Source organism: Eptesicus fuscus, chromosome 14 (genome assembly GCF_027574615.1).
Source record: "Eptesicus fuscus isolate TK198812 chromosome 14, DD_ASM_mEF_20220401, whole genome shotgun sequence".
NCBI lineage: Eukaryota > Metazoa > Chordata > Mammalia > Chiroptera > Vespertilionidae > Eptesicus > Eptesicus fuscus.
The window spans coordinates 74,857,324-74,929,412 of NC_072486.1; positions in this window are offsets into that span (position 1 = coordinate 74,857,324).

The following is a 72,089-nucleotide window of genomic DNA, read 5'->3' on the forward strand; positions in this document are numbered from 1 at the left end:
AATTGCATCTTTTTTTACATTTAAATATCAGATAACTTCCTAATGGACCTCTACATATCTATGTCCTTTATAAGAAATCCCATACCTTCCTCAATTTTAAAACACGGCTGAGATTTTAAAAAGATTGGCGTCTGAAAATGTCCTCCGAGGAAACACACACAAAAGCATATGTGTGTCCAGAACTCCTGAGTATGCACATTTAAGAGGCGCCAGCCAACTCGATTTTTCTTCTTCTATAAACATGCCTCACTGGGTATTCAGAAAGCCTGCTTTGTGAGGGGCTCATGCAGTATTGTTTATAATTTTTATCAGTGTGGTTATTTTCCCACCACCTACTTAAAAGCTCATTTCCCCCTGTTTCTCTACTTCGTTGAATCTCCTCATCAGAAAAATGATGTAAACTGAGCTAACCTGAGGCACTGGGCAGAGGAGATTTCTTTACCTTTCTGTACTTCACATTGAACATTGTCTCAGTCCACACTTTCCTCATCTTTTAAACTGATGCTATGCGAGGGGTGAAAGTTCCTGGGTGCAGAACAACACACAGGGATTATCCTGAAATGAGATCCCAGACAAGGAAAGACTTCTCAGGGAAAGTTAGTCTGATTCTAAACATCACTTTCCTCTTCATAAATTCAATGGGTTATTTAATAGCTGATCATATTCACATACTTTTTATGTTTAGAGACAGCTTCTAATAACTTCTAAATACAGCCTCTGCATTTGCATCATTATTATTTATGGTTAAATGTCTTTTAATACTGAGCAGGTTTTCCCCTCATTCACAGACATGGAATTTCTAGCTGCAAATGTTTCAACTGCTTTGTTAATATTTCCCAGTTAACTCCAACTTACAGTGATTCTTTGAACGCATTTGGACTTAGTTTTGTTATTATTTTTGTTATTGTTGTTAATCCTTCACCAAGCATATTTCTCCATTGATTTTTAGAGAGAGTGAAATGGAGAGGGAGAGACAGAGAGAAACATCAATGTGAGAGAGACACATCGATTGGTTGCCTGCTGCATGCACCCCGACTAGGACCAGAGAACCTGCAACCAAGGTACATGTCCTTGACCAAAATCCAACCAAGGACCCGTCAATCTACAGGCTGACGCTCTATCCACTGAGCAAAACTGGCTAGAGCTAGTTTTGGTGTTGTTCCTTTTATATTTATCTTATACTAGAGGCCTGGTGCACAGATTTGTGCACCGGTGGGGTCCCTCAGCCTGGCCTGTGGGGATCGGCCAAAACTGGCTCTCTGACATCCCCCAAGGGGTCCTGGGTTACAAGAGGGTACAGGCCAGGCCAATGGACCCCACAGGTGCACAATCAGGGCCAGGGAGGGACTGCAAGGGAGGGGGGGCTTCAGGGTGTGTCCAGCCCTTCATGCCCAGTCCAGACCCCAGCAGCAAGCTAACCTACCAGTTGGTGTGTGTGCCCCCTAGTGGTCAGTGCACGTTATAGTGACTGGTTGAAAGGTTGAATGTCGGACACTTAGCATATTAGGTTTTTATTATATAGGATGATCTTGTGATGCTGCCAGCTAACTTTTATAGACATTGGTTCTAGCTACCTAATTAAATTGTAAGTGCCCTGAGGTCAGAGACTTCACAGGGATTTGAGGTGTCACTGTGCCTTGTACATGAAGGGCACTCCATTAAAATGGATTAATGGGAGATATATGGGAGATGTTGAATCACCCTTTAATTTGAGGGTGGGGATGGCTGGAATGCGTGAAAATGAGATCAAAACACCTAGAGAACAGTTTCCCAACTTAGTTATGGATTTCTTTGGCCCAATGCAACCCTGGGTCAGGAGGCTGGTTGTCACAGGGGATAGGAGCTAGGCCATGATCTATAATAATGATTTCTGGCTGAAGAAATGGCAGTTAAAAGCAATAGCTATTGGAAGACACCAAGGCAGAAATAACTACCATGGACTAACCAACCATTTCAATGTCCCTGAGTGACACTGAGTCTGTAAGGTAGGAAAAAGGTGTGCCCAAGAAGGAAAGGCTGACTCTGAGACTAGGAATGCACAAACACATCAGATGTTGTGCAAGAAGGAAGCTGCAAATGACGCTGAGGACTTCATTTATGCCAAGTCATCATCTCCACAGGGACTCATCCACACAAAGCACCCACTGCACTACCTTCCAGGAGCAGTACCTGTCCTGTCTGGTCAGATGTCCAACTGAGCCTCCAACTTGTCTATTTCTTGTTAGTTATGTATGAAATAAATTTCCCCTTTAAAATCAAACAGTGATAGTTGCAGACAGAAGCTGTAGGCAAATTCACTAGTCATTTCTCCACCAAAGGTCAACTTCTCCTAAGCTGAAACATTCTTTAAGGAATAAATTAATGCATTACTACAATTATACTTAAGATAATCTTTTTAAAATTTATACTGATCTCTAAGCTTACTTCTCCCCACCTTTCCACACCCCTATCTGCCACACACACCTATTTGTATGTGACTATGACTTAGTGCTTATACCATCTCATATGTGTGGTGGAGGGTAATGCAGATATTACATCTTGGAACTGAATAAGACAGATCCAAGTTTCAGTTCCATCATTTACTACTCAGAAATAAATATATATGTATAAGTGTACATACATGTTTATTCCACATCTATGTTTCTTAGTTATTAACTTACTTTTCTATATGTACTTTTAGAATTATTATATACTAAACTGTTATATGAAATATACATAAGAGTTCATGTCTTCAAAAATGGTATATGCTGAAATAGAAGTCTACACTGTCTTACTATGTTTAAGCATGCCAACTCTTTAACTATGTGCATAAATGCCACAAAACAATTCAGAAGCCTAAGTGAAGAATGTTATATCCAAGTCAAACAATTGCAGGAACAGAGGTTAAAAGAAAATAATTACACTCAAGAGAATTTGGACAGGATATCAATAAAAGCACAGGCCGTAAAATCTTCAGTGACCCAAACAGTTAGGAAATTGCAACCAAGAGCTGCAACTTTCATCCAGTGAGAGACCCTTTCCTCAAGCTTGATAGTTTTAATCCTCAGATTCTGACATGACTTAACCCAAATGGGTAGAATGGGCAATGGTGACTGACCCACATACTAATTAAATAGAAGTAAAAGTGGGAGTATCCCTATTCTTTCCATATGAATGAGTATTTTAAGATTTATGCAAGTGTGGAGAAAGAATTCTAAACATTGGACCAAATACCTCTGTTAGGACCACCATGCTGGAAAACTCCAGAACATGCCATTTCTACGGCAATGTAGGTGGACTTCCTTCTCTCATGAAAGTGGCCATGAAGGCTACACAAAAAGGCCTGACTTTGGTTCTAGTGCTACAACTGCCACTTACCAGTTATGTGAACTGGACAAATCGTGACACATTGCCGAGTTTCTATACCAAGGCTTTTTAGTTTATTATGTGTGTGGTGGATCCTTTTGATAATTTGATAAAAAAATTACCATTGCTTTCTCAGAATGAGGTTTTCAGTTGCATAAAATAATAGAATTTGAAGAATCCAATTATTATTTTTTTCTGATGCACTAGTAACAGTGCTCCTTTATTATCATACTAGAGGCCTGGTGTACAAAATTTGTGCACAGGTAGGGTCCTTAGGCCTGGTCGGCAGTCAGGGCCAGTTGGGGCCTTCCTTCCCCCGGCTGTGGGCTGCAGGCTGCTGGCTGGGGCCTTCCTTCATTCCACACTGCCCCCTAGTGGTCAGCGCATGTCATAGAGAGTGGTTGAACTCCCAGTTGGTCGAAATCCCGAGGGGACAATTTGCATATTAGCTTTTTATTATATAGGATTATAAATCATTAGAGTCCTGGCTAGTGTAGCTCGGTTGTTTAGAGTGTCCTCCCAAACAACAAAAGGTGGTGGGTTTGATTCCCAGTTAGGACACATACCCAGGTTGCAGGTTTGATCCCTGGTTGGAGTGCATAAGGGAGGCTACTGATGGATGTTTTCCTCACACACCAATGTTTTCCTCTCTCTCTCCTCTCTTTTTCTTCCCCTTCCTCTCTCTTTAAAATCAATGGAAACATGTCTTCAGGTGAAGTTTAAGAACAAATCATCATCAAGAGACAGATCTCATAAATATAATTTAGATGAATATAAACAATATTTTGAGATATCTGCAATAACTGTGATGTGATATGAAAATGTGTCATATCTATTGATGACAAAATGATAGGTACCTGTAATAATATTGTTTTTTGTTGCTACATTCTTTAAAGAAGTAAATGTTAAGTTTTTGTTAGGGGTTAGTGAAAATGAGATGTAATGTTTTTTCCATTCAAGCTCAATGACTCCATGAATTTCATACATTGAATCCATGTTAAGAAAATTTACTCTTTATTCTTTTATGTTGAAAGGGGAAACAATTGTCTTCCAGAACTAACTGAGCTTTTACAGGGTCAAATTAGACAAAGTTGATTTAATAAATATTTAGTGGGAAATGTCTATGTGCCAGGCACTGTTTTGGGTCAGGGGATGCACTAGTGAACAAACGAGATGTTGTCTAGTGGAAGAAAAGTTCTAGTTATGGATGGTAGACTTAATATATTTCTAAAGGATTGCATATGTATTGTCAGGAGGTAATAAGGAAAGTAAACTGGAGTAAGATGTGAGGTGAGGAGAAGCCTCTGTGCTAAGATGCCACTGGAGCAGAGATGGGAAGAAGTAAGAGACAGGAGTCATGGGGACACAGGGAAAAAGGTGTCTGCAAATAATAAAGTTTTTAGTATCACCCTTTGTCTGGCAACAATCACTTAGCAGGGAATAAAATGAAATACAAGCCCCCAATTGGCCCCCCCACTCTGATTAGGGGCAGGGCCTGCTGGCCAACCACCCATAGCCTGTTCCCCAGGCCACTAGCCCCAAATTGCCCCCTCCACCCCATTCTGGGATGGGGCCAGCTGGCCCACCACCAACAGCCCTTCCCAATGGCTGGCTCAACCCCCAATCAGCTCCCACCACCTTGATCTGCCCGTGACCCCTCCCCCCAGCCATCTCCGCCCCCGATTGGCCCTCCCCACACCAATCGGGGATGGGGCTGGCCAGCCAACCTCCCATGGCCCCTCCCCCAGCCACTGACCCCCAATCAGACCCCCCACCCCATTCACCCTTGGCCCCTCCCCCGAGCCAGCCTGGCGCTGATCGGGCCCATTCAGGGCGGGCTGGCCTGCCAACTTCCCACCGTCTCCTCCTCCTGATAGGCCCGGCCCAATCCACCCTGATTGGGGCAGGGCAGGCCGGACACCACCCATGCACGAATTCATGCACTGGGCCTCTAGTATGAATATAATTTCTTTGGTTAATCTCCGCCCCCTATCAACACCCCCTCTATTCCCTCCTTCCCTCTGAAATTCATCAGTTTGTTCCCTGGTTCTATGTCTCTGGATCTATTTTGTTCATCTGTTTATTTTGTTCATTAGATTCCACATATGAGTGAGATCATGTGATACTTATTTTTCTCTGACTGGCTTATTTCACTTTGCATAATAATCCCCAGGTCAATCCATGCTGTTCCAAATGGTAACAGTTTCTTCTTTTTTTTTACCTCCCCATAGTATTCCATTATGTAAATGTACCACAGCATTTTTATCCACTCATCTGCTGATGGACACAGGCTGTTTTCAATCTTAGTTATTGTAAATTGTGCTGCTATGAACATAGGGGTGCATATATTCTATTTGATTGGTATTTCTGGTTTCTTATGCTATATTCCTAGAATGGGATCACTGGGTCAAAAAGAAGTCCCATTTTTAATTTTTTGAGGAAACACTACCCATACTAGAGCTTTTGTTTGCTGACAATTTTTATATTATGCCTTCAATTTCACCAGTAGTTGTGGACTTATTCAGGTTTTCTGATTCATTCTGATTGACTCTTGGAAGATTGTATTTTTTTAGGAATATGTTCATTTTGTCCAGCTTATTGGAATAAAGTTGTTCATAGTATTTTATTATGATCCTTTGAATTCCTGTGGGATAAGTTGTTACTTTGCCTCTTTCATTTCTGATTTTATTTGGGTCCTCTTTCTTTGTTTCTTGATAAATTTGGCTAAAAGTTCATCAATCTTGTTTATCCTTTCAAAGAACTAGCTCTCAGTTTAATTGATATTTTGTATTGTGTGTGTTGTGTGTGTGTGTGTGTTTTGTCTATATGTTATTTTGTTCCACTCTGATCTTTATTATTTCCTCCCTTCTTACTCTGGGCTTTTATTGTTTTTCTCTTTCTAATTCTTTAAGTTGTAGGGTTAGATATTTTAGCAGAAGTTTTTCTGACTTTTTGACAGTGGCCTATAGTGCTATTAACTTCCCTCTCAGGGCTGCTCTCACTGTGTCCCATAAACTCTGGGTTGCTATGTGTTCATTTTCATTTGTTTCCATTAAGTTTTTTATTTCTTATCTTAATCTCTTTGGTGAGCAATTCATTTTTTAATAACATGCTATTTAGCCTCCAGGTATTTGAATGTTTTTGAGTGTTTTTATTATAGTTGATTTCTAATTTCATGCCATTGTGATCTGAGAAGATGTTTGATATGATTTCAATATTCTTAAATTTGTAGAGACTTAGTTTGTGTACTAACATGTGGCCTATCTTTGAAAATCTCCCATGTACACTTGAGAAGAATGTATATTCTGGAGCTTTGTGTCCATCTCTCCCTTAAAGTCCTCTAAAAGTGTTTGTATACATTTGAATGCTCCTGTATCAGATATATATATATATATACCAGAGTTATATCCTCTTGCTGTATGGACCCCTTTAGGATTATGAAGTAGCCTTCATTGTCTCTTGTTATGGTCTTCACTTTGAAGACTATTTTGTCAGATATGAGTATTGCTATACCAGCTGTTTTTGGTTTTTTTCTCCCATTTACCTGGAAAATGTTTTTCTATCTCTTCACTTTCATTCTGTGTGAGTCTTTTGTTCTGAGTTGAGTTTCTTGTAGACAGCATATATATAGGTCATGTTTTCTCACCCATTCAGGTACTCTATGGCTTTTGATTAGAGCATTTAATACATTTACATTTAAGGTTATTATTGATAGGTACTTATTTGTTGCTATTCTTCCTCCCTGTATCAAAGCTATAGCCTTATTTGAGAACTTTGTTTCTATTGATTTTATTATACACTTTTTTTTTTTTAGCACATCTTATTTCATTTCAGGCAGTATATTTAAACAAATTAATAATAACCCTATAGGACACTACCTATGATTAACCTACTTTACAGATAAGAAAAAAGAGTCTCAGAAAGATTAAATGAATTTCCCACATTTACCAAGTAAAAAAAGTAGATAGCAGGAGCAGGATTTGAATGTAGCAAATATTATACATAAATCTATCTGCCTACCTACCACATTATACTGCTTCCTGAAAATAATCCTGTTCTTTGACAGGAGAGCAACCTATCTCAAATACCTATTTTAAATGTTGCTAAAGTACTTTAGAAATTTATGATTATGATCATTTAGTATTAAATGATAAAAGTTTGCATTGCATTCATTAGGGCAAATGTTCAAAGAACAAAAAGCTGAGCCACAAAGGGGTCAGCAAAAGAGAAAGAAATTTCTGACTAGGGATAAAATAGTCATTCAGGAATCCCATTGGAAAATAATAGTGTCCATAATCTTTCTCTTTTTAATATCTATTTGTGATTACCAAATAGTAAATTAAAAGCAATTCAGAAAGCTAATCAGAGGTTCTCACAAAACAATCTAAGTCTTTTTCTACAATTTAAAGAAAGTAACCCTGGACTCCTGGCTATAGGGGAAGCTTCAGTGGGGAGTGTTGGTTCAAGTCTGAAAAGGGCAGAGATCTCATCAAGTAAACAGGAGTAAGTAGATAGAATGGGAAGAACACAGTTATTTCCTTTTAATGAAAGCTGGCATTTTTTTTTTTTTAGAATGAGACTAAAATACAATATTAGATCCAACTTATATTCTATCTGAAATTATTTTTCTTTCAGAATTTGTTTTCTTGCTCTTAAACTACTCCTCTCCTCAGGAGTATACTGCAATAGCTCCAATAAGAGATTGTTACTATAGGCAGCCATCATTTGGAGTTTGGGCCTGGCTTGCCACTTCAGAGGGGTGGCTATGCAGGGGTTGCACAAATGATAAAGGCATGCCGGGATCCAGGAATGCCCCGCAGACTCCAACCAGCTCCATGGATTGCAGGTGCAGTGTTCAGTGTCCAGAGATGGGCAGAAGGCTGCAGCATCACCAGGCTTCCTGACGGTGGGCACTACAGCACTCTCTCCCCACAATCACAGACAGTTGGGAAGCATAGGAGTCTCCCCAATTGGCCAAGATGGTGCAGGGGAAGCTTCTTACACTGAGCACACCAAAATCTAGAAGGAAGAATGGACTGTGCTCAATCACTCCAAAAGTTAGCAAGATAATTGGATGTTTTTAAAAAGCCCTCTCTCCCTAACCCTATAAGAATGTGGAGCTTGAGCAGGAAGGGGAGATGGTCTTTGAGGTAGTCCACTGTTCTCCGGAATCTCAGCACCTGAATAAAACCTTTTTCTTTTTGCACTAACACCTGCCTCATGAGTTTGGGTCAGGCAGCCAAACCTGCATTTTTTGCTTACAGTTTTTGGCAACTCCACTGGAAAAGCATGAACCTCGGTAAGTCCTAGAGGGACTGGGCAGGGGTCCCAACCGCCTGTGGCAAGTCAACCATGGGAATGGGACTGAGAGCTTTTCTTGGGGAATTTCCCTGCACTCATTTTCAAGGCATCAGCCACCAGAAATGCTTGGCTGCTGAAAGAAGATGGATTTCTAGGGAGCAGACAGACTCCAAGACGGGGTAAGTTGAACCAGTGTGCCTACTGGGAAACCTCTATCCCTGCTGCTTGGGCTTCGTGCCACTTGGGCTTCGTGCCACTTGGGCTTCGTGCCGTTTGGACTTGGTGTTACTTGGACCCATTTGCCGTTAGGACCAATTGTGGTGCCAGTTGACAGGCTATCCATGCAGCGTGGGCTTTGTGCCATTCGGGCTTCATGCGATTTGGGTTGGGTCGGAACTGCTTGCGGTACTGGTTGGCAGGAGCTGAGATGCTAGGACGTAATTGTGAGCAGACATTTAGATTAAAAACATTCTGGATCCAAGTTTTGTTCATAGGATCCTAGCTTGTGTGGGGTCTTCCTATGGTATGATTTTTGTGCCCGCAGGGGTCGTTCTGTTTTGACTCCTGAAGATCGCCAGGCCTGAGGAACAAGAAAATTAAAGCACACCACATTTTTTTTTTTTTTTAAAGAAACAGTGCGGAGAAACCAAAAAGAGAAAGGCCAATTAAGTGCCAACTAATGTACCTATTGAAAAGAGGAGGACCATTGAGGAAAGGACTGTCCGGAACTCAAAAAGCAAAAAAAAAAAAAAAGATAAACAAATAATAATAAAAATTAACAAAGGATAGGAAACTTTTGCTGAGAAATATTTGAAAGGACAAAACTGGAGGCCTAGCAGCTCCCATAGATACTTCCTGACCTGTTACTATTTCACCTCACTGCAGGAGCCCTGGGGACAATTGATAGTGGGTGTCAAGGTAATTGACTTCCTCATAGATACAGGGGCTGCATACTCAGTGCTAAATATAAAACTAACCAAGAAAAGTTTAGCTGCAATGTTGGCTACTGTAGTGACCATACAATTACCAAAACAGGCATTCCTTCAACCTCTAGAAAGCCAGCTTGGGGATCAAAAACGTATGCATAGTTTTCTCTACATGCCAGACTCTCCCAGTGTATTCTTCTTCAAAGAGTTACTTTGTAAATTGCATATACAAATAACTTTTTTGCCTGAGAAGCAGCAATTATGTTTAGAAGTCTTGCCAGAACATGTTATCCATCTCCAGGTACTCCTGGCTTGCCTGAAAGAACCCAGAGGTAAACTTACCCACCCCAGATCTAGGAGCAGGTTGATAGAACTGTTTGGGCTGACAGAATTCCAGGAGGGTGGTTAATATCCAACCTATAAAAATGAACTTAAAAGAAGGGGCATAGATCCCACAGGAGAAACAATACCCTCTTCTCCCCTTAGAAATAAATCTTTAGAAGGAATTCAACCAGTATTGCAGAAATTTTTAAATTCAGGATTAATTCAGCCATGCCCGTCTCCTATAACATCCCCATTTTGCCAGTCAAAAAGCTTCAGTCATGAATATCGATTTGTATAGGATCTTACGGCTATAAATAATGTTGTCCAGGACATTCATTCTATGGTTCCCAACCCTTATACTTTGTTGATTACAGTGCCCAGGATATCAAATGGTTTTCAGTCATAAACTTGAAGTATGCTTTCTCCTGCATCCCAATAGATGAACAGGCTCAACTATTATTTGCTTTGGAATGGCAGGACCAGAAACTAAAGCCACGTGCCAATACTGTTGGCCTGTATGGTAACAAGGATTTAAGACTTTTCTGACCATGTTTGGGGAAATAGTAGCAAAAGATTTAAGGGATATTCAATTGTAACTGGGAATTGAGGACTGCTAAACACTATCACGATTGTGAAGTATTTGGCAAAGAGAGGATGTAAAGTGTCACACCTCACAAGGCCCAGACTTGAAAAGAGGAAGTGGCATACTTTGGATTCCAATTGAATCAGGGAACTAGAAGCTTGATGGCTGGTTAAAGACAAGCCATCACTACAATAAAAATCCCAGAGAACTGGAGGCAGCTTACTGGATTCTTAAGGGTAACAGGGTTTTGCCAAATTTGGATTTCAAGCTCTGGCCTTATAGCAAAACCATTGTATCATTCTTTGAAAGGACTAGACTCAAACCTCTTGAATGGACAAGAGACTGTCAGGCAGAATTTGATACCTTGAAGGAAAAACTAGTTTCGGTCCCCATGCTAGGATTGCCCAATTTGCAGAAACCAGTCAAATTATACATTCATAAAAAGCAAAATATTGGACTTTGGGTACTTATCCAGATCCTGGGAAATACCCCTCAACCTGTAAAACTATCTCTCCAAGAAACTAGATCACATGACAAAAGAATGGTGTCCTTGCCTTTGGGCAATAGCAGCCACTTATGACATCTTACATAAAGTAGAGAGAGTCACTCTAGGGCAACCTACTTTGTTTTTTTGTCCGACAACAGATCCTAACCCTGTTAGAACAGAAAGGAGGTAGTGGCTGACAGCAGGGTGCATGGGGAAATATAAGGCAATTTTATGAAACAACCCAAATGTTACCCTACAAACTACCACTACCTTAAAACCGGCCACCCTACTCTCAGACTCAGAGAGAGGCTCAGACCCACACATGATTGTTTAGGAATCACTGACAGTTTATTCCAGCAGACTGGATCTATTGGACCAGCTGCTGACAAGGGCCCTCACGTACCAAGGACCATGCAAAAGATTATCCAAGCCTGTCAGATATGTGTCAAAAACAATCCTAAAATAGAACGCGCTCCAACAAGAAAAGGAGTATAATATACTAATAAAGGGATATGCCTATGTGAGAACTGGCAAGTTGACTTTACACAGATGCCTAAAACTATAGGAAACTTTAATTTTTATTAGTTTTCGTAGACACCTTTTCTGGATGGGTAGGGGCATACCCCATTAGAACTGAGAAGGCATCTGAGGTAGCGAAATTTTTACTCAAAAAAATAATCACCAGGTTTGGACTTTCTTACAGCATTCAAAGTGGCAATGGACTGTCATTCAATTCAAAAACCTCCCTAAAGATAGGTCAGGCCCAACAGATTCAAAGGAAACTACATGCATCTTGGAGACCCCCATCCTGCAAGAAAGACTGAGAGAATGAACCACACATAAAAGAAAACCCTGATGAAGATATGCCAGAAACACATTTGGAATGGGACTAGGAACTCTCTAGTGCCTTGTTCTGGATTAGGGTAGTGCCCCAAAGTGGGCTTAAATTAAACCCTTATGATATAGCTTATGGAAGACCCTTTCAAGTTCTGTTTTAGGAATACCTCCTTTAGATTTAGAATATGAATCAAAAATCAAACAATATATACAACACTTAGGGCAAACACTAACAAGTTTGCACAAGTTTGCTCATTACAGATCTGTCTACCTGTCTGATGAGCCCTTCCACCCATTCCGGCCGGGAGGCCGAGTTTTACTAAAGACCTGGAAGACTCAAGGTCCTGAGCAGCAGTGGGCCAAGCAATGGGCCGGTCTCTATGACGTCCTGCTGACAACGTAAAGCAGCGCCACCTGAGGAGGACTCAGATATTGCTGCTGCTGTTGATATTTCAAGGGAAAGCTGGACCTGCACTCGTGAAAGAAATGTACAACTTCTCTTTTGGAAAAGGACAGTGCCTCCCAGAACTAAGGAACAAAGTTGCTTTTTATCTTATTATTGTTCATTGGAAATTGCTGTACTTTATGCTTGTGCTTGGACTACCAATGCCTTTCCTAGACAGTGGCTTCCTCAGTAAATTATTTCCACTGTTGGGGGTGCCACTCAATGCCCCACTCAGAATTAGGTCACGGGGACCCTGTAGTCTCTCCAGTCTGACCTTATTGCAAGTCCCCTAGCACTACTAGGCACACCCCTCACTAAATGCTTGATTGTTGACATAATAGCTCTCACTTTGGAAGGCCATCTGCAACGCTGCCTCTTAAAAAATAGGAAGCAGTCTACCGGCTTCGCCTGTTCAGCAGTTCCATCTTCTAGACCAGGCGTCCTCTAACTACGGCCCGCGGGCCACATGCGGGTGTTTTTGCCGTTTTGTTTTTTTACTTCAAAATAAGATATGTGCAGTGTGCATAGGAATTTGTTCATAGTTTTTTTTAAAACTATAGTCCGGCCCTCCAACGGTCTGAGGGACAGTGAACTGGCCCCCTGTTTAAAAAGTTTGAGGACCCCTGCTCTAGACACTGTGTATGCTGCCTTCCAAAGACAGCAAGCCTGCTTCCTCACATAAAGGCTTTCCTCCCTTCTTGACCCCCTTTTCCTTTAGCAGATAGTAAGAATATCTGGACCTGAGGTTAGGTAAGACTATACCCCTTGAAGAAACTACAGAAGATGAGACCTTTATCCATTTATCCTTATAAGATTACTAGGGTCCAGAGTTTTGAAATGGGAATTGTTACTGTAGGCAGCTGTCAGTTAGAGGGGCAGTGGCTGGAAATTTCAGAGGGGCAGGCTGTGCGGGAGCTGCACGGAGGACGCAGGCACACCAGGATCCAGGGGCTCCAGCAGGTTCACCTGGATGTGTGTGCACCATGTCCAGCATTGGGAGGCAAGCTGAGGGCTGTCGCCTCTCCAGGCTTCCTGGTGGTAGGAGTATCCACCATTGGCCAAGATGGCACAGAGGGAGGTTCTTACACCAAGCGTGCCAGAAGCTAGGAAGATGAATGGACAGGAACCAAGCCTCAGACAGCTAGAAAGATGAATGGATAGGGCCTGAGTGCTCTGAAAGCCAGAAAGATGAATGGACAAGACCGGAGTATGCCAACAGCTAGCCACACTAATTGGATAGAAAAAAGAGCCCCCCCACCTCCCCCCATTCCTGTATGAACCGGGAGCTTGAGCAGGAAGGGGAGATGCCACCTGAATCAAACATCTTTCCTTTTGTCCTGGCACCTGTCTCACAAGAGTGGCTTCCACTGTGGCAGGCAGCCTTACCTGCATTTTCAGTTATAAGATGACAAAAGCCTGAAGAATGTCAATAACAGTGGAGATGGTTGGTAAAGAAAAAAAAAAAGAAGATATGTGATAATTAATAATGGGAGAGGAATGGAAAGAGGGCAGGTGTCAAAGGGAAAAGTACAGAATGGCTTTGGTTTATGTCATGAATGCTAATTGGGTGGTGTGTTACAAAAAGGTAATGAGTGTAAGAGAACCAGAAGGAAGGCTGTGAGCATACATTTGAATGTGTTATTAACTTGGAATTGCATTTTTTAAAATATTATAAGTTTGGGAGATCAACATGACAGTAACTTCGGGCAATTGGATGTGTAGGTCTGGAATTCAGCAGAGACATTTTGAACACACACACAAAACATCTAGTTCGAAATAGAGCTTCCGGAATCATCAGCGTGTGGACAAAGACAGACAATTTCACTAAACATTTGAGGGATGTCCAGAAAATTAGAGAGAAAGGAAAGTGCAATGGGGTCAATAGAGAGGCCTGAAGAGCCAGGAGAGCACAGTGTCAGATGCCATGGAGAAGTCAAGTAAAGATTACTGGTAGGAGGCTTAGAGGTCAAGAATCAGTGCATTCGAGTCCTTGGTAGAGCAGTTGTGTTGATGTGATGACAGAAAGTCTGAAGGGCATGTAGTGGGAGATAAAATTAGAATATACCTTATTCTACTCATGAAATGGATGATTCAATAATAAGAGAGTAGTTACATCTAGTCCAAAAATGGAAAAGTTGAAATTATCTGAAAAAGAATCATCGATGAGTAAGTACCTAAAAGAAACCAGAAGGAAAAGGACCAAGAACATGGATAAAAGGATGATCATTAAAGAGGAAAAACAGGTGCTTCGTTTCTGAGGCTAAGTAAGCAGTGATTCACAAAGCAAGCAAAGAATGCGTTATGGATTTGTAAGGCCATGGTTTTGCCTGACAAAATGATTGGAGGATCAACTGGCACTAAGTAAGTGGAAGCAAGGAATTCATGAGACACAACAAAGATTGCTCTATGTTCATACAACTACCAAATGTCCTAAGAGACATTCATGTGGGTGAATTATTCGTGATGGCAACTGCTGCACAATTAGTATCAATTGCCTCTGAATGGCTTTAACACAGACAGATTTTTCAGGAATACAACTAATGTATAATTCAAGGGAAAGCTGATTTAGGTTTTCTTCAGATACTTACCAAGAGTTGGTCATAGATTCTGAAATTCACATGATCAATAAGAAATACAGTTAGCATTATGCTAAGTAAAATAAATCAGACACCAAAGGTCACATGTTATAGGGTTTCTTTTAGATGAAATATCTAGAATAGGTAAATCCATAGAGAGCACTTTCTTGAGTTGATGTTTTACTTTGGGTCTAGGTAGCTAAGCTGGGTTAACCAGCTGCAGTCTGAAGCCACTCAACCCAGTGGATGTTTTCTAAAAGAAAAATCAGACTTGAAATTGGCTTTGAAAGGGAAAAGAATATGCTGACAAATGGTGTGTCATATACTGAGAGGAGGCGGTGTCATCCACTAGATCCTCCTAAAGGAGGAAAGGAGTGATTTACTGGCCTAAGTTGCTACAAGAAGACACAGGTGGAACTGCTTTCTATCACTCAGTCAATAAAATTATATTGAACTGCTACCATATGTCAGGCACAGAGCCATGCCAGGCACACAGCGAAGCAAGGCCTGGGGACATGAAGGAAATACTCTAAGGGCTCGGAGGAGCGCTTGGCTTGGCGATGGAAGTAAACAATTAAAGGTAGGAAGTGATGCCAATGCTAGATTTGAAATACTCTAAGGCCCTTGCTACTCAGAGTGTGGTCTGGGGACAAGCAGCTTTATCATTCCTGAGAGCTTGTTAAAAAACACGCACAGAATCTCGGCTGTACCCAGAGTATAAAACAGAACCTGCATTTTAACAAAATCTCCAGCTGATTTACATACGCATTCAGTTTGAGTAGTGCTGCTCTAGGGGGTTTCAGCTTTGGGCTGGGCTGTGAAGAAAGGCCCGGGTTCCTCATATTGTTGAAACCAGACAACCAATGGGTCCAGGCTGCCTGTCACTACTTGAACCAATCAAGCAGAGTCAGGGTTGAAGCCTGCGTGCACGCTTATTCAAATAATCCCAGCAGTATGGAGAGAGCAGCAGGTCATCCCCGGAAATCTGCTCTACCCCTACCCATCAGCCAGCTGCTTATATGGAGTAGAAGGACAAAGATTACGTGGGAAAGTAGGAATTACAGGCATGGGGAAGTAGGCAAGGTATACCAGGTTACAGGCAATGTGGGCTGCGGGGGAGGGGGCAGTCGCAAAGGTGGGCACCTCCAGGACCAGCTTACAGGCCACGTAGGTTGGGGATAGCAAAAAGCTGGTGCCTGCGGGACCAGATTGTTTCAGCGACAAGGCTGTCAATCTTTACATGATTATAGGCAGTTCTCAGAAAAGGAGGGTGGCTTCATTCTGATGTTGGCACCCACGTCCCTGGGCACACAAATCTCCCCCAGGTGAGAATGTGCTTTTTCTAATCAGAACAGAACAGTCACGGTTAACAGAGCATGATTAATATTTCTTATAATTATTCCTAGTCCACACTATTCTATTTCTGCCCCTAACATTGTGTTTCTTTTCTTAAGAGCCTCTGAGTTTTGTAAAAGTAACTTGGTATTTCCCAAGCATTAACTCACCCGACTTTAGGAAACACTGCTCTGTCTCCGCGAGGTAGTGGCTATTTAACAGCAGTTTGAGGTTTGCCGGTTACTGAGTGATAACTTTGGTATCGGGTGGATTGATTGGTTAATTACAGGCAAATGCAAGTGTTTTGACTGGGCTCTGAAACCTATTTCCCACATGTGAGCTGAACACTGGGAATGCAAAGATGAATTAGATGGCCCCTGTCTTCAAGGGTTAATTTACTCAAAAGGACTTGTTTTTAGTTACTATTTGGTCTAGGCAAGACTATCTGGCCACTTCCATGATGGATGAATAATTATAAATTCTTCACCATTCTGAAGTGTATAGTTAAAATAAATGTGCATCTGGTTTTCCAGGACAATTCTCATTTATTCTGATTTCTCCAAAGTATTTTAAGAACATCCCTTTCATTTTCAAAAGATTCCATTTGAATGATAAATTTTAGCCCTGGCCAGTGTGGCTCAGTAGAGTGGAGTGTCACCCATACGCCAAAAGGTTGTGGATTTGAGTCCTTGTCAGGGCACATACCCACGTTGCAGGTTTGATCCCCAGTCACTGCACATACAGGAAGACAGCTGATCAATGTTTCCTTCTCACATTGATGTTTGATGTTTCTCTCTCCTCCTTTCCCTCTCTCTAAAGTCAATAAGCATGTCCTCAGGTAAGTATTAAAATTTTTTTATAGTCAACCTATCTATAGCTAAATGATGATAGATGAGGAATGCAACGGTTACTTTTGGAGGATGCTTTGAAACATCAAGAGTAGGAAAAGGAGTATGGCTATTCAACAATGAGGTTGCCATGAACACAGTGGGAGGTCAGAGACTAATGCCAAGGAAATAGATATGGTTTATTTAAATAGTCAAGCTAGAGGGAATGATGTGTTTTACACACACACACACATACACACGCACACACACACACATCGCAAGATCTGCAATATAGATGAAAAAAATGTAGAGCCAAACTTATCAACATTTTGAGGGTACATAGTAGGACCATTTGAACATTAGAGCTTGCCAAAAAACATCCAGTTCCCCACCAGGGTCATATTAAGTAAAACCTGATTGACACTCAGGAGTCTACACACCATAGTACCATTTACCTTCCCAGGCTACCAATGCATCTGAAATTCTCTTCTCTCTTCTTCTCTTTCTTCTAGTCCAGTGAATTTAACCCCATAAAAACAACACTGCCTTTTTTTATAATACATCTTTGCAATACTTTTATTACTATACTGACATAAAATTCATAGATAATATATTTCACCACAAACATAATTTAAAAAAACAACAACAAGCTCTAATCCTATCTAATAAGAGTAATATGCAAATTGACCATCACTCCAACACACAAGATGGCCACCCCCATGTGGTCAAAGATGGCTGCCCCATGTGGACACAAGATGGCTGCCACAAGATGGCTGGCAGGGGAGGGCAGTTGGGGGCAATTAGGCCTGCAGGAGAGGGAAGTTAGGGATGACTTGGCAGGCAGAGGAGGATAGTTGGGGGTACCAGGACTGCAGGGGAGGGAAGTTGGGGGCAACCAGGCCTGCAGGGCAGTTGGGGGTGGGGCAGGGCTGCAGAGGAGGGCAGTTGTGGGGGGACAACACCTGCAGGAGAGGGAAGTTGGGGGCAACAAGGCCAGCAGGGGAGGGTAGTTAGGGGTGACCAGGCCTGCAGGGGAGGGCAGTTAGGGGTGACCAGGCCTGCAGGGGAGGGCAGTTGGGGGTGACCAGGCCTTCAGGGGAGGACAGTTAAGTGTCAATCAGGCTGGCAGGGGAGTGGTTAGGGGGTGATCAGGCTGGCAGGCAGAAGCGGTTAGGAGCAATTAGGCAGGCAGGCAGGTGAGCAGTTGAGAGCCAGAAGTCCTGGATTGTGAGAGGGATCCCAGATTGGAGAGGGTGCAGGCTGGGCTGAGGGACACACCACCCCACCCCTGTGCATGATTTTATGTACCGGGCCCCTAGTTCTAATATAAAAAATAATCTATAATGAAACAGTGTTTCAATATGTAAATTCTCAATTGTTATGAGTCAAATGCTTGCTGATCTTTGAAGAATCAGTGTAAATGCAATAGCTACCAGCACAGAATGATGAATGTGTGCTATCAGTGAGTTATTTTCAGTCCCTCTGCCCTACCCTTTACCCTCAGGAACCAAAGTTTGTCTCTTCTTCCTTAGAAATATCTCTCTATAGAGCCACCATTTTGACATTGCCATTGCCCCTCATTTAATTCAGTCTCTATGATCTTTCTCTTAATAATAAAATCATTTCTTAACTAGTTCTTTTTAAACAAGTATGCCCCCCCAACCCATCACCTTTCTTGTCCCTCTTCATACAGGTTTCAGAGGTAGCCTTCTTAAAAACTTTAAATGACTATCTCCTCTCAGACTCTATGTCCATCATCTTCTATTGTTGTATTCATATTACTTGACATTCCTGAAACATTCCTGAGCTTTCCCTTCTCTGTGCCTTACCCATATGTTTTTTCCCCCTTGTTTCTATATCCCATTTACCCATGATTTGAAACTCTCCCCTGGGCAGAGCTCTTCATTCCATTCCTAGAGGCCACAGAATGATTTACACTCATCACATTGGATTATAATTTCTTTGTTTATAATTTGGCTCCTTCCTACACTTTGGAGTCAAACTCCTTGAAGGCAGGGCTTGACTTGAATTACTTATGTGTGTAATCTGAGGAACAAACCAGTAGTCAGGTACAGAGTTGAGGCTGATTATATGTTTGTTAAAAGAATGAGTAAAGTAACACATCAGTGAATAAATCGGGGGAATGTTGTCTCTGCAATATGGGACTGTTATATAAGTTGTCTGCACATGGGGGGATTTGTACTCGGCATCTTGGCCAGTGTGGAATTTGACTAGTTTCAAAGTCCAAACACTGTAATAAATGAGGCCCAGAAGAAGTTAAAGAACTTGCCCAGGGTAGCCCAGCTATTAAGCGAGAAAAAAAATGTAAATCATATCTGCTTGCTCTTTTTGATGTAGTGTGTTTGCCTCTGGTAAGTGGAGCGGTGAGTGAGAATAGATATCTAAGAAATACATTTGTTAAAGAAGAAAAGCTTTTCTACAAAATCCTTATGAACTTCTTTTGTTAATGCTGTACTGGAACACAAAAGGTTCAGTGTGCACGGACTGGGCTGATGCTGTAGGATGCAGGAAATTAGGAAGAGCAGGAGAAAAACCTAATGAGAAGCACTCCACTTCATTTTTGGTCTGGAAAGCAAAAGAAATGGTTTTGAGAGTCTCCTTCAATCAGCAAGCACCTTGTTAATAGTCCTATCCATAGATCAATAAAGGCTGAGAAGATCTTTGCCCAGCCACGTTAATGATACCCTTTTGGCCCTAATGGGGGACATCGTCTTCTTAGATATCTTTTAGCTGAACTCAGTGTAAATAGAGACAATTTGCCCCGTGGTGAAGTAGGTGGTCAGCTACCAGCAGCTTTCATAATGATAATAAATAGGAGGTGAAAATGTTAAATGGAGTAGGAGTGTTCACCAACTTAATATTTTCAAAGTTGAATAATCACTAGTTGGATAAAACTGTTCCATATGATACATGCTTCTGTGTTAATGAGGCTTTTCTTTATGGAAATCTTTAGTCAAAATAATTAAAATATACTTGATCACTTAGAAATATTTTTATTTACATGGTCTCTCTGCACTCCTCTCTCATTTGAACTTTCTGCACTATGCATTTATTTTTTTAATGTATTGAATTTATTGGGGTGGCATAAGTTAATAAAATTATATAGGTTTCAGGTGTACAATTCAATAATGCATCATCTGTATATTATATTGTGTGTTCACCATCTCAATTCAAGTCTCCTTCCATCACCATTTATCCCTACTTTACCCTCTTCTACCTTCTCTGACCCCCTTTTTCCTCTGGTAATTACCATACTGTTGTCTGTGTCAATGATTTTTTTTCTTTTGCTTAATCCATTCACCTTTTTTACTCAGCACCTCAACCACTCTGCACTTTGAAAAATATGAGTCTGTTTTTATTTTGTTAGTTTATTTGTCTTCAGGTTCCACATATAAGTGAAATCATATGGTACTTGTCTTTCTCTGGCTGGCTTATTTCATATAGTATAACGCTCACCAGGTCCCTCCATGCAGTCGCAAAGGTGAAGATTTATTTCTTGTTTACGGCTTAGTAGTATTCCATGTATAAATGTAACACTCTTTTTTATCCACTCAACCATTGATGGACAGTGCCTGCTTCCATATCTTGGCTATTGTAAATAATGCTGCAGTGAACATAGGAGTGCACATATTTTTTAGAATTAGTGTTTCGGGTTTCTTCACATTTATTACCAGAAGTGGACTCTCTGGGTCATAGGCAGTTTCATTTTTAATTTTTTGAGATAACTCCATGCTGCTTTCCATAGTGGCTGCACCAGCCTGCATTCCCACCAACAGTGCAGGAGGGTTCCTTTTTCTCCACATCCGCACCAACACTTGTTGTTTGTTGATTTATTGATAATACACATTCTGAAAGGTGTGAGGTGATAGCTCATGTAGTTTTAATTTGCATCTCTCTGATGATTAATGACATTGAGCATCTTTTCATATGTCCATTGGACATCTCTATGTCCTCTTTGGAGAAGTGTCTATTTAGGTTCTTTGTCCATTTAATAATTGGACTTTATGGGGTTTTTGGGTGTTGAGTTTTGTAAGTTCTTTATACATTTTAAATATTAATCTTTTATCAGATGTATCATTGGCAAATATGTTCTCCCATTCAGTGGGTTTTCTTTTCATTTTTTTATGGTTTCCTTAGCACTTTTCTGTGCCAAAACTTCTATTTTGATGTAGCCCCATTTGTTTATTTTTTCTTTTGTTTCCCTTGTCTGAGGAGATATATCAGAGAAAAAAATATTGCTATGAGAAATATTTCAAGTGCCTGAGATTTTATTGCCTAAGCAGCACTATGTATTTATTTAGTACCTGTGTTTCTGGGCACTGAGTACTGGTGTGTGTGTGTGTGTGTGTGTGTGTGTGTGTGTGTGTGTGTGTGTGTTGTATTTATTAATCACATATGCAACAGACCATTTAAATTGATTATCTTATTTAATTTTCACAGAAACTTTATAAAGCAGGTGTCTTATTTTCATTTTATAGAGGATGAAATGGAAACCCTAAAAGTACTGGGGTGAGGATTTGACCTCAGGTATAAAGCAAGGCAGGGGACCTGGTCTATATTTTTTTGCCATCTCATCCCTAGCACATAGTAGATGCTCAAAATATCTGTTGGATGAATGAGCCCCATAGTCTCACAATTCTCTGCCCTGTCCCTACCTGTTATTGTCATAACTAGAGCCCGGTGCACAAAATTCATGCATTTGGTAGTGGGTGGAGGGTCCCTCAGCCCAGCCTGCACCCTCTTGCAGTCTGGGAGCCCTTGGGGGGTGTCTGACTGACATCCTTAGCACTGCCTTGGAGGCAGGAGAGGCTCCCGCCACCACTGCTGTGCTCACCAGCCCGTGAGCCTGGCTCAGGGCTTCTGGCTGAGCAGCATACCCCCTGTGGGAGTGCACTGATCACCAGGGAGCAGCTCCTGCATTGAGCGTCAGCCCCTTGGTGATCAGTGCGCATCATAGTGACTGGTCGTTCTGCTGTTCGGTCAATTTGCATATTAGCCTTTTATTATATAGGATTAGCTTCCTGATTTTAATAATAGAAAGAAAGCAAAGAGGACGCCAGACATTATAAGCATGTCATGTGGGCAGCTTCCTCAGGAAGCTACAGATTCATGCTCCCCACAGGTAACCACCAGTCCCTTCCCTGCAAAGCACTGGGGGAAGGGATGGGACAAACAGGGGGATAAGCACATGCACAGTGATGTTGGGGTGATATAGGGGAGGTAGTAGACTGCCAGTGTAATCTGAGAAAAAGATAATTGGTTACCACTTTAAATCCTGAAGGGATAATTGGTTAAGCTCTTAGTTATAATCCCCAGATAAAGAATTCTCTTTTTTGTGCTCTTACCTCTTGCTCTTGCTTTGCTCTTGCTGGTCTGCTCTCTCTTGCTTTGTGATAGTGCTGACCCCTTCACTCTATAGCCATGTGGCTTTAAGCAGCCCATGGCCATACATACCATGCTGGAAGCCAATTCCAGCATGTCATAATTGCAAGAGTTTCATCGAAAGGTTGATGGAACTTGGGGACTCAACAAGGGCTGAGTCACATATGTTATCACCTGTTGGGAATGGCTAAAGGCATTTCCCCAAACCTGAAAAGGATGATTGCTTACTGCCAGACAGCTCAGGGCATCTTAATATACATGTTATTGCCTCCTCCTGGCCAAACACCTGAACAGCTGGAGGTAATTCTCCAATCTGACAATGCTTCTGTACCTAACCCTACCCTTTGATGTGTATATCTCCACCTCGCCTTAGGACAATTTGTGTTAATAAAAAGCAAGGGGTCCTGAGATGAGGAGAAGTTGGTTTCTTTAGCCAGGCTCCTCTGCCCCCCCAACAAATGCCTTTCAAAATTATGTTTCATCTCTGGACTCTTATTTAATTTATGCACTGCCCTTCTCCAGATTGCTGAATCCTTTTAGATGCCAGATCAAGACCCAACGGCGTTAAATGGCGCCCAACATCTGCAATAATACCCCACATGCAACAGACTGCAACTCAAATACAAGCTAAAATAGACTGTGCTTTAATATGAAGCAGAGACTCTGGGCAGTAGCCTTAATTCTAGTAATGCTGAAGGTAAGATTGGACTTTTTCCATAGCAGGACAGAGGGAAATATAACATTGGAAACCCAGAGGTTTAATTCCATGGAAATAAAAATCACTCATCCTCCTGTGAGAATCTCAGGAAATGCCTTTTCCTTTCGACATCACAAGGTCACCATTTCCCCTGGTAACAGGTGGGAACACAGAAGGCACCGCACCGATAACATGCCACTCTGTCCCCTTTGGAAAGCCTCTGAACTCCGAGGCTAAGAGGATAACTTTGACTGAAAGCACTAGTTACAGACTACTGGGAGGGGAAATGGCTATGACTAAGGCCACTTAGTAAAGAAAGTATCTAAAAGGAACAAGTTTTCCCTCTTACCTCCTTGGACCCTTGGAAGCACCAGGCCTTCTGATCTTCTCACTCCGACATCTAACAGTTGGAAGCGCCACTGTGTTACTAGAAGGTGGTATAAGGGAACCATAGCATCCCCTTTTCTGACCCAAGACAAAAAGCAAACTCTTGATTCACTTCTCCCCTTTTTTATTGTTCATTTGTTTTAATCTCACACATTTTTTTTCTCAAAAATCTTAGACAAAGTTCTTAGAACATCATTTGCTATATACTATGAAACTGAGGAAAGGGCATAAGCCTTTTTTAAAATTGAACTTATTGAGGTAACATTAGTTCACAAAACAATCCAGCTTTCAATTGTACAACTCAATAAAGCATCATCTGCACACTGCATCACGAGACATCGCCCCTAGCAAAGTCTGTTTCCATTCCCATTGCCCACAATTTGCCTACCTCTGCCTACTCTCTACCACCCTCTTTCCCTCTGGCTATCACTAAACTGTTGTCTATCTCTATGTGTTATATATATATATCTATATTTTTTTCCCTTAATCTCTTCACCTTCTTTCATCCAGTCCTCTAACCCCCTTCTCCTCTCACAGCTGTCAGTCTGTTCCATGTTTTCTTGCCTCTATTTCTATTTTGTTCATCAGTTTATTTTGTTCACTAGATTCCACATTTGAGTGAGGTCATATGCTATTTGTCTTTCTCTGCCTGCCTTATTTCACTTAGCATAATAATTTCCAGCTCCATCCATGATGTCACAAAAGGTAGGATATAATTTTTTTTCTGCCAAGTAGTATTTATTGTTTAAATGTACCACAGTCTTTGTTATCCACTCGTCTACTGATGGGCTCTTGGGCTGTTTCCAGGTCTTCACTATTGTAAATAACGCTGCTATGAACATAGGGGTGCATGTATTATTTTGCATTAGTGTTTCAGGTTCTTAGGATATATCCCCAGATGTGAAATTGCTGGGTTAAAAGGCAGTTCCATTTTTCTTAAGTTTTTGAGGAAACTCTATCCTGTTTTCTACAGTGGCTGCACCAGTCTGCATCCCCACCAACAGTGCACGAGGGTTCAAACATCTTCACTAACGTCTATGAAATTACAGCTAATATGTGAAGCCCTGTATAAGATTTGAGGTTTAGCTATGTTTTTTTCTTGCTACATTCCTTGGTATAATTTAGTGAACTTGGAAGCCAAGCTGAGCAAAATTTAAACTCCAACGGCAAAGAAAACAAGCTATGTGGCCTTGAGCACCAACACCTCTGAGACCCAGTCCCTTTAACTGTAAACTCTCTGCATGTTGTGATGTTGCTTGTCCCACAGGGTTATTATGAAGGTGATCACATAATATAATTGAGAGACTGGGCAACAATTTGCAAGTGCTTGGAGTTACTTTGCTTAGAGTGACTATGAGCAAGCTTCCTTAATTTTCTCATCTCTAACAACTACAAGACTACATTCTCACTGATAGAATTGCTACGTTAGCATAATGGTATACTTTAAGAACTTAGTAGAGTGGCTAATGCATACTATGTGCTCAACATATGTTTGTCTCACTCTTTCCCCACCCTTTCCCCTCAGTTTCTGAAATCTGAGTTCAATTTATCACTGCCCTTTACTCTGCATATACTAGTAGCATGCTGATCCATTTTCATGCCCCTATGGTCCATTCCATAGCTTACATTTTCACATATTCTAACCACTAAAAACTTGACATGCTAGTTCTTACTACTTTCCAGCTGCCCTGCCTCTAGATTAATCACACACCTCAGTGCTATGGGCAAACTTTCCTTCCCCACTCATGACCTTTCATTGAAATTATACTTTCAAAAGGCATTCCTTTATGAATCAGGACCATTTCCTTACTATCTCCAAAGTTCTCCACCTCATCTAAACTGAAGGTCAAATGTGTCTTTATTAGCCTAATTCATGTTGTCCATTTCCTCAAACCAAATGCTATCTCAGTCTCTTTTCCTTTTTTCCCCCCATCTTGACTCTGGAACTAGGATGTACTAGAGTTCATAGAGTCCATCCTAGAGTTCATAGACTAATACATCAAGACTTGAGGCCAAAAGAATGATGAAAATGTTCTGATTTGTCCTGGAAGGCTTACACTTCCACAGAGATTCATCATCATCTCTTCTGCCTACTCTCACCAACACAAAAGTAAGAGAAGGATGTTTTCCAAGGATTCCCTGGCCCAGGTTTGCAGAATGGCTCTGATTTCAGGTGTCTAATGGGGCCACCAGGTGTCTACATTTAGAGTATTCTACATCGTTGCAAGACAGGCATGTTAGGGAAAGATGTCATGTTGCAGGAATTCTCACTTTTTCAAACTTGTCTGGGAAGATGTCACTTAAAGTTGAAGAAACAAAGCTAATGAAAGTTATGAAGGTTTATGTGTTAAATAATATGACTGAACTAGATACTTATTTGTGGGGGGGGGTGGAGGGAGAGGTTGGAAATTAAAGAAACTGTAGGAAGTGGCAAGATTTTATGAACTTATGGTTCTGAAGGGAGAGATTGAAAAAGCAGGTTGTAAAACAGGCTTAGACTCAGGCCTGGGAGATTGGCACTGGAGAATATTCCCCACAGGAACTGCAGAGTTGAAAAGAGAAGAGTGTCTTCCAGTAAAAAATTAAAATCTTGATCTCTGCCATGTTAAACACGAGGTGGTAATGAGACAGCAGGAAGCTACTTTGGTGCGGCAGCAGGAAAACATGACTAAACAGCTGGAGAAGTGTGACATGCAGAGGTAAAACTGACTAATTCATTAGCTAATCATACCTTTCAATTACACAGTGCTGAGCTTTATAGTTTACAAAATACTTATCATATACATTATCTGTGTCCTCGAAACAACCCTGTAAGGCAGGTATTATTAACCACTTTTTACAGAGAAGGGGACTGATGTTCTGAGAGACACTTGCTTTGGCCCATGGACTCATTACTTATGGGCTGGAATTGTGGTTCAGCTTAATTTTTTTTTCTGCCAAGGTCAACATACCTTTCACAATTATGAAAGCTTCATTGCTATTGTTCCCTTTGGAGATGGATAGGCCCAAACTTTTTGAAACGAAATTCCCCTGATAATAGTTTTATCAAGGGGAACATTTTCCCAGATGAAGGTTATATGGAAAATGATCAAGAGCCTTGGTCTGAAGTCCAGAACTCCCCCAATGATCTTTGGAATACTGGGTGTAAGAATCATTGGAGCTTCTGCTCAATGTCAATTACCCTCTTCTTGTTGGCAAAGCCAAACTTCATGCAGGAAAAAGTGACCTTAATTAAATTCTTATTGCTCTCGACCAATAAAGGGCATACCATTCCCTTTACCTATGATTGAATTTGGGTATGGGAGTTGGGCAGTAAGGGCATAAGCAATGTCATGGGAGGCCCACGTGGCATCTGCAGAAAGGAGTTTCTTGTTGCTACAAAGGAGATTAGGAATAGATGCTCCCATTTCTCTCTGTGGGAGATGCCATGTCTGAATGTGTTGCCAGAACTACCTCAATTGTCTTATGTCCATTAGTGTAAAAGCCATCACAACAAAGATGTCAGAACCAAGGAAAAGTGGAAAAAACTGAGTACTCGATGACATTTTAAAACGTCTACCTTGAAATATCTTGAAATTTTTCTACCTCTTGATTTATATGCAAAATAACATATTTCCATTGTTTAAAGTAATTTGAGTTGGGGGTTTCTGGTTCTTATTAGAGGCCCAGTGCACAAATTCGTGCACGGGTGGGTTCCGGCCGTGCCAGCCCACCCCGATCGGGGCCGAGCGGGCCAGGCCAGACACAGGAGGTTGGCCAGCCGGCCCCACCACCTGGTCAAACTCCCAGTCGAACTCCTGGTGGAGGGACAACTTGCATATTAGCCTTTTATTATATAGGACTAGTGGCCCAGTGCACGAAATTCGTGCATATTAAAAGGGAATTAATTAGAGGAAATATTTTAATATTGCCATTTGCCCTTTCTCTATAATAGAAGTGTCAGAGATGAAAGAAAATTAGTAAAATGTATATGAAAATCTCCCTCCTGTCAGAGTATGGGGCACACCGTGGGACCCAGAGTCAAGTCCCTGCCCACCTGCGTGTGCCTCAAAATTGTGTTAGACCCAGACCCAGCCGGCCCCACCCCTGTCAAGCCCCGCCAGGTGGGGGGCGCAGCCTCAGGTTCCCCAGCCCGGCACCAGCTCCCCCCACCAGGCCTTAGGTCCCCCGGCCTAGTGCCATGGTGGGGGGCGCGGCCTCAGGTCCCTTGGCCCTGCCTTAGGTCCCCCCACCTGGCCTCAGGTCCCCCGGCCTCGGCACGAGGGCACAATAACCATTTGCATATTAGCTTTTTATTATATAGAATAGCTTCCTAACTGATATTATCAGCATCAGCCTTTATTTTGGCAAATTAACCCCAAAGTTAAATGACCTAAATGCAGAGCTTTTCTCACAAACTTGTACTAGAAAATGTAATTTCAATTGCTTTGTCAATAAATATCAAATGTACATATTTTTGTCAACAAATGCCACACAAATGTGGATGTAACTGGGTGATTGCCTCTTTTGTTAAGTAAAGTAGAACTCGGAAGACAGGTTTCCATCTCATATCAGTCCTGGTGATTTCCTTACCTTCATGCCAAGCTAAGACTATGGATGCATAGTCTCTGGTTCATTCTCATGAATCTCTAGCAGAATTTGATAACCTCTTTCTCAAACTGTAATATAAAATAATTACTTCCAGAAAAATTTGATTTGTCTTTCTTTTTTTCATTCCTATATTTTTGTCTCTTTCTCAGTGTTATCAAAACCCTCTTACCAAGCGATAAGGAATCTAGAACTCTGAGCACAGATGAGTGCTGTTGTGGGGAACAAATGGGCTATGGATTGTTGAGTAAATGATTGCACTTCTCCCAATTTAGGGGAATAATTCACCTCCAGAAAGTGCTTGTACATTATAAGTGCCCTTACAGAACCAAAAGGTTTCAAAAACTTCAGTTTATTTTATAAATAGCATATTGTCTCTATTCAGATTTGCTAAGATAATGTTAAACTGCATAAAGGCAAAAAAAAAAAAATAGAAATTTTTATCCTATGCACTGTCCAGTGTCTTTTGGTAAAGTTTCAATAAGTGATGACTATTTATACTAATTCCATTTTAAATCTAATAGATGTGCCCATTTCATATTGTATAGCTCCCCTTGTATTAAGTGTAAACAGTGACTGTGAGTAATATTGATGCATTAGCGTGATATAAGTGGTATTCATTATATATATGAACTGCCAGCTCTGCTCTAGGGTCCTTATGCTAAGGAAATGTTGCTTTTCCTAAAACTTTCCCAATGAGTAACGATTTTATATATATATATATATATATATATATTATTGATCTCAGAGAGGAAGGGAGAGGAAGGGAGAGGGAGAGAGAGATAGAAACATCAATGATGAAAGAGAATCATTGATCTGCTGTCTCGTGCACACCCCCTATTGGGTATCAAGCCCGCAACCCAGGCATGTGCCCTTGACCGGAATCAAACCTGGGACCCACCAGTCTGCAGGCTCTATCCACTGAGCCAAACCAGCTAGGGCCATTTTTAATAAATAAAATATAATATGTGTCCCTAGGAAACTGCATAGTTCTTTGATATTTAAAGAACTATGCAGTTTCCTAGGGACACATATTTTATTAGAGGCCCGATACACGAAATTCAGCAAGAGTAAGCCTTTCTTCCCCCAGCTGCCGGCACCGGCTTCCCTCTGGCACCTGGGACCTGGGCTTCCCTCGCAGCCCTGGCTTCGTTCAGAAGGACGTCCAGTCTAATTAGCATATTATGCTTTTACTATTATAGATATTTTAAGTAAAGCATGTATCTCAAAACTAGAGTCCTTTGTATTGGTTAATCTGGAAGCTATTTCTGTCTTGTTCTTTGGAGATTCTTTTTTTTTATTACAGTTGCCCATGATTGTGCTTTAAGTGGACAAAGTTGGAGGGTGAATAGTTAGATTTTATTGTTATAATTACTCAGCTTTTGGATTTGCCTTGTTGGTTTGAAAGAAAAATAAGACTTTATTTCATTTGAAAGATATAAATGATAGCAAATTCCTATTTGAAATTATTAGACTGTGATTACCAGTGCAACTATATAACCTTATATATGTAAATCACTAGAGTTCATGGTAAGTCTGACATTTACAGAATTAATGAACTAAATAATTAAGTGACCTAGTAAACGAATTGGTAAACCAGAACTATTAATCTTCTAATGAATTCTTTGCTATCACTTAAATAATAACTTTTTGCATAATTTTAAAGGATTACAGTGAAGAAACATTAGAATTGAAAACCCATTCAGTGAAGAAACGTTATTTTTATAAATCCATCATTATGTCTCTTTTTATTGAATTCATTTCTATTCAGTTTAGAAAAGGGGTAATTCTTATGTCGATGACTAACAGTCCTCGACTTCGGAGGTTTTTTCTTTCCCTCTCACTGAGACAAAGGGTTCAGGATCATTTACTGCTTCAAAAAACCACAGCTAAAATGAGTAATTAGCATACAAATATAATTTTAGAAATTCCCTATTTGGTATATATCACATGTGTTTCAGAATTTGTAAGCTCTTGTAGGTTAACTACTACATAAAATAAGGCATTTTTCTAGTCTCCAAAAATGACTCTTTACCTTTCTCTTCAAACACCCTTTTAAAAATCAGATTATAACTATTATAATAACTGAGTTGCACTAAATACAAACACAGTTTGGAACATTGAAATGTGCAGGGTTATATCAATCAACAATGAGAGAGCAGTAGAAGTAGACTGTGTCTTCTGTACCCATACTAATGCTTGCCTAAGACGGCCCTCCATAGGGTGAGGGATTACTGAATCATAAGTATTCAATATTTTCCACTAGAAGGAAAAAATTCAAGTGCTTAAATAAAAATAAAGGACAGCCAGAGTTATGGCTACAATGGTTTTCTCACCCCATATGAGAGAAGAAGATGATTTCTTAAATTAACCAGTGTTTATTGCAGCCCAGCATGAACTTGACACTGTCTTCGGCACAATGGGACATACAGAAGAAAAAGAAGATGCAGTCCACAGCTTATAATCTAAGTGAAAAGAGTCAACTAATACACAGAAATTAGTATCAAGCTGCATAGAAGTGATAATAGCCTCAACTATTGCATACAAAACATCGTTAGCTTTGTAGGCGGAAGAGATGCACTTGAGTATTTTTAAAATCTAAGAATCTGTGAACCTCTATTTCTGGCAATATGGAAGACTACATATCCTGAAAGTCTTTCTGATAGAGAACACCTAGAAATGTTCATAAAATATAACAACTTAAAAAATACAAAGCTGGACTTGCAATAAATTAAAGAAAATGTCCAAGGTCCAAAGATAAAGGGGGATTAAAAGCTGACCCAAATGCTGTTTTGGAGGACTGTCATTTCTGATAACCAATAACCTCAAAAGACAGCACAATGTCCTGGATCTTCATACAGAACTGGGAGCTGGAACTGAGATTCCCACATAAAGTGGGGACTTTCAAAGGGCTAGACCATGCATGTCAAACTCAAAGGCAAACACGGGCCAAATCAATAAGGTTTAAGTTTATGTGGGCCGCAAAAAAGCAAAAGCTTCAATTTTCATAGAAACGTACGTTTATTTTGATAGACACATGCTGAATACAAAGGGCTCAAATAAATGAGTAATCGTTAACATAAAACAATAGAATATTTTAATAAAACTTAATATTTTTTCTTAAACATTAACTTACCAGACACTGAATAACTGCACAAATTAATAAGCATAACGCAAATAAACCTATTTTTCTTGTTCTCTGAAAGCAAAATATTTCCTGTTGCGCACACCAAACAAGTCAGCAAGTCAGTACCAGACTAATGACGTGGCCATCGGCTGCTAAAATACTCGCTGCTGGTATTAGTGGAGAGAAATGGTGCGCCTGCCCGTAAGGCGCGTAAGGGGAATGACTGCAACATGATTATAGTAATCTGTCATTAGTGAGCATTGTAGTTCGTTATTAATAATTATGTGTAACAGGATATTGTAAAAATTAAGTTACAAAATGTTTATTAAAAAGTTTCTTACATACTATTATATTGGCTGGGCCACAAAAATATTCGTTGTGGGCCACATGCAGCCCGTGGGTCACAAAGTTTGACATGCTTGGGCTAGACAGTCAATGAAATTGTATATTTAAAAAATAAATAAATCCTGCCCTAACCGGTTTGGCTCAGTGGATAGAGCATTGGCCTGTGGAATGAAGAGTCCCAGGTTCGAATCCAGTCAAGGGCACATGCCCTGGTTGTGGGCTCGATCCCCAGTTGGGGGCATGCAGGAGGCAGCCGATTAATGATTCTCTCTTATCATTGATGTTTCTATCTCTCCCTCTTCCTTCCTCTCTGAAATCAATAAAAATATATATTAAAAAAAATCCTTCCACTGGCAAATGGAAATGAAATCTATTTAGACCTGTGTCCTGGGTTAAGTTCTCCTCAGAATTTGTAAATTTAGGCCTGACCTTATCTGAATTTGGGGAGCAAAATTACACCTCCTTCCAAGTTTGTGAGATCCCAAGAATTAATGTAAATTGCTCCTAGGTCAGGACACTCAGCAGAAGGAATGCAAATCTCTTGTGAAACACTTACCTTTTACTCCAGATCCTGAAAGATCCCCAAAAGTAAGATTCTGTTGGGTAGGGGTCACAATGGAAAATTACAAAACATATCAGTAAATAAAGTTCTTTGGATGTTGTGAAACTTGGGCCATAGGAGATTTATTTAGCAAAAAAGATGAAGAGATGTTAGAAAAATATGGATAAATTCCCAAAGTGAGAAAATCGTGTGGTCTTGGTCCTGAAATTGTGAGAACAAGCCAGCAGAGAATAAATAATTGAGAAGGCTGCCTTTTGTTTCGCTTTAGAAGAATCTGCATTTTAGAAGTTATTTTATCAGTGAAAAAATACTCAGATCAATGGGCATGTCTAAAAATAGCCTGAATTCACCTGTCCAACTGAAATGTCCACATTAAAATGTCCACATTAAATGTCCACAGTGATTTGTCAGGTGGAGACAAAAAGCTAACCACTTAACACATTATCTATATGTATTCCTTTAGCTATATTTTAAACAGCTCACTTGGCCTAAATATAGTTTTTAATATATTTTTATTTATTTCAGAGAGGAAGGGAGAGGGAGAGAGGGATAGAAACATCAGAATCATTTATCGGCTACACACCCCCTACTGGAGATCAAGCCCACAACAAGGGCATGTGCCTTGACCTGGAATCTAATCATGACCTCCTGGTTCATAGGTCATGCTCAAACACTAAGACATGCTGGCAGGGCTTAAATTTATTTATTTTTTTTCATTTTACTTCTTGGGTTTGCTACTTATTGAGTCAGCAGTTGGTTGGACCAGGAAGTAGATAAATGACAAGATAATCCTTGTCAAAGGGAATTAAGAGCCAGGTAAATATACCTTCCTGAGGACAAAGCTCTCAAATTTAAGTCTCTTTAGATTTTTGTCATAAACTAACCAACTTCCTCATTCCTCAGGCCAGGGTGGTTTGGGGCCATTAAATGTGTTCCTTTCCTTCAGACTGTTTTCATTGTTTCTCTGAAACTATGAGAGGAAAAAAATGACAACACCTAAGCTTAGTGCTTCGTACAGAGGAAGCACTTAATACATATTTTATTAATTAACTATTGTCATAAGCTATCTCTCAAGGCCTGAACAAAAACCAGACACATTAATTAATGAACCCATAAGAAGGTACACAAGCAAGATCACGCAAGGTAATTGAGAGCCTACCAAGAGCCATACCCCCATTTGGATCTTGTTCTGCTGTGGCTAGCATGAATTGGACACTCTGTAAAGCTTTGTTCAATGCAAGGGTCTTTTCTAGAATATGGCAAACCACTTATTCTACAGCATACAATCAACTAGGTGTCATATGGAAAAGTCAACGTAAGCTCAGGTTTGGTGAAAGAGTCTACGTAAGACACAGCTTCAGGTTAGACCCACTTTAGAGTCTTTCAACTTTCTCCAGGGGAATTTCACTTTCTCATGGTGGTGTTCAACAGAATTTAAACTTTGAAGAAACATCCTGGGATAGCATGTTTTTTCATAAATACTTCCTCTCACAATATTTTATTCAAATTAGGAAATTTATCTGATAGACTCTCAAATTCACTTAATTTAGACATTTATTCAAGTTCATTGAGCAATGAGTGTTTTTAAGTCACAGATGTCATCATAGCTATAGATGTCTTCATACTTTATAACCTCTGTCCAACCTCAAACTTTAGAGGGAGTGCAACCCAGTTGTTTTTAACGATTATCGTGTCAGTGGATATGAAGGTCACCTGACCAAGTATACATTACCATGCAAAGATTCAGACAGGAATTATCAGCAGGGAGGAAGACATTTGATAATCTCATAAACTTAAATAAATGTTTTTCATTTCACTGGAATCAATATTGACCATGCAGTGCAGAAAGAGTTCCACAAAATGTCTTAAAATCAGAAAATCTACAAACATGAGAAAAAAATATCTTTAGAAAATCACCAGTCCCATATTTCACATATCTAGTGTGCCAAAATATGTAAAACTTAGAAGTAATCAAAGAGATCAAATATATTTGCACAAGTGTGTATGATTTCTTAGCAGATGGTTAAACTCTCAACTATTTTAACAGAACCAGAATAGGAAAAATATCTGGCAAGTCATTTTAAAGATATAGTTTTTAAGCTATCACTTGCAATGGCTTTTTAAAAACCAAATGATCTATCCTAAAGTTGAAATCAATTGTCATCGATGTGTAATGACATAAATACAATATCGCTTATGATGTTTTAAGATGTGGACTGGAATTGCAACTGTACCAACAAAAAGAAGACAAAACTTGAGAAATGGTCCTATAAAAGAATTATTAGCATAAGACCACATCAATTGGTGGGCACTACATTTGACCATACTCTAAGAATTGTCTTTATGATTAATTTGCATCTCTGATACTGAACTGGTAGTGCAGTGATCTGCATTGATTATTAAGGTGACTGAAATAACCAAATTAGACAAGGCTTACTAGTACAAATTGGCTAATCCATCAACACATAAAAATTTCAGGAAAAATAGTATTGTCGCATATCACCAGGAAAGAAATTACCCTTTACTTATCAAATCTGCTATGCCCATATTGTACTGACACATATTGTATTTTAAATAAACACATTAACCTTAGAGCCATAGACTTGATGTTCTTCACAACAGTAAAAACCTGTATTTAATCCTGATTCTTTAGGTATAAATAAAAAAACAACAACAACAAAAAAAAAACAGTCTTTGAGTGGTTGAATTGTCTCTTAGAAAAATCACCAGGATGATCTACTCTTTTAATTTGAACCAATCATTAGTTACTAGAAGATTGCAAATTTTGGTCATTCTAACAGAAATCAAACTCTAGTTGCAATGGACATCTATGATCAACTTTTTGAGACTATGTGCCTACTGTAAAGCATATTAACTTGGAAAGATCCACTTGTACTTCTATCCATTTCTAATAAAGCATTCTTGTGGTTAATATTATTCTTCAAACCAGGTACATTAGACATGTAATTTAGAAATATAATAAAATTGGGTCCCAACATGATTATTAGAAAGAAAAGTTCTGAGCCTAAATAAAAATTACAAAGAAAATAAAAAGACTGTGACAATGAAGATTTGGGTGTTTCAACACAGTCTGTGATACTATAAGATAAATTTGAGTCTGTGAATGTGTATATATCTCTTCTATGCTGATGTGTAATTTAAAAGTGCTGAGGAACTATGATAATTTAATAAGTTCAAAATTAAAGAGAAAGCCACAAGGGCATTCGAGTGGGTTTCGGGTAAATACGAAGATTTTGATTTTAAGGTCCTAAGTCCACAGGGAATTAATATGATCTGAGGTGATGGATTCATGAGAATTCTTGTCCAAAGCATTCAGCACCATCTATTGTTTCCCACTTTGTGAAGTGTCTCTCAGTCTCCAGGTAATCTATATATACAAGCCTCAAAGTTTACTATAAGAAACATTTAAAAGAAAAACTGACACAATGACAAATTAGATTCAAAAGAGCATTGTTTTGAGAAAGAGTTACGGACACATTTTTAATTTGCTTTGGAAAGCAAGTATAGTATTGAATTTTACTATATTTTAGGGGAGGATAGGCAGGTTTAGGGAATTTTTAGAATCAGGGTCCATGGAAAAAACAGGGCTACAGATAGGGAGAAGGTACATTTCCATAACACAAGGAAGCCAGGTGCAGTTATATTTTAAAGACAAGGGAGCATCAACAGATACATTTACATAAGACAAGGAAGCAGCAATAGGTATATTTCCATAAGACAAGGGAACTGGAAGTAGCCAAAAAAAAAAAAAAGGTCTATATTTACAAAATAAAGAAGGAAGAAAGCCCAGAAGGAATAGGAGGACAATGAGGGAGGAGGGCCTCAAGGTCACAATAGTAACCAATTCGAAAGGGAATATTGACCAATCAGAGGGGATGTCAGGATACAGGAACTACAGCCTTTATAAACCATGGAAACAGGAAGTCGGTGGGACCCTTTCCCTCTCCCTACGTGGGAGTCTGTACTTGTTCTTCAATAAATCTCCACCTTTGCTATACTATCCTCTGTCCGTGGATTCATTCTTCGACTCTGGCGGACAAAGAATCCGGGTTCCAGTGCAAAAATTTCGTATCAGTGTGATTTAAAATTTCTTTGGAGAGCAGCCAGCTGCCAACTATTTGAATTGATTTAATTGAGCATGCTCTGGCCTCCTGTCTTCAAAAGAAGCTCTTCAGATTGGCAGTGAGGGAGTCTTTTATTTGAACATTTAAATAACCTGTAAAGATAGAAAAAAGATATAAATGCGAATAATTAAAAAGTACATGAATAATACTGAAAGCAGAATACTTGAAAAGGCATGGTAGATTTTACATTCTCAGAAGATAGCAGCCAAATGTGTTAAGATCCTTTCAATATTTTCAGCTTTTGCTAATATTAACAGTGGGGAGTACTCAACTGACAGGGAAATGTCAGGAAAATTCTAGTAAAAATAAATTGGTGCAATTAATAGGGCAAATTGCTTGATTATTCCAAAACATTTGCTTCACTTCTCCATTTTAGGGTGTAGTTCTGGACAGAGATATAGAGAGAGAAGATCATGAGGAGAATGGACAGGAGGAGGAGCAAAAGGGAAGAAATCAACATTACTTAAAAAAAAAAGATATATTAGAATTTAGAAACAATTTATCAGTTATGATTTAGTACTTGAGCTGTGAATGGGGGCAGCAATATAAAATACACTATTCAAAAGATAATAGCAAAGAAACAGTCTTTTATCACTATCTCTTAAGATAAGGTGACCAGACGTCCCGCTTTTGGCGGGACAGTCCCGATTTTTAACAATTTGTCCCGTGTCCCGCGGCGTTTTAAAAAAGTCCCGATTTTTGGAAAGAATGCACGACAAGCTAGAGAACGGCGGGAGAACAGGAAGGGAATATACGGTTTTTGGCGGCCATGTGGCTATTTAGCCAGAATATGACTTTTATATTATTTTTGCTAATTTTATAATGTTAAACTTTAATAATAACAAATAATAGTTGAGAACTGATTATCAAGAACTGCTTATCAAAGTTCGCATTGTTGATCAGTTGTTAGAATTCGACCAACCATTGTTTGGACTTAATGAACAATGGCATTTTTTGGGATTGGCAACGACGAAAACATTTTGTAACTGTCTCTCAGACAATATACATCGTACTGCGTGCTAGTAAGCTAGTTAAACAAGAGATGTCATTACAAATCAGCTATTCAGATAATTTAGGTAAGTAATTTATTTATTTATTTCATAAATACATACATTTTCTTGAATTTAGCAGACAGTACTCGTATTATTTATATTTTATAGTGGCGGCAAAAAGTCTAGCGCTGGCCTTGAAAGTGACACTTAAGACTTACGTTACGGCAAATTCAGAGGAAAAATAATACAAGTTAGTATTGTTATTATTTAGAAAGAAATATAGGATTAAAATAATTTTTAAAATATAGTTACTTTATAACAATCAAATTAATTTAATTTATAAACTAACAATAAAATATGTTCATGTAATTATGTACCTACTTACTGTGTTTTTAAGCAATATGTATATAATAATTTATAATGTAATTTTAAATTATTTTTTTTAGATTTTTAACATAATGAATAAGAAAAGAGGATGCAAATTCAATGATGATCTAAGAAGTGAATTTCCTTTTATTAAAAAAACCAAAAGCGATTACAATATAGACCAAATTTTTAATCAAGAACACCCCCCCGCCCCCGCGCTCCCCCACCCGAAACCGTTTTGGATCAGTGGATAGAGCATCAGCCTGCAGACTTAAGGGTCCCAGGTTCGATTCCAGTCAAGGGCATGTACCTTGGTTGTGGGCACATCCCCAGTAGGGGGTGTGCAAGAGGCAGCTGATTGATGTTTCTCTCTCATCGATGTTTCTAACTCTCTATCCCTCTCTCTTCCTCTCTGTAAAAAATCAATAAAATATATTTACCCCCCCCCCCCCCCTCGGTCAATGGTGTCCCGCTTTACCAATGTTAAAATCTGGTCACCTTATCTTAAGACCAATACATTTTGAAATTCTATAGTTTCGGCTTGTTGTTTATACTAATAACAATGATATAAACAAATATATCCTCTAAGCATTCTTATATACTAAATATTTTATTTATTTTTATACCAGAGTTGAAAATGCTCTGTTAATTTAGTAATGTGTATAATTCTTAAACCAAAATCAACACATAATATGATTTAAGATAATAAAACCAAATTAAGAACTGAAGTGTTCAACCTTCAAAACTTCACTGAGCATGATGACTATCTGAGTTTGACTTAAGAGCTTACTGCCTAGTTATGTCAGGATATTTGCTTGGGAGATTTAGAAGTTTCTTCTCTAAATAATTACCTTCCGGAATGTTTCTGAACAACAAGCATTCCAAGAATGAGGAACCTTCGCTGTTAGCTCATTTTCAGCTTTAATTACCTTTAAAAGTCAACAACATATGAATGTTCACATCTTATTAAACAACTTTCCACATTTAAGACTTTTAATCTCTAGAAGGAGACTGAGTTCATTGCCATCAAGAATTCTTATTCAGGTGAAGTCACGGCCTACATAAAAATTTCCTTTGCCCTTTGTCCACCCAATAAATATCCTAAGGATGGAAGTAAGGATGCATTTAGGAAATCTAGAGTGACAGGAAAGCCTTGCTTCTGTAAGTAATTAGAAAAAGGTACATATGGGGAGGCCAACAAGTGAAGTTGTGAAGGTCAGGCCCAAGAAACACCTTTGATACCATAGAAAACTAATCTTAAAAAGAAAGCTTATTGCTCAGTATGTATTCTAGTTAAAGTCTTCTGTCCTTTTATTGTAGAAAACATCTCCACCATTTATCAAATATTGAATACTATCCATATAAAAGACATAAAAATCCCTGAGGCACACACAAGTTACTGAGTGATAAGAAACTGAAATGATAATGGGACGAAAGGGAAAGTTTGGTAGAAAGAGATGGGCAAGGGGCTTAGGTCCACAGAGGAGCATCTAACCCAGGTCATGGATGAAGGGGAAAGAGGTTGGAAAGACAGTGGGAGGAATTACTGAAAGGAAGTAAAATTACTGAAAGGTGAGCGGAATTAAGCAGGTAAGAGGACAGAGGAAAAACTGTTTCCTGAAAGCTTTGGAAAGCCAAGGATTGGAATTTTAACAAGGAAATAAGATCTTCAGCGCCTTTTTTTTTTTTTTAAGAAAACATCCTGGTGAAGCATAGTAACTTCTATTGTATAAAAAATTACTGTTTGAAATTTTTAACCCTGCTATTTTGGCTTCTGTAAATGCTTGCTTGCTTTAATAATAGGGAAAATAAGTTCAACTACCTGACCTTGCAAGCCTCTCTGTTGCCGATTCTAGCTACTCCCATGCCAGGTATTTGTTAATTATCTGAAATATACTGTGCTCAATGCCATAAGCTTTATATTTACTAGGCGCACTGCCCCCATCCTGGCACACAGGGCTTCTTTTATTTTTTAAAAAGCCTACCAAGGGTCTGGAAGTCTTATTCCATATTTGGGAGACAAAAAGACCTAGAAAATATAAAAAAGGAAAACTTCCTCCATGTGTTTGCTCAGATTTGGGAGATTACTTCTCTGAGACTGCTAGCCTAATAAAGGCTCCTAATTACTACTTAATTTGGCTTATTAAGGCATCTTATGTGAGCTCGCTGATTTACAATATAACACTGGCTTATATGGGGAGGATGAATTGGAAGCAGAGAGCAGAATCCTGATATGACTAGAAAAGAAAGCATGCACTTCAGAGCCAATAGAACACTTAGCTAAGTAGCTGGGGATGAGACTTTAAAGAGTGTAGATAAAATGGTCCAGAGCTAAAGGATGGATTGATAACGGCCCTCAAAAAATCTTAATAATAATCCCTGTATGCTCTGGGACATCTGGAAGGATGATCTTTTCTGCCAAATTTAAGATCCCTGAACATTCCACTTCACTCACTCAAAGGTACCCTGTTGTGTGGACCACAACCTTTCCCTTGTTAATATTTACCTCACAATCTTAGAACTGGAGCTCTTCTTTTCATCCAAGAAGCCAAGGTCTTTCCTGAACACACCTCCATCTTGAAATGGAAAGGTCTTCTTTCCTTCACAGACTGAATCCAAATCTCATCCTCTGAGATCAGTTCCTCACACTCTCTTCTTCCCTCTCCTGGGCTTTCTTTTTTTTTTTTTTTTTTTAATAAAAGATTTTTTTGCTGCAAACAATTCTCCTCTCCTAACTCCCTAGTGTAAAGTTTTAATTAAGTATCGCTATCTCACAAGTGAAATAGGAATTTGGGGGGGGGGGGGCGTGAAAAAGAGAGGTTTAGGAAATTTTAGAAATTAAGGGAAGGAGACCATGGAGGAAGCACAGGGCCGAAGAGCAGCAGAAGGTATATTTCCATAGAATAGGGAAGCTGAAAAGCTGCAACAGGTACATTTCCATAGAATGAGGGAGCTGGGAACAGCAAAAGGTCTATATTTACAAAATAAAGGGAAGGAACCCCTTCATCCAGAAGGAGAAGCAGAAAGCACAAAGGGAATAGGAAAACAATAAGGAAGGAGGGTGGCGGGGGAGAGAAGCTCACATGTAAATAGTGACCCATCAGAGGGGATATCAAGGCACCAGGATCTACAGCCTCTATAAACTATGGAAACAGGGACTCGGTGAAACTCTTTCCCCCTCCCCACGTGGGAGTCTGTGCTGTGAGATTCTTTCCGCTTCCCCACGTGGGAACCTGTTCTTGTTCTTCAATAAAATTTCCACCTTTGCTATACCACCTTCCATTTGTGGATTCATTTTCTGATCCCATTGGACAAAGAATCCGGGGAACCATCCTGCCCAGGGGAACACCCCGTGTTCCAGTCCAAAAAAATCCCACTTCACAGGGGTCTGGATTTCCCAACTAAAGCTCTCCTCCCTGGAAATTCCAAAACAGATGATGGGCCCATATTTGAGAAATTGCAGCCCCTGAAAATCCCAATGTGACAGGCACCTCTCACAGACACCAGAGAGGTGTTACGGGACAGCCCCCTGAGCCAATGGGAGGGGACCTTCCCCAATCTCGATTCTTGTCTTCTCATATGAGAGACCTGGATTATGTTGTGATAAAAGTGAAATTATTAAAACATTAAAGCAAATGAATTTATTAAACAATTAAAGTGTGCACATTTATTAAAGAAACAAAGCAAGCAAATCTATATATCTGGTTTAGGAAGCAATAGAGGGGCTGTCCGGTCATATGAAGAGCAAGTGGGATGAAGGGCTTCTGCCTTATATACCCTCCAGTCTATAAGTTGTTTTTTGTTTTGTTTTTTGTTTTTTGTTTAATTCCTCTACCAGATATCCTGGTATAGATTAACTCTAAAGATCCCTCCTCCCCCCCCCCCCCCTTTTCTTTGTTAGGGCTTTTCCACAATTTATAAGAAGCACCTGGCAACTTTATTTTGACAAATGCAAGACTGCTGGACTCACTGTTTAAACAGTGGATGAGATAGACTGCCCTTCCCTTCCCCCTCCTCTCCTGCATTCTTTTGTGAGAAGATGTTTCAACCCTTTGTTCTCAAGATAAGGTCCTGCTATAAGCATCCTGCAAACTTTTTGATTTTGTTTAATTTTCCTGCCTCACTTTCCCTATTCCACTTGTCCCAGAATTTCCCTGGCTCTTCTCTGTTCTAGAACAAGACTCAGTGATATCACAATACTCCTCAACTTGATCCTTGGTCCAGAATTTCTTTGAAAGTCCCCAGAGGAATCAAAACAAACTTGTAACATCTGAGACTTAGTAACAAGTTACAAGGTGCCAGGTACCGTATTGGATGCTTTTAATATATTATTTTATTTAGCCCTCAAAATAGTTCTGTGAGGTATGTACTATGTGAAGCTTAGAAAGGTAAGTAACTTGCCCAAGGTCAGGCAAGATTACTTACTTTAGAGTGCTTCTCCATCTCCTGTGATTATTATCGTCTTTATTGAGAAAACATCTCATCTTTCATATTCATTTCATTCAATCCCGTACAGATTTTGGATGTATTTACATAGTCATGAGTCAAGTCAAATCTAATACAAAAGTTTACTTCCCTTTTCATTTATTCATTTCTTCAATATACTTTTAGCGGGTACTAGCTACTTGGTGCTAGGCATTCGAATTCAAAGATGCGTAACCAACACTGCTGTAAAAGCTCCCAGTTTCCCCATTGTGAATGGAGAGGTCCTCACGAGCATAAAAAACTACCATTTCCAAACCTCAGCTATAAACGGGGAGACATCTATACATCAGGTTAAATGGAATGTGGATATCGGACACCTCTGGATCTCCTTAATCTGCCTTCTGAAGCATCCACCTTCTTGTATACAATATCTCTTTTTTGTCTTTAATTCTATTTATTTTTTAATTTATTATTTTTATTAATTTTCTTTCCAATTACAATTGACATACAATATTACATACTGGTAAGTTTCAGGTGTACAGCACAGTGATTTATGTAATCGTATGGTATTTGTCTTTCCTGTCTGACTGATTTCACTTAGCATGATACACTCTAGGCCAGTGGTTCTCAACCTTTCTAATGCCGCGACCCTTTAATACAGTTCCTCATGCTGCGGTGACCCCCAACCATAAAATTATTTTTGTTGCTACTGCATAACTGTAATTTTGCTATGTTATGAATCGTAATGTAAATATCTGTGTTTTCCGATGGTCTTAGGCTCTACAGCAGCAGTTCTCAACTTGTGGGTGGCGACCCACAGGTTGAGAACTGCTAGCAGGGTCACCTAAGACCATCAGAAAACACAGATATTTACATTACGATTCATAACTGTAGCAAAATTACAGTTATGCAGTAGCAACGAAAATAATTTTATGGTTGGGGGTCACCGCAACATGAGGAACTGTATTAAAGGGTCGCGGCATTAGAAAGGTTGAGAACCACTGCAAGTCTAGGCCCATCTATATTGCCATGTATGGCAAGACTTCAATCTCTCTTATGACTGAGTAATATTCCATTGAATCTAGGTACCTCTTCTTCTTTATCCGTTCATCAACAAATGGACACTTAGGTTGTTGTTATCCCTTGGCTATTGAAAATAATTCTGCAATGAACATAGGGGTGCATATATCTTTTCAAATTTGTGTTTTTGTGTTCTTCAAATAAATGCCCACCAGTGGAATTTCTGGGTCATATGGTAGTTCTATTTTTAATTTTTTGAAGAAATGTCATACTGTTTTCCATAGTGGCTGCACCATTTTGTAATCCCATCAACAGTGCAATAGGGCTCCCTTTTCTCCACATCCTCACCGACACATGGTTGTTCATTTATTAATGTTAACGTAAAAACATTCAAACCTATAAAGAATTTTTAGGAGTTTATTTGAGCCAAACTGTTGACAATTGCTGGGAAGCAGAATCTCAAATTATTGGGATAATGCTCTGGAGAATGGCAGTTTTTCATCTTGTTTTATACATTACAATCAAAGGAAGATAAATTAGGGAGGAGGCAGAAAGCAAAGGGGGGGAGGAGCAACCTCTGGGAATGGATAAAAGTAAAATGATAGACACATACTTCTTTTATTAGGTGGGTACAGGATAGTTAACAGTCAACAATTAACATGACAACAATAGCAATGAGGGAATTTGTGGTCTCTGTCCCAGAGTTTAGGCTCATTTGGTTGTGCCCAGAGCGGTCCAGAAAAGGGGAAATTACAAGTTACCCTGACATTTCACAGATGTGTTATCTTAGATGCAAAAAGACAGTAGGCTCAGTTAAGGTAAAGGTTGACCTTGTCAGGGAAGATACTGGCCTAGGACATGACTACCCACTATAAACTGCTTTTAGTTAAAGTTTTAATTTCAGACCATCCTTTGTGGTTACTTTAGGTTTTTGAGTTTGCAAAACTGTCATACAGGCCTTCTCTGAGCTAGTCAGGCTAGCATGTTGCCTTTTTTTTCCATCCGCATTAATGATAGCCATTCTGACACATGTCAGGTGATATCTTATTGTGGTTTTAATTTGCATTTTCCTGATGATTAGTATGTTGAGCATCTTTACATACAACTGTTGTCCATCTATATGTCTTCTTTGGAGAAATATCTATTCAGGTCCTCTGCCCATTTTTAATTAGATTGTTTTTTTATTGGTGTTAAGTTGTATGAGTTCATATATACTCTGGTTATTAACTGCTTATCAGGTATATTGTTGGCAAATAACTTCTTCAATCCAGGAGATTCATAATTTTCATTTTGTTGATGGTGTCCTTCATTAGGTAAAACTTTTTAGTTTGATATAGTCTCATTTGTTTATTTTTCCTTTTATTTCCCTTTCCTGAGAAGACGTATCTAAAAAATATTACTAGGAGCAATGTCATAGACTTTACTGCCTATGTGTCTTCCAGGAGTTTTATGGTTTCAGGTTATTATATTTAAGTCTTTAATCCATTTCAATTTTATATTTGTGTATGGTGTAAGAAAGTGGTCCAGTTTTATTATTCCTTTGCATGTATCTGTCCAACATGCCCAATATCATTTAGTAAAGAGACTACCTTTACCCCATTGAATATTCATGCCTGCTTTGTCATGGATTAATTAGCCATATAGGTGTGGGTTTATTTCTGGGGTCTCTATTTTTTCCCACCAATCTATGTGTCTATTTTTATGCCATTACCTTCTATTTTGATTATTACAGCCTTGTAGTGTAGTTTGATACCAGGTAGCATGGTAACTCCAATATTGTTCTTTATTGCTTTGGCAACTGGGGTCTTTTGCAGTTCAATATAAGTTTTAGAATTATTTGTTCTAGTTCTGTGAAAAAGTGGATTGGATTTTTGATAGGGGTTGCTTTGAATCTGCAGATTGCTTTGGCTAATATGGACATTTTAATGATGTTAATTATTTACATACATGAGCATAGTATATCCTTCCATTTATTTGTATCTTCTTTAATTTTTTGTCTCAGTATCTTAAAGTATTTGAGTATAGGTATTTTACCTCCTTTGTTAAATTTATTTCAAATGATTTTATTCTTTCTAATGCAATTCTAAATAGAATTGCTTTCTTAATTTTTATTTTTGATAGTTTCTCATTGGTTCTCTTTATAGTTCTCTACATTTTGTCATACCATTGGCAAATAATATCAGTTTTATTAATTCCTTTTCAATTCAGTTAACTTTTTTTTCTTATTTGATTACTGTAACTAGAACTTCTAAGAATATGTTGAATAAAAGTGGGGAAAATGGACACACATGTCTTACAGAAAAAGATTTCAGCTTTTCACCATTGAGTATGGTATTAGCTCTGGGTTTGTCATATATGGCCTTTATTATATTGAAGTATGATCTCTCTATTAAGTGAGAAAACATAAAAACTTTGCTGAGTTTTTATCCCAAATGGATGTTGGATTTTGTCAAATGATTTTTCTGCATCTATTGATATGACCATATGATTTTTATCCTTCAATTTGTTTTTGTGGCATATCACAATTAATTTGCAGATATTGAACCAAACTTGCATCCCAGAAATAAATTCCAATTGATCATTGTGTATGATCCTTTTAATATATTCCTGGATGCACTTTACTAATATTTTATTGATGATTTTTGCATCTATGTTCATCAGGGATATTGACCTATCCTATTCTTTTTTTGTAGTATCTTTGTCTGATTTTTATATCAAGGTAATGCCAGTCTTATAAAATGAGTTTGAAATTCTTTCCTCCTCTTCAACTTTTTAGAATAGTTTGAGATGGATAGATATTAATCTTTCTTTGAATGTTTGGTAAAATTAAACTGAAACCATCTGATCCAGGTCTTTTGTTTGTTGGGAGTTCTTTGATTACTGATTCAATTTTGTTAGTAGTTATTAGCCTGTTTTTCTGCTTCTTCCTGACGCAATCTTGGAAGATTATATACTTCTAAAAATGTATCCATTTCTTCCAGGTTGTCCATTTGTTGGCCTACAATTCTTCACAGTATTCTCTGATAATCCTTTGCATTTCTGTAGTGTAGGTTTTTACTTCTCTTTCGTTTCTGATTTTATTTGGGCCCCCTCTCTTTTTTTTTTTTTTCTGGTGAGTCTGGCTAAAGGTTTACCAATTTTGCTTATGTTTTCAAATATCCAGCTGTTGATTTCATTAGCAGGTTCTGGTACTGCCCTTTGGGTCAGTTGGCTCTTGAGCAGGTTGTGGGGGCTCCGGCGCAGTGTCTGGAGCTGGACCCCAGGTGTGCTCACGGTGGAGCCTCTTGGAAGGGGTTCTGGTGCAGGCCAAATTCAGTCACCGCTTGTGCAGGGCGTGGGGCTGCTGGTAGATATAGCTACAAAGTGATATGCATGTGTTTGCTGCTTCTGTGGAGCTTAGAGATACTTGAAAGAGACTATTCTGAGACCTGAGGCTGGATACCACTTGTGCTGGGCTTGAGGCCCTTTGGTGGGTAATATGATGTGAGCCACAGCCAGGTGCCCCATATGCTGGGCTTCTGGCCACTTGGAACTATGTTATAGGCCAAACCTGGCTGTCACTTATGCCAGATTTGGGGCCACTTGATAGGACTGACAATTAAAAAAAGAAAAATGAGAGTTCTCACCCCTTGTGGTGGGTTTGGGGTTACTTGGCAAGAGCTACGTTGTACTCAGAGGATAGCTGCTGCTCATGTGGGGTTTGTGGACATTTGAGAGAGTTTATAGTGCAAGCCCAGGGCAGCAACCATTTGCTTGGGAATTGCAGACTTTTGAGAAAGTCTGCCAGGGATTAAGAAATATTAGAAATAAAGAAAACAAGGCGCAGAAATAGATTCATAAAGCTGGGAGCTGGGTGGATCTTTCTGTGCCTTGCTGAGGCCACAGAACAGATCCAGACTGCAAAGCTGGTGCTTTATTTATCATCAGGGACAAACAAGGTAATCTACAATATTGTTGTAAGTTTCACTTGTTTGGCAGCACTTGCTGCCCCTCCTAGCTACTCAGGAAAGATCTAGGGAGCAGTCACAAGATCAAGCTTAATTATGCTTAGAGGACTGAGCCCTCCAAGCTGGGACTTGTTTGCGACTTTGCCAGTAGGTCAGTCCGAGGCTTAACCCTATAACCGCTTCCTACAGGGAATTGCAGACTTTTGAGAAAGTCTGCAGCATGTGCCCAGCGCAGCCATTACTTGTGTGTAGTTTGTGGTCCTCTGAGGAGTCTGCAGTATCAACTGAGGCAGGCTGCTCCTGTGGAGGAGCTACTGGAAGAGGCTCAGGTTGAGCTAGAGATTTGGGTGGAGCAGGGTCTCAGGAATCACTAGGAGGGGGGAATGGGGGGAAGGGAGGGCCAAGCAAAGTTAAATGGGAGCACAGATTTGGTATCTGACTGCATGTGGTTGGCTGTTAGCAGGAGAGCTCAACAAAGGAACTATGGTGCCTGCCAGTGTTTCTGTGCCCAGAGAGATTTCCTCCAACCCCCATTCCTTCAGTCATCAACCTGTATCAGTCAATTTATTTCTTCCCCGTAAGTTCCTGGCACTTTTCTAGCTGCTGCCCTAGTCTGGAGCTTAGAGCAAGTGATTTTGTTTGCTGGCCCTTTAAGAGTAGCATGTCTTGGTCTCCCGTAGCCCTTTATCCCTCTGGGACATGATCCCCACTGATTTGCACAGCCAAGTGTAATGGGGACTACTCTCCCTGGCACTGGTGCTCCAGGCTAGCGAGCCCATTGCTCCTCAGGTGGGTCCTCCACAGAGGAGACATTTCTCCCTATTCTTAACCACCACATTGTATGTGTGGGGCCTGCCTGGTCTCCACCCCTCTTACCAGTCTGAGCATGGCTTCTTTATGTCCTTACTTACAGGAATTTTACTTAGCTAGTCTTCAGGTGGTTCTCAGGGATGGTTTTTCTATGATTATTTGTAATTTTGTTGTGGTCATGAGAAGAGGCAATCTCACAGTTTACCCACTCCATGGTCTTTACCAGAAGTCTCTTCTATATACCTTTTTTTCTCTCTTTATTCACCATCTGGCTTTACCAAAATATCCAGTTAATAGAGTCATATTGATGGTTTAGTACGCAGTTAGGGGTCAACCTCCATGAGGTTTGACTAGATGTCTGACTTAACTACACCCTTCTTAAGCTCCTTAGCAAAACATCTGAGAGCCCAAAGGAAACCCCAAACAGGTCCAGTTCTCTTGGTTACTTGCAGCCAGTACATGGAATTTCTACAAATAAATCATTGCCCCCTGGGATTTTGAATGCCCCCTCTGTAGACTTCTTTTTAAAGTAGAAGCCCATCATCTGGATATCAGCATTGTTTTTTACAGAGCTATGGTATATTGAAGATCTTCAATAAGTGCTATTATTGTTAATATTAATGGTATGAGCAATACCAATAGTCACTACTGTTCCTGCTGCCCAAGGAGAAGAAACTATCTGAGTATCCAAGAAAATAATTATTAGAGTGTAGTTTACTTTAAATAAATTTATTCTTGTTATGTATTTGCTTTGCTTGTGTTTGCATATTGCAGCAGGCTATAGTCCCAAAGTCCAATACTACTATTACTACTACTACTGTTACAGAAGACCTGAGAAAAACCAAGCAACGCTTAGAGAAATGGAGTTACACTTTATTAAAAAAAAAAAAAAATCTTTCAAATTCTGAGCAGCAACATGGAGGAAGTTGTCCCTTTTTATATCTTTTTCAGTCCTTTGTCTCCCAAATATGGAGTTTTCTGGTCCTCTTTGAAAGTTCTTAAAAAGCCCTATGTGCTGGGGCTTTGAGACCTCAACCAAAGGCCTAGCCTGGCGCCAGCACTGATAACTTTGTCTGGGGAAGGTTTATGGCCTCTCTAAAATGGGATTAAACAGGTCTTGCAGGACCAGACAATTAAAGGGGCAGTGATTAGATTCAGATTGCTAGCCCCCAAAAATGTCTCCTTTTCCCCATCATTACTACTACTACTACTAATAATAATAAGAAGAAGAAGAACTCAGACTTTGAGGTGCACTCAAGGTAAAGGAAAAGTCTGGGAAAGTCTGAGGTAGGCAATTAGCACAGAGAAAAATCAAAATTGTTCCTAGCCTGGGAAATGCACCTAGCAGACAACTGCATTTACATAGCTTCATTCCACTTCCATCTGAGGACACTGCTGTGTGGCTCAGAGAATGCTCTGATCTACAGGTGTTTCAGATTTACTTACTAGACCTACCACAATGTTGTAGCATCCAAAATCCTCTCTTTTCAATACCTCCACTGAGCATGGACTCTCCTCTTTCAAAGGAGGCATGAGGTAGTGGGAAAGTACCGGGTAAGTGAAGGAAAAGGAGAAAATAGTTTCCAAAATATGTTTATATGCTTTTCTGAAATGAATAAGAATTGGCAGACACTGCTGGTGGCATGCCCTTATCAACTTCCCCTTATTTTTATTTACTCACAGAACACAGGAGGGCAGAAATGCCTCAGCTAATATACTCTGTCAGGTTTCCTTGCTTCTAGAATGGCTCAATGACATAGTTATGGCCAGTGACATGTGTAGAGAGTGCCTGGGAAGGCACATGAGCATTTCTTTAATTATTGTCACTGAATCCAGTGGCAGTGGCAGAGCCACGTCCTGAAACACACCTTGCCAGAGGCAGGAGTGTTGTCAGCTTGACCTTCAGCCCAGGAGCCAGGGGGTGGGTTTCATTATCTAAATCCAGCCAAGCACCAGGAATGCACATAATCTCCTTTATCTTGACCTTTAGTAAAACTTCCTGTTTTTTGCTGTATAAAATAAATGCAATGAAATAAACCATCAGACAGTGGTCCTTTCATTTTCTCAATCCCCAGCAGCCCCTACTCAGGAGCTGGACCGCTCACTAGCCGTGCTGGATGCAGAAAAGAGAGAAATATTTACAGACATGTAAGAAACCATCTGTTAGGGATTTCTGGGAGAGTTTTTGCTTTACCAATACAAGCACTGCTCCTTTCTTTTTCTTCCTGCCTAGAATGCAAAAATGATGCTGAAGATAGAGCAGCCTTTTGGGACCATGAGGCAACAGACACAAAACTCAAAGCTGTGTGCTAAATATAGGGCAGCAGAAAAATAAGACATTTGGAGGGTGATATTAAACTTCTTGCTAAAGACAAAAAAGTAATCCCTATTTGATTAAGCCAATATTTTGGATTTCTAATACATGGACACACACACACACACATACACACACACACACACACACACATCTGTGTGTCCACAGTGAAACTATCTCTAGTGTCTCTACAATTCAAATAACTTTTAGAAACATTTTAACTGCTCACTTAATGCTATTATTATTGTTGTTGTTGTTGTTGTTATTATTATTTGTTTTTTGGTTTGGTTGGGGTTTTTTTTGGTCATTGTTGTTCTGATCTTTATCCTCTACTAAAAGTACAAAATAAAGAACACAATGTGCTTTAGCTGAGAAACTGAGCATACATAAAATTCTTGACTGGTCAAAACCCAGGAGCGGTGAAGCAAATTCTGGGCAGATGGGGAGATAAGCAGGAAGAAGTAAACATACTGCTTCACCTATAATGAGACCTGGACTCCTTTGCTCTCCCTTAGGAGTCACTCTATAATGCTACGGAGGGACGCAAAGTTGACTAAGATTAGAGTGGGAGTAACTCTCTCTGGGTCCTTTAGGGGTGGGGGTGGGGTGCATGCTGCAAGTGCCCTCCTGGATGTGCTCTGCTGAGGAAGTTCTTAAAAACGCAGTTTCCGTACTCGTGTTACCCCAAGAATATTTAATAAAAAGCTTGGCTCAGTAACCTGCAAAGAGATGGACACAAAGATGTTGTGATGGCATCTGAAATGGATGTGGCCCCTGTAGTTATCTGCTGCCAAGGACAGCACATGAAACACGTTTTACCTGTGTTCCAAGGGCAGCTTCCTTTGATAGGTCACTGCAATGGACCAAGGAAGAAGGTAGTTCCTGTGGTGAGAACTGTCACTCAATTTAAATGCAGCCTCCTGCACGCGTCTTCCTGCTGGCAGCGAGGTGTGCAGTGGTAAGCATTCTCAGGAGAGGCCAGGCAGGCTACTGGCTGCAGGGGAGGCTGCTGAGGAAGACTGTGGTGAATTGGGAAGTTCTTATCCCATCTAAAGTCACAGGCACCACAGCTTTGCTTGGTTGCTGCCACAGAGGCCCAATACTGCAAGATACTCTGGTGTGTGTGTTTTTTTTTGTGTGTGTGTGTGTGTGTTTTGTTTTGTTTTTCAAGAAAAGCCAGCAATTTTTAACAAACATTTTAATATGTATTTGGGCTGACACATCATATATGTGGGTTGGATCCAGCAATATAAATTGCCAGTTGGAGATCCCATCTTTTAAAAATCAAAGCACATTAATAATGGTACTGAATCCCTATTCCAAACAAAGTTTGTCTTTATTTCCCAATTTATGTTTCCTCCTTTCCTGGTTCCTGGCCCATGTCTAAGCCTTATCTTTTCTTTAGTCCTTCCTCTTCTCCACAACTAGGCTTTAATGATCAATAGGACTGAAGTATTACCAGCCCCAGGATTATTTCTATCTAAAGAGACCTCTGCAATTAAAAAGAAAAAGTACCACAAGAATCAAAGGACTTTAGGCAAGGTGGTTCGGTGCAGCCCATCTCATATCACACAACATATATCCAGCAGCTCTGCTGGCTCTTTCTCATGTGAGGGCCACACATTCCTCTTTTCATATCCAAACACAGACACACATATTTATACATACTTCCAATAACTGCGATTGCCCAAATAACAAATAAAGGATAAACGGACACTCCCAGAAGTGACAGATAATACCCAGTGAACATAAACTAGTTGACATATTTTATTTTTGTGTCCTGATCTGGAATTTAGTATCCACAGGAAATATTATGATGGAAAATTCCATAACTGACCCACAACTTACATTCCAACAATTATATCCAAGGACCAATTTTAGCATATCAAATAGGAAATATATTATGGAATTTTGGGCTACATTTTTACATAATAGTAGTAATAAAACCTGTAGTCATTTATTTATTTAGTGTTTGCAAAGTACTTGCATATCTCTACTCTCATTTGATCCACCAGGCTAGTAGAAGCACATATTAGTTTGTGAATGTGAACAAGTCCTTTAATACAAATCACAGATTTAGCATGATTTTAAAAAAGTCAGAAGCAATGTATATTAATGATAAAAATTAGCCCAACACACATGAGAAATAAGTATATGATAAAGGAGGACTCTCAAGTAAGCAGAGTATGGTAGTTTTAAAAACATGTCCACAAATTTTTTATATTCCTCAATTCAACATAAGGAGCTTAATTCTTCTGCCCTTGCATAAGGACTAGACTTCCTGACTTACTTCTTACGAATCTAATATTGCGGATGTGGTCACATGTTACTTCCAGGATTACCCTATTAAAAAGCAAACAGACAATCGTGGGTGCTCTTTCTGTCTTAGATCGCTCTTTCTGAGGGAAGTTAGTGTATCAGGAAGGCACTCAAGTACCCTGGGAAGAGGCCCACACTGTGACACACAGGCACACACCTCCAGACAGCAGTCCATGAGAAACGACAGTAGGCCAGCAGCCCTGGGGTAACCTTGGAAGCGGATCTTTGACCAAATGCCTGCATTCCTGGCCATTAGCTTAACTGTAACCTTATGAGCAACCCTGAGCCAGAACCACCAAGGTAAGTCACTCTCACTTTTCTGACCCTCAGAAACGATGTGACACAAAAATGTTTGTGTTTCAAACTGCTGAGTTTTGCAGTGTATTGTTACACAGCAATAGAGGAAGAATACATAGCGTAGTAATTGATGTTACAACTGAGTAGTCATCTGGAATGAGATAAACTTGAACCCATATTTTAAACTGTTGATTAGGATTCATTCTAAATGGATCAAAATCCTACCTAATAATAGACAAATATGCAAATTGACCACACCTTTGCTATGCCCAAGCCACGCCCACCAACAAAGCCACGCCCACCAACCAATCAGGACGAGTATGCAAATTATACCAACAAAGATGGCAGCTAATTTGCATATCAAGACAGTGTAGAAAGAAGCCAAGAGCTGCAGAAGGGAGCAAAGCTGCGGAGAAGCAAGCAAGCCGGGGTGGGGGGGAGGAGAAGGGAGGAGCGGAGGCGGGGCTGGGGGAGAAGGGAGGAGTGGAGGCGGGGCCAGGGGAGAAGGAAGAAGAGCGGGCCGGCTGGCAGAGAAGGGAGAAAAGCAGGGGGGCTGGCGGAGAAGGCGGGGTGCCCGGGGACAAGGGAGGAGAGCAGGCAGGGCTGGGTAGAGTGCAGCAGGAAACCCTATTGCAGAATTTTTCCTGCAACGGGAACGCTAGTTTAAATATAAAATATAAAATGTTCTAATTTATTAGAAAAAAACATGAGCTGATTCCTTTAAACCACAGTTTATCCACCTCAGTACCTGATGCTTGGGCTTAATAACTAGGGTTATTTCCTGTGCAGTGTAGGATGATTAGGAGCATCTCTAGCTTCTACCCATCAGACACCTGGAAGTCCTGCCTGTCTTAGTGATTCAAAAATATCTTTAGACACTAGAGTAGAGGAATAGAAGGGCATTCTGATTGTGATAAAAAGACAACACACACATGATATGCAATGTGAAAGGGAAAATGACAAGCTGGGGGAGAGGATACTCGCAACTCAAATCACAGGCAAATGACTAATAATCCAATAGAAAAATAGGCAAGGGACCAGAACAGACAACTCTTAGAGAAAGAAATATAAATGGCTCTTAAACATATGAGATGATGCTCCAGTCAAAACTAAACTGAGATGCCTTTCATACTTTCAAATTGATAAAAATCTTCAAGTTTGACAATACATCCTCTTGTCCTGTCTGGGAAGACAAGGGACATATTCTCACACATCGCTGGTGGAAATACTAAATAATTCAACTCCTATAGAATGCAGCTTGGTATTATCTTCTGAAATTATAAATGTGTTATCCTTTGACCCAATTATTCTGTTGTGAAGAATTCATCTTACAGATATGCTGTTCTTGCCTTCTACCACTGTGACAGAATTGGGGCTGGCCTGGGGTTGCCCATTTAGACACTGCATTTCCCATCATTCTTTGCAGCTAGCGATAGCTAGGTCAGTAAATCTTTGCAGTGGAACATGACTGGATGAGATGTTTGCTGTTTCTTGGTCTGGGTCCTCATATGTTGGGCATGTACCTTTCTAAGAGCTCCCTTTTCCTTCCTGTGACCTGAACTACAAATGTGCCCTTGATCCAGATTCAACCATGCAGACTAAGATCTTGAGGAACATGAAAAAAGTGAGATAGAGAGAACTTAGCCTCTTGTTGTGGATGCTGTGTGTCTCCTTAAAAGTTCCACATTGAAATCGTAATGCCCAATATGATAGTATTAGGAGGTGGGCCTTTGGGAGGTAATTAGGTCATGAAGGTTGGGCCCTCATGAATGGGATTAGTGCCCTGATAAAAGGGACCCAGAGACCTCCGTCACCCTCCTCTGCCATTTAAGGACAGAGCATGAAGACCGTTGTCGATGAGCCAGGACGCTGGCTCTCCCCAGACCTATCTATGCCTTGAACTTGGATTTCCCAGCCTCCAGAACTGTGAGAAATGTTTGTTGTTAAGTCACCCCGTCTGTGGCAGTTTGTTATAGCAGCCACAATACACTAAAATACCTTTAATGATCATAAGGAGCACACTGCCGTCAAACTGGACTTCCTTCACCCCACCCTTAGGAAAGGTGCATGAAGGAAATAACCTGAAGCCATTGGATACGGTATCTTTTCCTTAGGGCACCTTAGCCTTCATTTTACTAAACACCTGCTGACATGTGAATTGACAGAGGGACAAAGGTATTCATTTCAACATCAGTTGACTTTGCAAAAGATTCAAAACTGCTGTGGATTATAATGAACAACATAAACTGATGAACAAAAATAGATCCAGAGACACAGAAGCATCAAACAGACTGTCAAACCTTAGAGGGAAGGCAGGGGAGGGTGCGCGGGGGTGGGATTGTAAGAACTAAACCAAGGAACTTGTGTGCATAGAAGCATAACCAATGGACACAGACGATTGGGGGGTGAAGTGAAGGCCTGGACTGGGGGGCGTGGTGGGCTGGGAGAGGACAATGGAGGAAAAAAGGGACATATGTAATACTTTCAACAATAAAGAATTAAAAAACAAAAGAAACTGCCCGTATTTCCATCAATAGGGACTCATTATGTAAACTATGGCATGGCCACAAGCTGAAGTACCACGTATGTATTTAAAAAGTAAAGAAGCTCTATGTATATTCAGACTAGTGAAACATAGCGTGCAAAGCATTGTTCTAAATAAAAAGATCATACATTGGGCTTGGCCATGTGACATGTTGCTGCCAGTGGAATCATGTGAAGCATGTCGTGTCTGGGCTTCGGAGGCAGGGTGAATTGTCACCAGCTCTCTTGCTCCTGCCCTGTCCCGTAGAGGAGCATGTCCCAGGCAGCAGCCACTCCTGTGGCCTCGTTCCCAGGAAGAGGAGACCTAGGAAGCCCACCTACGGGCAGGAGCAGAGCTGCAGCGAGAAGAGCAGCCCGCATACCTCGGGAGTGAGAAAGAAGTGTGTCCTGACAGCTCTTGAGGTTTAGGGCTTGTTTGTCTTTAGACAGAATAATCTAGTTAAAAGATAGCAAACTTATATCTTTTGTTTAAAAGTTGGGGTTAAAAAGAATATCATATTTGCATTTACTTTCCTAAAGAAACACTGGAAGGATATAATGACAGCTTTTGTATCCTCATAATGACACCAGCCAAAGCTCTGAAACATTTTGCTGTATCTACTTGTAGTCTTTTATTCTGTGTGTATTTGTTAAATAAAAATGGAATTATGTAATACACACCGTTTTGTAGCCCTTCTTTCCTACTTAGCAGTATATAATGGCAAATTCTCAACTGCTTGGTCATCATTTTCATATGGGATGCCCAGTTAACTTGTTTTATTGGGTTCTGATATATTGTAGGAAGTTCTAGCAGAGGTCTGTGTAGTGACTCGTGCACACAAGCAAAGGTAGCAGTTCTTCCGATGTCGGCAGACCGTCCTGTCTGAGCGAGCCTCGCTGTGCTAGGACACGCGTGTGAAGGGCGACAAGAGCTCTTGCCTACGCGCCAGATCATCCCAGAGGCCCCTGTGTGGCTCCGGCAGGAGGGACGTGGTCATCTTTTATAGCTGGGCAATGTATTTTGATAAAAAATTATGATAAAGCCACAGGCAAATTTCTGTGTTGTTATAAGATCAAAAATTTTATATCAAGCCACATTGGAATTTGGAAAAAAAAAAATGAACATAAAACTCTGGGAAAATTTCTGCTTTCTCAAAGAAGAATATCTTAAGTGGATATGATAACAATAGGAGGAATTTAACTGTTTGTATCACCCAGCAAGACACAAGGTCGGACAGCTGAGGGGCAGGGCTCCTGGCACTCCTGCCACCGTGTTGGCCCCATACCGCAGTGCTTCTGTCCCAGCAGCCTCCTACTGAAATGTGTGTGTCGTTTCATTGCTATAACACAGGTCACTTCTAACTTCACACCTACAACCTGTGCACTAACAGTGAAAGAAAGGACATTCTGGTAGTATAGAAGTGTACGTTTTAAATAATATAAACTAAAATCCACATGTAACATTCAATTGCCAGACTGCAGCACCAGTGTACCCAGTGGAGGGAATTAATGTCAGGGTGGGTTTCTGATTCTTCTAAAGATCCAGGGAATCGACTCAACTGGCCTGGAGGAGAGGGGTCCCTGCAGATTTTCCAGTGCTTTAGAAGCCCCAAGGCAGAATTTTCAATGCCAGAAGGTGATTTCTAGGGCTATATTAGTCCATAAGTATGCCCATGAGGACTAATGGAAACACTGTAAGATAAAAAATTAATATTATAAAAGACAAGGTGAAGATGAAACAGATTCAGACTTCTCTGGCAGGGCTAAATAATTTAAAAGCACCAAGCACAGGCTCCTAGGATGGGTTAAGACATCCGGCTATGAATCAGAAGACCTGTGTTTTAGTAGTTTAACATTTTGGATAGTGACAATGAAGGAAGGGTTGAAAGCTATTCAAGAAGAGCAGACAAGAGAGTGTTGGATTCTTGCTCTTTACTGACAGAGGAGGCAATGAGTAGGAGGATGGCTGATAAATCTAGAAATAACTAAACCAAACAAGGAAGGGAAAAATGTAAAGGACTTCCCCAAAGAGCCTTCAGCCCTATGCTCCATTATAAGAAAGGGTGCAGCAAAGTAGCCTAATATGCCTGCCTTAAGCTTGTTGTATTGCAGCAATATATAATACTAGAGGACCCGTGCATGAAATTCATGCATGGGTGGGATCCCTAGGCCTGGCCAGCAATCAGGCTGATGGGGTCTGGGCCGGAGAGGAGGCGACGGTCACCAGGCTGGGAGCAGAAGGAACAGATGCCAGATGCTGACGCCATCATAATCAGCACCCCACCATCATGCAGTTCCCCACCTCCCCCCCACTTCCCTTGCCACCACACTGCCACTGTGGCAGGCAGGCAGCGGGCTGATTGGAGCCTGGTGGCCTGGGGGTAGGACAGGGCACTGACCACCAGCAGGCAGCTCCTGCATTGAGTGTCTGCCCCCTGGTGATCAGTGCGCATCATAGTGACCAGTTGTTCCAGTTGTTCTGGTTGCTCTGGTCACTTAGGCTTTTATATATAGACTAGTGGCTCGGTGCATGAAATTCGTGCACGGGGGGGGTTGTCCCTCAGCTGGGCCTGCACCCTCTCCAATCTGAGACCCCTCAGGGGGTGTCTGAGTGCCGGTTTAGGCCCATCCCTGGGATCCCTCTCACAATCCAGGACCACTGGCTCCTAACCACTCACCTGCCTGCCTGGTCGCCCCTAACCACTCTGCCTGCCAGCCTGCTCACCCTCAACTGCCCCCCCCTGCCGGCCTGCTTGCCCCTAATTGCCCCCCACCGGTCTTCTCGCCCCCAACAGCTTCCCCCCCCCCACCCCACCAGTCTGATCACCCCCAACTGTCCCCCACTGCCGGCCTGCTCACCTCCCACAGTCCCCACCCCCCCTCCGCTGGCCTGCTCACCCCCAACTGGCCCTGTGGGGTTGGGCCTAAACTGGCAGTTGGACATCCCCCGAGGGATCCCATATTGGAGAGGGTGCAGGCCAGGCTGAGGGGCAACCCCCATGGATGAATTTCGTGCACCGGGTCACTAGTATTTAATAATTGTAAATTATTTTCTTAAATATTTCTGATGAGAGGAGATTCTTCTAGTCATTTTCCAGGGGTACAAACATGGTTCACATTCTGTTAGTTCCTCTGTATTCACTTGTAATCATTTGCTGCATCAATTCCTCCTGTGACATTTCCCCTTTGCCATTCCCATTCCTTTCAAATGAGCAGTTGCCAAGTTTTTTACCACTTAGCACTTGTGGTCTATGGATCTCAGCCACTTTTTAAAAAACTTTTAGTTTCATATAAATTATATCTATAATATATAATTTATGTTGTATATATTTTACTACAATATGTAACTTTATTGTAGTAAAATATATACAACATAAAATTACCATTTTAACAAATTGTTATTGTATATTTTACCAACATTAATTACATTCACATGTTGTGAGACCATCACCACTATCCTTATCCAGAACATTTTCATCATCTCAAATAGAAACTCTATATCCATTAAACAATTACTCTCATTCCCCCTCTCTGGTCATTTCTACTCTACGTTCTGTTCAAACCACTTTTGGGGAGGATATAATAGCACCCTCTTATCCATGGGGGATATATTCCAAAAACCCCAGTGGATGTGTGAAACCACAGATAGTACAGAGCCCTATACAAGTGTATATACTGTTTTTTCCATACATAGGTTTAATTTATAAATTAGGCACAGTAAAACATTAGCAACAATAACTGATAACAAAATAGTATAATTATTATAATATACAGTAATAAAACTTGTGAATGTGGCCTCTCTCTCTCACTTTTCCTTATAACCCATTTGATAACCTAAATGGCTACTACATGGCTAATGGGAGGGGAGTGTATACAGAGTGGAGACTCTGGACAAAGGGAAGACTTACACCTAGGGTGGGACCAAGTGAGTGGCTCAAGATTTCATCACACTACACAGAATGCTATGCAATTTAAAACTTATGAACTGTTGCTCTGGCCAGGTAACTCAGTTAGTTAGAGCATCATCTCTATATGCCAAGGATATGGGTTTGATTCCTGGTCATATGAGGAACAACCAATGAATGCATAAATGGGTGGAATAGCAAATTGATGTTTCTCTCTCTCTCAAATCAATAAATAAAAATAAAAACTTCTATTTCTGGAAGTTTCCACTTAATTATTTTGGCTGCAGTTGACTATAGATAACTGAAACTGTGGAAAGTCAAGCAACAGATAAGGGGGAGGGACTGCTGTGTTTACTTGATGGGGAAAAAGGGCAGCCAGGCACCAGGCCTGGGAAAGAACATGATGCAGTGGCCCTTGTCCTTTGACCCTGTTTTCCTTACATGCTCCTTTTCCATGACCCCCTGCTCAGAAAGTTGCCTTGGTGCTGCCCTCTGGCTGCCCTGGAATAAGACTAGAATGTTCCACTCATGCCCATGTTTCCTAGGCCACCTCCTTCTCCTCTGGACCTCTTTCCACTGCCACTCAAATGTCCATTTTGTTGACAGAAGATGAGAATGAAATAACTCTCCCCACAGTGTGGAAAGCTTGCTACTTGAGCAGATGAGCACCTACCTAAAGCTCACGAATCATCCAGGTGATACCACTGTAATTAACTAGTTATTGGTAGCAGGAAAAGAGCAGAGGGAAGGCCAAATAGTGTAGGCATGTCATTTGGGCAGCTTCACCAGGAAGCTACAGCTTTACCCTCCCCAGGGAGCCACTAGTCAATCCCCTGCAGATGCACGGGGCTGGACAGGGAGGAGATAGAGGCATGCCCAGGAAGGTTGGGGTGATGTCTGGAAAGTTCTTGGTCAAAATGGCCGTGGCCACTGCAAAGGCTCAGCCTTTGGGATATTTAATCCCCTGAAACAGTGGTCGGCAAACTCATCAGTCAACAGAGCCAAATATCAACAGGACAACGGTTGAAATTTCTTTTGAGAGCCAAATTTTTTAAACTTAAACTATATAGGTAGGTACATTGTTATTAACTTAATTAGGGTACTCCTAAGCTGGCCTTTGCTAAAAACTCAAGGGGCCAAAGAGCCGCATGTGGCTCGCGAGCCGCAGTTTGCCGACCACTGCCCTAAAACAAAGGAATCTGCTCTCTTGTGCCCTTGGTTCCTCTTGGCACGTTGTGCTTAACTTCTGGCTTGTGAGACGCTCTCGCTCCTGCTTCCAGGCATTTGCTCATATGGCCCATGGCCTTGGAGAACCCCACCAGCAATGGACTGCAACTAGGCTGATTCTGAGCTGGACCTGGCTGCACCATGGAATGCACACTCAGGACACACTGGCTTTGCTTTTAGCTTTACTGAAACCCCAGCTACAGTTCTTCTGTGACCAGAATCAGGCTTTGGAAACCTAGGGATGTAACACCACACAAAGAAAAATCACTCACCCTCCTCTGCAAGTCTAGAAAATTCTTTTTCTCAAGATATGATAAGGACCCATGCACCCGGTGGAGAAGGAGGCACCCCAATTTCCAGGATAACAGAATGGCGACCCAGATGGAACAAGAACAAAGAGGATGGAAGCTAGGAAAGCATTTCTCCTGTGGTCCCTCCCACTCGCAGACTCCAAGTCAACTCTGGGAGGGTACGACAGCAGAAGAAATAGAAGCTGACCAGGACCCTGGTGAGAAATGAAATCTAACTTCCCAGTTCTGGACATTCTATAATTCATCTCTATCTCTCTCCCCCCTTCTAATTCCCGTATGTGCAATTTGCTTCCTTTTTTCTGCCTTTCACCACCTCTTACCCTGCTGCTGCTGCTGCTGCTGTTTCAGACCCAGACCCAGAACCGGTTTTGTGGGTGTGGAGCATCTAGCCACAACCGCTGAGGCTGCCTGAGTCCCAGCAAATGGCAGCACCGGACCTGGGCTCCCTCAGCACTGTTGCCACAACACAGGTCTGGGAGCCCTGCAAGGCGCAGGGAAGGTGTGCACACACTAAGGGCCAATTTCATGGGTTCCCTGGGAAGCGCCCCAGGCACACAGCCTGCTTTGCTGGCACCTGGCCTCCACTCTGAAAGCTTGTTTGTGATGTCTCTGGAGCCACAGCCCACCTATTGGAGGTGCCTAGCCCTGGCCCCAGGAGGGGAAGGGGGAATAGGGATGGATGCCAGCTGAGGCTCCTGCCAATGGCACAGAGTTCTGCCTCCTGGTCCCTGGCCCCTGAGAGTTCCCCGGTCAAGGTGTCAGCTGCTGCATCCCCATCCCCTGTGGTGTGCAAGAGGGGCACAGCTTGGTCCCTGCCTTCTCTCCTGGAGGTGACCTCATTCCGATTCCCCTGCCCACAGTGCTGCCTAGGAATTGCCCCTTCTCCCACAGCGCTGCAGGCTTAGGGCGTGACTCACAGCTGAGAAGTCTGTGGCACGGACCTCACAGCCTCATCCACCTCCTCATCCCCACAGCTGTGTGTCCCACTGCTTCTGGTCACCCAGGCCCTCAGACTATAGCTTCCCTAGCAGAGGGCGCACCTGCCTCTGTGCACCCTTGTGGTTGGGCACCAGGAGGCGCGGGGGGCGGGAGGGGGCCGGGTTGGGGGGCAGCACAGAAAGCCAGGACACAAAGGCAGTACAGGGAAAAAATCAAAAAACCAAAAACTGCTGCAGATCTTTTTGACCTGATGCTTGTTACGAACACTATGCTTCTTTTGCAAATGCAACTGCTATGTTTTAATTCCTACAAATGTTATTGCTTGTCATTAATGCTTCTTCCACAAGTATAGTTACTAGACAAAAAATGCCTCAAACACACAGATGCTCAGAAAAGGAAAGGTTTTTTGTTAGCTAATCTTGGAAATGGACTGGAAACAGAATTTAAAACCAGGGCCCTGAGTATTAAATTCTATTCAGCCAGATTAACCGGAAATGCTTGCCCCTTTCTTACAGGAAGCCATCTTATACTGCCAAGCTTCTTAAGGAACTGAGGCTGTTATAAATATGAGACAACAACAGGTTGCTAGCTCAACTAATAGAGGCAAGTTAAAAAGGCCAGACTTTTTCTACCCAAGACAGTAAAACCTCCAATAAAGTCAGAGGCCTTCAGAATCTTCCGCGTGGCGTTAAAGACCCCACATCTGGACAATTGCATTATTATTGCAAGAAGGGCCTCTGTCCCAGGCATGGGAGGAGGCTTTGGGCTGTGGGTGAATGCAAATTCCCCAGTCGGTGGCCATGGGATGCCATGGTGGTTAAGGCATCATAGGCCCCTTGGAGTCTGGTCTATGACAGGAAGCTAAGGTACATAGATGACATACATGCCTCCCTCAGCTATTGAATCTTCCTCTTTTAAGGGAATAAAAGAGGATGAAGGGTTTTTAGGTTTTTCTCCCCAAAATTAATAGTAATACAATTTCCATTCCTACTCTGGCAAGAAATTTTATTCTGGATTTTTCAAAGAAAGGACTATCTGTCTCTTAAATACTAATACTTGGTCTCCATGAACTCTTATCTGAGCCATCTATTGGAATGCAGATTCTGAGAAATAGATCTTATCTGAGCCTAAGGTATCTAAGCCAATCACTTTAATTCAGTTCACCTATGGTTTGCTAAATCAGTGAACTTTACTATATACCTGTCTCCATGAAAGCATGTCTCTAAAAGTGTCAGTGTGTTTGTCAGTAAAGAAGCCTATGTTTATAAAAGTTATGGAATGTGTTTGCCAATCTTGGGAAAGCTAATTTGCTCACTTTTAGCTTTTTCTCCCTACCTTATCCCTCCAGAATTTGGCAATTCTTAATCAGGGAGTTATGGCAATATATATATAATAAAAGGCTAATATGCAAATAGACCAAACAGCAGAACGACCAGTTGCTATGACACACACTGACCACCAGGGGGAAGGCACTTGATCCAGGAGCTTCCCCCTGGTGGTCAATGCACTCCCACAGGAAGAGTGCTGCTCAGCCAGAAGCCGTCCTCATGGCTGGTGAATGCAGCGGCAGTGGCGGGAGCCTCTCCTGCCTCTGCGGCAGTGCTAAGGATGTCTGACTGCCAGCTTAGGCCCACTCCCCTTGAGAATCAGGACTAAGCCATCAGTTGGACATCCCCTGAGGGCTCCCAGACTGCGAGAGGGCACAGGCCAGGCTGAGGGACCCCCCTGAGTGCATGATTTTCATGCACTGGGCCTCTAGTATATATATATATATATATATATATATATATATATATATATATATATATATATATATTTTTTTTTCCCCCCATAAACCCAATAAGATCAGTTCCTAACTAAGTGGTCTTATTAACCAAGACTTTGGAATGCCATGTCTAAGAGAGACATTCCTGGACTCTGGATGTTACTAGAGATCCTTTAGAAATTGAGATTGACTCTGAAAGCTAATCAAAACCAATCAAAAGGCACTTGAAAAATGGCCTCATACCTTGCTTGGTCACATGGTTATGACAGTCTTCCAGGGAAGGAACAATGGTCACTTTCCTAAAATATGGCAAGAAAAGAAACTCAAGACACCATCAGGGGACCTCAAGAGCTTGACGACTTGACCCAAGCCTACAGGTATTTCAGGCAAAGCCTGATGGCCACTGTGGCTTGGCTTCTCTGCCCTGAAGGCTGACTGATCACTAAAGGTCAATCTAAAGATTCCTTGTGAAAATATTCAGCAAAGCAAATTTGAAAGGGCCTGTGTGATCAATTTGATTAACTGCTATTCTTACAATATTGCAAGAAGTACTGTTATTGTTACTTAGGCATTTCACTTTTTATTTAATGAGATTTTTGTAATCTGCATTTTTCTCTTTAAAATGTAGTATGACTGGAGGATAGAAGTATGACTCTCTGACAGGAAGATATAAGTAAATATCACAATTACCAAGAAAAAAGTTTCCACCTATACCTGTGAACTTCTCCCTCAACCACTCACAATAGGGATTCTGATTCTTCACTACCCTACACCCTCAACATCTGACTCTATCAATATTGCTGGTAGAAGTGGCACTCCAAAGATACCGACACAGAATTGGAAGTGTAAAGGTGGCCAAAGGAGGAAGAGAATAAAATGAGACTGAGGTCATACTACAGCCCCTCCTGCCATTTCCACTAGGGTCTGCCAAGTGGCTTCTAAACGATCTAGAAGTTTGCCTGCTTCAGTGGCAAAATACAAGCATATTGAGACTTGAAGAGGAGTCAAAAAGTCTGGGCCAGAAACAAGAGAGCACTTAGGGTTGTGGTTTCAAGGTCAGGACAAATAGCTATGGTCATGGGCTTACAAGAGCAGTCCCACTTCAGCAGAAAAGGTGGCATATGGTCCAGAGCAGAGTTGAAGCCTCTTTTGTCTTGTGTAAGCCTCACCCACATAGTCCTTCATTTGTATTCATTTATTCAAGAAATTTGGATTGAGGGCCTGTTCTACAAAAGCCACTGATCTTGGTACTGGGAACACAAGAGTGAAAAAAAAATACAAAATCTCTTCCCTTATGGGAATTATATTCTAGTTGAGGAAGAAAAAAGTAGAAAAATTAATAAGCAAAATATCGATAGTGATAACAAATAAAGCAGAGTAGGAGGAGTATATTGGGGAGATATGTAATTTTAAATAAAGTGAGAAGGGAAGGTGCTGGGCAAGGGAATGGGAAATATTAGAGACAGAATGTTTTAGGGTGTTTTTTTTTTTTCATTTTTTTTTTCTTTTCCTGGTACTCAAACTGGGGGAAAGTAGAGAGGAGGGCTCAATCCATGGGTCAGAACGCTTAGGATAAATAAATTGACTTATAGTTGGTAGATTTGTGTATAGTGTGATTAAATTGGCTTCTTAAAGATGTGTGTGTGTGTGTGTGTGTGTGTGTGTGTAAAAGACTGACAGTATGTATTACAAACTCTTAACTGTGTTTGTTATCTCTAGGGTTTATGGTGGATTTATTGTCATTGTACATTTCTTTATATTCCAGATTTTCTACAATCAACATATCCAAGATGGGAGTGACCTCAAAACATTGAATGTTGTTCACAAAGAAAAGAAAAACAAAATAAAGTCACTGTCCTTTGCCATCTGATAATCTTACCTTATAATAGACAAATATGCAAATTGACCGCACCTTCGCTACGCCCAAGCCACGCCCACCAACCAAGCCACGCCCATCAACCACGCCCACCAGGAAACCGTTACAGGGACGCTGGGGCCGGTGGCTTCCTGGGCGCCTGCTCCGATGGCAGGGACCCGGCTGGGGTGCGGTGCGGCGGAGCCCAAGGACCGGAAAGCCGCCCGGGGCTTTCCGGGCCTTGGGCGCCAGCCGGGTGCCTGCTACGATCGGAGCAGGGACCCGGCTGGGGTGCGGTGCGGCGGAGCCCAAGGACCGGAAAGCCGCCCGGGGCTTTCTGGGCCTTGGGCGCCAGCCGGGTGCGTGCTCCGATCGGAGCAGGGACCCGGCTGGGGTGCGCTGCGGCCGAGCCCATGGACCGGAAAGCCGCCCGGGGCTTTCCGGGCCTTGGGCGCCAGCCGGGTGCCTGCTACGATCGGAGCAGGGACCCGGCTGGGGTGCGGTGCGGCCGAGCCCATGGACCGGAAAGCCGCCAGGGGCTTTCCGGGCCTTGGGCGCCAGCCGGGTGCCTGCTACGATCGGAGCAGGGACCCGGCTGGGGTGCGGTGCGGCGGAGCCCAAGGACCGGAAAGCCGCCAGGGGCTTTCCGGGCCTTGGGCACGATCGCAGGGACCCGTCTGGGGTGCGGCGGAGCCCAAGGGCTTTCCGGGCCTTGGGCGCCAGCCAGGTGCCTGCTCCGATCGCAGGGACCCGGCTGGGGTGCGGTGTGGCGGAGTCCATGGACTGGAAAGCCGCCCGGGGCTTTCCGGGCCTTGGGCGCCAGCCGGGTGCCTGCTCCGATGGCAGGAGCGAGCCGACCTGGGGGTCTGCTCCTGCAATCGGGTAGCAGAGACGCTGGGTGCAGCTGAGCCCAAGGCCACCGCCCAGGGCCAAGCCCGGACCCTGAAAGAAGGTAGAGGGCAGTGGCCACAGCCAAGGCCTGGGTCCCCGGTGCCGGCAGAAAACTGGTGCAGGCAGCCAGGTGAATGAAGGTCTATTGCACGAATCTTCGTGCAAACGGGCTACTAGTATTGGTATAATTGAGATATCTAAGCATAATGAGGGATTCTGAATTCAGTTTATCTTTCTGTGTTCTTTCAGTAACAACCACTCCTTTTTTAAGATTTTTATCCAGTTTTCTGTTATTTTTTTAAATCCCAAATTTGTTGAACTTGAACCTTCCCATTTCATTTTTCTGATATTCAAAACCTAGCATCTTACCAGGTTGACAGCATCAAGAGCCTGACAGATTTCAGTTTTGATGCACACTCACTGCCCCATACACAGTACATCAACTGTGACACCTACCTTGGAGTTCCCTACAACCTTTTAGGGTGCTTTGTTCTGAAAACTTCTTGTGTGGATAAAATCTTCAAAGATATTCCGAAGAACTGCCATCTGAAATATTGAACGTGGTCAGCTGCTGTGTTGTATAGATTTATTTGCAAGTATTACCGTTGCCACCAAACAAGCAGAGTTGAGAACCAGGTCCTGGAGTTTTTAACTCTTGGAGAGAGAAGTGGTATACAAGCTGAAATAGCCAGGAATGACACTTCTTTGAAGTGACACCATTTGATGTTAATAGAACATGTTGCGCTCCCTCAAACCTCTGAGAACCATGCAAATATGCTGATGAATGTATGAGCTTGGACTGACATTCTATTAGCCTGTTGATCTTTCCTTTAACTGGTGGTCGTACACAAGATTTTCAAAAGCTCATTTTGTTAATCCTGTTGAAAATTCGAACGATTTATGCAGCTGTAAAAATGTACATAATATTTAATAAGTTTAATATAAAGCATATTGGTAATCCACACTTTCCACAAATAATTATGAATACTTTACAAATTGTTCATCTTTTTTCTGTCATTAAGTTTTTTAAATTGAGATACAATTGACATATAAATAATATTAGTTTCAAGTGTACATATGATTTAATATTTTGCAAAATAATCACCACAAGAAGTCTAGTTAATCTCCACCTCCACACATAGCTACAATTTTTTTCTTATTTTTGAAAACTTTTAATATCTACTAGTACTCTCCCTAGCAATAAAACAGTATTATAAATTATAGTTCTGTGCTGTACATTATATCTCTAAGACTTACTTATTTTATAACTGGAAGTTTGTACCTTTTGACTACCTTCACCCATTTCACCCGTTCCCCATCCCACCAGGTGTCTTTTTTTTTTGTTTTTCAAGTTTCTTTTAATGAGAACTCTACTAATAAATACACAACCAGGGTGACATATTTTGGACAATTGAGAAATGTTTCTTGTAAATATGTTAGAATCCTGAATCTTCCCACTAATCCCTTTTCCCTTTCAGAGTTTCATACCAAGGGAGCTTGTACACAGGCAACATTAGCCACTGGGAAACATTACCACTTTAATAAATAAGAACACAATACAAGGCTCTGGCAACCGAGGGCCTGGGATTCACTTAGGAGACCTAATGGAGCTTCCTAGTTAGCTTCTCTGTTCTGAAGCTACATTTGCTGGAGAACTTTCAGCAGATTTTGAGTCCACTTATCAACTAAAAAATCAAGCAGGTAAAAACAAATAGTGCAAATTATAGAAGGTTTGAATAACAATTAACTAACAAATCAATAGGCATATTGATGAAATTGGTATATATAGGACACTGCACTCAACAATGACAGAATTGATATCTTTTTCAAGTATAAATGTAGTATGTAGCCCAAATTAAAAATATGTTGTATAATTTTAAAATTTCAAAAAAAATCAGATTAATTTAATTTATTCAGAGACCTTCTCTGACCACAATGGAATTACACTGTGATTCCAAAATATATAACAAAAATATCACTAGGAAAATACCCAAATTATAGAAAAGTGAGCTCTCAATAAAATTAAATACCCACTCATAATTAAAAACAGACCTACTTTTAAAAACTTTAAAAGCTGGTAATAGGAAAAAACTTCCTTCAAATTATAAAGATTATCTATAAAAACATCTATTGAGAACATCATAAGTTATTATAAAGCTTTCCTTCTGAGGTTGGGAATGAGACAAAGATCAATATTATACTGGCTTCGTAGAGAAAACCATATATAGCATTTTTTTTCCCAAGAAAGAAAGAAAACTATCATTATATAAAAATAAAGTATATTTATTTATGCCTTTTTATTATATTTTCATAAGCAATAATAAACAAATTATAAAGTTTTAAAATTAAGCCATTTGAAATAATAAACAAAAGCAGGAAATTTCTAGAAGTAAATCTAACAAAAATGTCCATACCTCTACAGAGAAAACCACAGAACATTACTTAGTAAAATTAAAGAAAATCTAAATTAATGAAAGCATATGAATTTTCATGTTAGAAGAGTTACTATTATAAAAATTTTAATTTTCCACAAACTGATATACAAATTCAACTTAACCCCAATGAAAATTTTAGCAATTTTGTGTGTGTCAACTAGGTGGTTTTAAAATTTATATGGAAGTGGAATGGGCCTAATATAATCAACACAATTATGAACAACAACAATAATAATAAAATTAAAGACCTCATTATACCAAAAATCAAGACTTGCTAAGCTGTAATAATAACAGCAGTATTATTACAGGTACAGTGTAGACAATTTATAGAGTCCAGCAATAGATGGGTCTAAATATAGTCACTGATTCACATACTACAGTGCAGTGAAAGAACAGTATTTTCAATAAGTTATACTGGGTCATTTGGATTCCATAGGGAGGAAAAAAAATGAATTTTGATTCCTTCCTAACTCACATCATAGCCAAGAATAAATTAGAGGTGAATTTTCTAGCTCTAAACTTAAAAAGTAAAACAATAAAGTTTCTAGAAGACAACATAAGAGCTTGGAAAGGCAGGGATTTTTTAAACTTCACCCCCCAAAATCACTAGACATAAAGAAAAATTAGGTTATAAACAAGACCATATTAAAATTAACAATTTCTATTTATCAAAAGAAACTTTTGTAAGAAAAGAATGCAAACCACAAAGTAGAAGTTACATGTGATATCAATATTCAGCAAAAAATATAAAAAACAAATAGAAATTTTACATCTTGCTGGTTGGAGAGTACAATCACTTTGGAAAATTGTTTAGCAGCTCCTACTTTAACTTGAACTTCAATTTCACTCCAAATACCCAACAGAAATGTATATTTGTATGCTAAGATATATATAAAATCATGTTCAGGGTAACACTGTTGTTAATTGCAAAAAATTGTAAGTAATCTAATTGGACATTAATATTAGAATGGTTAAATAAATTTTGGTATATTTCAATATGAATACTGTACAGAAATAAATATAGCTACTTTAGAAATAAGAATGCTATCTGTAATAATCAATAGCTTTCTAGATTTTATTAAATATGATGTGTCTGTGAGCAACAAAATTATCTTGGTACTGTTTTGCAAGTTTAATAATAACTTAGCATTTATGTATTTTCAGTGGCATCTAAAACCTTTAAGAGTTTATTCTCTTTCATGAAGGATTGTAGATCACTTATGTCTTACAGGCACTTAGATCATTGGAGTCAGGGTTGTTGTGGAACAGTCACAAAATATTGAAGCATAGTTAGCTTTCTTTCATCTCAGTGAGGCTGATTCTAATTTTAAATAATTATATTTTTTCTATGTGTCCTGGTTTTGCTATAACGTGCATTTCACACTTTGAGATTCAAAAAATAAAATAATTTAAAATATATAAATATCACATTATTTTTACTTTTATGGAAAGCCAGTTTCTCTTTTTTAAAAATAATATTTTTAGTGATTTCAGAGAGGGAGAGAGAGAGAGAAACATCAATAAGAGAGAATCATTATCAGCTGCCTCCTGCACACCCCTTTCTGGGGATCCACTCCCCCAACCCAGGCATGTGCCCTGACTGGGAATGGACCTCCTGGTTCGTAAGTCGATGTCCGACCACTGAACCACACTGGCCAGGCCATTGTCTCTCTTTTTACATGGTGACTAGATCAACATGTATCCCACCATCAGGTAAAGAAGAGAAAATCCATAATCTCACAAAAACCAATCAAATAAGACCTTGTCAAGATAAAATCAAGCAGGATGATTCTCTTGCACAACTGGTTTAAGTTTACAAACTGTAGAAGTTACAAGATTCCTTTCACCTTTTGCCTTTCTCTATTCTTTATCGGAAGAAAGAAGCCTAATATCTCACATGTGAGTTAGGACAAGTAGGAAGCCCAAGCATGCTGCATGGCACCACTTCTAGGTTGGAGAACTGATTGGAAAAAGAACTAATGAACTTTCTCCATTTATCAAAATGTTTCCTCACATGACTTTCTTTGGTTCCAACCTTAGTGGTCTCAGTGTTATTCGATTAATAAGACAGCCCTAACCCCAACACCCTGCCCCCCGCTTTCTTTCTTTTTTTCCTATCTAAACTCTTACCCTGGCTTGAAATATCCTTACTTCTTTGCTAGTTTGCAGTTTGTGCAAATCCATCCTTCCTCCTAGGTCCACTTTAAGTCTCATTTCTGATCCGCCATCTTTAGCTTGGATGAAAGATGCCTGAAGCAGGGATTACAGCCCCAGGTCAGTGTCCACGTGTAGTATAGGCAGTAAAGAGACTTTCTCTTTTTTGTGTTTCTTTAAGATTGAGGAAACCCTTTCTCAGAAACACCGTTCCCATCCCCTTCTCACCTCATCCTCAAACTAACTTGGCCTTTTACCTCCTTGACCCAAATTGCATTGTATTCCCTGCCTCAGGAAACCAAGGGAAGAGGGCAGGCTCAAGGGACGAGGGATTCTTCATGACTCCCCTAAAAAGCATGGCCACAGGGATGAGTGAGGACAGCTGAACAAATGAGGGTCCTCTTACAAAGGTTGGGGAGGGGGTGATGTGCACCATCCACCTGGTCTACTGTACTTCCCGACCCGTTGGTAAGGGTGTCACTCTCTTGGAGCACATCTCTCTTTGGGCTATTTTGCCCTCCCCTTCCTCAGCCTGTCACCATCCCCCAGTAGGTAGGCCTTGTTACACCGCTAGAATCAGCTTTTATACCTAGTTGTGGGATTGAATGACAAGTGATTATTCTCGTCACACTTCTCAGCAGTGGTAACTGAGTCTTTCCAGAGTTAATTAACCTAACAAGCCCATAAAAGGCCAATAGTCTTAACCGCAAGAATGTACTGCTTCTGACCCCTTTTCTTCTGATATATGCTTTGATTATTAACCTGGGCTCCTGAAAAGGACACATGCATTTCCTCTTACTTATCACACCAATTCTGTGACAGCAAACAGGCTCTTAGTTTCATTTTTGTAGCCAAAGCACACCATGATTTTTTTTTCTTTTTTTTTTATAACATGCAGCTCAACTCAATTAATTGTTCTAGTTACAGTTCTCCTAATTTTTATCCAACTGATTAACTAAAGAATAATCCAAATACATTTAAAATTATAAATCTTTTATGATTTGGGATACTTTATACAAATTTACATTTGGCAGTGCTAATGTAAAGCAAATATCAAAAATGATTAAAAATTCTTAGGATAAGATGGAAAAACCATTGGATTATTTTATAGATTCAACCACCAATAATAAACTGCTATAAACAGAAATATTTTGATCATCATTTTTTTAAAATAACTTTTTGGGAAATGTCCAAGAAAAACTGTGGAAGTGGGTCAAGAATGTGTGCACAAAAATTTGTATTCTTTACTGTGTAAACACTAATTTATTTATTGAAATACTATACTATTAAATATTAACTGAATAAATTAGCATTTCCCAAAGTCATTAATATGTTTTGTGGCAATTGTTTTCCAT